At 35.3% G+C, this 72,089-nt stretch overlaps 2 protein-coding genes and 1 long non-coding RNA gene across 6 annotated transcripts; 2 read left to right on the top strand and 1 right to left on the bottom strand.

The window, feature by feature from the left end:
• The first annotated feature begins 35,752 nt into the window (after positions 1-35,752).
• LOC131026966 (uncharacterized) lies at positions 35,753-39,659 on the top strand. The gene is made up of 3 exons (XM_057956958.2): positions 35,753-36,378; positions 39,032-39,179; positions 39,321-39,659. Exons 1-3 carry the CDS (start codon positions 35,890-35,892, stop codon positions 39,545-39,547), a joined length of 864 nt encoding a protein of 287 aa, XP_057812941.2. The 5' UTR covers positions 35,753-35,889; the 3' UTR covers positions 39,548-39,659.
• Positions 39,660-46,071: 6,412 nt separating this feature from the next.
• LOC131859220 (uncharacterized) lies at positions 46,072-47,139 on the bottom strand. The gene has a single exon (XM_059212791.1). The coding sequence runs from the start codon at positions 47,137-47,139 to the stop codon at positions 46,072-46,074; it is 1,068 nt and encodes a 355-aa protein (XP_059068774.1).
• Positions 47,140-51,403: 4,264 nt separating this feature from the next.
• LOC131026967 (uncharacterized) lies at positions 51,404-64,469 on the top strand. Of its 4 annotated transcripts, none has more exons than XR_009102427.2 (8): positions 51,404-54,467; positions 62,912-62,975; positions 63,082-63,354; positions 63,478-63,524; positions 63,620-63,688; positions 63,824-63,891; positions 63,982-64,095; positions 64,211-64,352. It is a non-coding gene; the product is annotated as an uncharacterized LOC131026967 (long non-coding RNA). The 4 variants fall into 4 exon arrangements; XR_009102426.2 differs by lacking the exon at positions 51,404-54,467 and adding an exon at positions 61,227-62,797; XR_009359167.1 differs by lacking the exon at positions 51,404-54,467 and having other exon boundaries at positions 62,805-62,975; positions 63,082-63,159; positions 63,288-63,354; positions 64,211-64,469.
• The last annotated feature ends 7,620 nt before the right edge of the window (positions 64,470-72,089 follow it).

Genomic DNA, 72,089 nt, shown 5'->3' with positions numbered 1-72,089 from the left:
GATGTTGAACTTGAAAACTCTTATATTAATATAGTTATAATAGCTCAATTGTTCAAGAATTTGATAAGTGCATAGTTGAATCGCATTGTGAATTTACTTTCTGATATCATTATGAATATAATATCAATATCATTTGTAGTTTGAGCAATGTGATCTTCACATAATTGTCTTTGTGTTGAATTTATGTTTTCACTATGAATTGAATGGTCAAGGGTTTTTTAGTTTACATATGAATCTGGGTTGTGTAACTGTATGTAATGGCATTATTCATAATTTCATTCCTATTTATCTACAAATGAATCTTATTGAAGTTTATTATCAGGTTGTCTTGAATTGTAAGTGACTCTATGCCCTTGGATAAGGCACTGGTTTGTTGTCTTGATGTTTTACTAATTATGTTGTATAATTGTATTTTTATCTAATAATCTATTGTGGTGTTTAATACTTTCATTCTTAATACTCTTATGATTTTATATGCTATTGATGTTTATGTAATATATATGGAGGTGTTCTATGACTGTCTATAATCCGCCCACCAATTACAATGAGGTGAATCCTTAATTATTTAATATGATTCCAGACTAACAAAATTTTTGCATTCCTAGGCATAATAGGATTAGGAAGCATTGAATGAAAAATTATATACATCATAACAATGCAACAAATGAAAAAATTTAAATCTCATGATTCTGATCATTTGAAAGAGATAGAATTGTACACAAAATAAATTTATATATAACTCCTTCAAGAACTTGCATAGACAAATCTTGACACTAAATGATTTTCATTTGCTTTGTAAATGACTATAGAATATACAACTTGCTCCCTTCGCCTAGAGTCTAGAATCACTACTGGAACCAAGAAAGGAACCCCAATGACTATACAACTTGCAAAACTGCTTGAGCCATGCCATTATCACCCTGATGCCTTCATTTCGGATGGAATGTGAGATGTTACATTCTATCCAAGTCCAACAAATCATTTCCAAATAAAGGAGGAAGCCTTCATGCCCAGGAACAGAGAAAATGGAAAGAGGAACTTGAGCCTTCATGCCCACGATTAGGGAAAGTGGAAACAGGAGCTTTAGGGTAAATGTAATCTGTTGGGAGGGGGGGTGGTAGCTTCCATGTCATCACAAAGATGACTAGCTGCCACTCCCCACCCAAACAAGTCCTTCTTTCATTCCTCTGCGGGCTCCTTCTTCAAACCCCTTGCCATCCTATGGCAGAGTAGAAGCAGAGGATGTGCCATGCTTGACCCTTCTTGACAAAAAAGGCTTTCACTGTTAGGAATCCCATAGATACTGAGAGGGGGGGGTGAATCAGTATCTAACCGGTAATTAGAATTTCTTAACTTAAAACATGCAGAACTTATTATAACAGTGTACCAGTATGCAAGAAATAATGCAATAAATAGAATTAAGAACATCCACATGAAAAGAAAACCATAACACAAGGATTTAATGAGGAAAACCGGTGTGGGAAAAAAATCAGTGGGATTTGTGATCCACAATATTCACTCACTGGCCAATAAGAGAATATTACTTACAATAGGGGCCTACACATGCAGGAAGGCCAACTGCCTAGAGCTCACTGCTCAATGGGAAGTCTCACTGACTTACAATGTGGATTATACAAATCCAATATCTTGTACTGCTTTACAATAGCATCTATAATGCCTGATCCAGTACTGGTTGTTGTCTGCTTCTTACATAAACCCTTCAACCTATATTTCGCATAATAGGTCTGCCTTATATTTTTCCTTATCGCTTATTTATCTCCTACAAAATGTCTACAATGATCTCTTTTATATATAATAGTCATTTTACAATAATAAACAAAATATATTATAATGAAATCCTATCGGCCTCTGTGCCGGTATACTTCCTTTCTTTGTGCCGGTGTAGAGTGTGATCAGCTGATGCCAATATACTAACTTGTCGGTGTAATGCCTTGCCAGTGCCATAGGATTGCAAGGTTGCCATCAATGACAAAACCTTCAATCACCTACAATGTCTCATTGGAGTGTGCATATGCCAACAATCTCCCCCTTTGGCATTGATGGCAACACTCATGAAAATTTTCAAAAATGTATCCAAAAATGTTTGTGCTCCCCCTGAGCATATGATTCCTATGATGTTGAATTTTCTCATCCCACTACTCCCCCTTTGGCATCAATGACAAAGGTTGTCAAGATGTCATTAGAGTTTGTAGTTTCAACCTTGTAACTGGGTAGTTTCAATTTGAAATAGATCCGCCAAAATCAAGTTTATACTCTCCATGAACTTTTTACTATCTCTTATTGTTGTCTCTGTTCTCTTAACTGTACCAGTGAGATGCTGCAAATGCTCTGTTGGTGTTTTCTGTCCCTGTATTAGTGCCTCAGATACTTCCTTCCATAGTGATGCTAGATAGGCCAATCTTGGACTCAGTTTTAATCTTAGATGCTTTGCCTTATTCACTATTCTTTCTTTCTCTCTTTCCAATTCAAGTAAATCTTCCTCAAAATTTGTTATCTTCTGTTCCAAAACTGATACTGTATCAGGCGAGTTGACAAAATTATCTGCAAGTTTATTAATTTCATCCTGTACCTTGCTCATTTTCTTGTCTATATCTACAGTCAAAAGGTTTGTCTTACAGGTGTCTTTGTACAGAGTTTTGTACTCTTTCAATAAATTACACAATTCCAGTAGAAGTGTGTCAAAATCTCTGTTACACTTCTTTATTTGCTCATCAAAGAATTTCTGCTTTTCAATTTCTACTTTATCCTTCAGTGTCTCTTCCTTTATTTTCTCAATGTTTTCTGTGATATATTTACACAAGGTATCAAGTTGTCCTAAAGAATCTTTATTGTCTATATTACAATTAGGAGCAATTACCTTCAAAATTGGTATGGTGTCATTTATTGCCTTATAAGCTTGTGAGCTGCAATCTGTTATCTTTTTAATTGAATCTAATAGTACCTCAGTCACATTAGTTGATTTGTAGCCTGATGATGAACCAACATTCTGAGTACCGCCAGTGGAAGTAACCAAGCTTGTATTGACCTCTGGTAGGTCTGTTTGTGTTTGCATTTCCCTAAGCAATGGTTTTTCTACTTCTCCAGTTGTCGGTGGCACTGTTTCCTTTTGTTCCTGTTTCTGTTGCTGTTATTGTTCCGGAGCCTTTTGCTCTGTTTGTTTCTCTGTTTGTTGCATTGTCTCAGTTTGAGTCTGAGTTTCTACTTTTTTCTCTTTGTCGTTAGTCGGTTTCTCCTGTGTGTTGTCAGTTTGCTCAACTACCGAAGGCTCACTAGCCATGTCAGTCTTATCAGCTATATCTTTGTCTACCACAATGTTGATCTTTTGAGTATCAACATCCACAGTATATAAGACTTCAGGATTAGGATTACCATCCTCTACATCCATACTTTCAACTGTCGGTTGATCTTTTGTAGTTGTTGTTTTTACCGGTGGAGTAATCAAAGGAGGTGGGGGTAAGTTGTCTTTAACCTTGATACTAGGCAGTCCACCAACTTTACCTTTACCCTTGTCTCTTTCTTTCTGATATACCTTTATAGGTTTAGGGTTCCTGTATTCTTCTTGTTTTTCTTTTTCAACTAGGAATATATCCCATCCATTTTTTGTCTCCTCAGTCACCTCATTAACTCTTCCAACCATTAAAGCAATGTGACGGTGTGTAGTAGAAAATACTGACCGGTTGGCTTGAGCAATTAGGTCATCAATTTCTTTGGGTGAATTCACCGGATATACAGCAAGTAGCTTTTCAATCTTTATTTTCTTGTCCAGTTCTATTACTACTTGTCTTCTTGCTTCTAGTCTCTTAAATAGTTCATCTGGAATTTCATTTACTACTTCCATCAAAAATTTCTTATACATATCCATATGTAATATAACACTATTTTCAACTTGTTCTTTTTCATCAACTATTAAAGTGTCATATATTTTCTCTATATTCTTCAATTTTCCTTCCTCTGTAATTTCATTCAATAGTATATCAAGAGGGGCCAAGTCCTTGTTCGCCCTCTTCTTCTTTTTGGGTGTCAGTTTCTTCTTCTTTGGTGTAGCCTTTCTTACTGGAGATTTCACTGCTTGTTGTTTTTGTCTTGTCCTCCTAGGTGAGGGTGTGGTTGCTGGTGAGGGATCTCTTTTCCTTACAACTCTCTTGAAAGTTGTAGGCATGTCACTCTCCGAAGAAGTACCTACCAGTGATAGGTGAGTTTCAGGTTGTGGAGCTGCTAACTCATCCTCTGTTATACCGGTTTGCTTTAACACATCTTCTTTGATGGACTTTGCCTATCTGGAACCTTTTCTTACAACTACCTCAACCTTTTTCACTCTTTTCTTAGATTGTATTTGGCTTTCAATAGTTTCTGCACTACCAAATACTTCTTCCTTAGGTTCTTTAGGGGCTTCCAGAAGTTCTTTAGCATATGTTTCAATTATATGATCATCTATTTCATAACCCATTCTGTTACCCAAACTGTCCTAGGGATGACTGCTTCCATCCAGATCTCATCTTTCGTGATTACAAAGCATATTTCATCATTATATTAGTCGACAATCTTTTGTGATAACCTGATTCTTTTCTTCATTTTAGTCTTTAGTGCTTGAAAGAAATCATGGATATTGTTTTCCTTGTCTTCTCCCATGTTATTGAATAGTTTTGTTAATTGTTTGCCTACTGGTATATCATATCCAAGTTCTTTGTAGCCTATACTAGGAACCTACTTGGTTATATGTAGCATCAAACATACTAGCAGATTTCCAAACCTGAAGGTTCCTTTCTTGTCCTTCTTAATCTTTCCAAGGTTGTCAATTAATTCATCCTTTAACCACTCACATACATCAATCTTTGCATTATCTGTGACCATATCATAAGCACTCTTAATACATAAACTTGAAACTGAATTAAGTCTATTTGCATGAGTAGCTTTATACCCTAATATCATGCTAATAAATCCCACATTAATGTCTGTTACATCATTTACTCTTAAGGACCTTTTATCGGATGTGGCACCAGTTAGGTTTGTAACTAGGTCATTGGATACCTTCTTAGTTTTGTCTGGTCTTTTACCGGTGGTCAATAACCCTATGACAACTTTCACAGCTTCCTTAGCGATTTTGTGGATTGCATGTAGCCAGAAAAATTCACCATGTACCCTACTTAAGACTATCCTAATCACATCCTTGGGGAATTTAGGAATGCTAAGGATCTCCGTAAATCCTAGGGTCTCAATGATCTTGTGTTCATCTTTTACATTGCCAGATTCATCACATATCATAGTTTTAAACATGGTTTTAATCTCTTCATCTCCTAGTTCCTCAATGTTACAGTGAATGTAAATTCTAGGTTCTTCAGCATAAACAACTCCCTTAGGAATTTGAGAAAAAGCACCTAAGGTATCATCTTTCTTTGCTACCTCGGGAACTAATTGAAATATGGGCCTAGGTCTTTTTATCACTTCGACAATAGTAGGGTTTGCTATATATTCAATTGCAGAGGTGGATGTCATGATAAAATACCTTTTACTGCCTTTAGGATGGATGATTGCTTGAAGTGTTCTTGCCTCTTGCTCGAAAATGCCTTAGCTCAGATTCTTCGTGCTCTTCATAGATTTGAAATCTTGGTGAAATGGAATGGAGCCAAAACCTCAAATTTATAGTATCTTTTCACCATCTACCATATTAAATGCATGACTGTTAAGTATTCACTTAACATTGTCTATTGGTAACAAGTAATTTCCAACTTCTTATCTCTAACCGAGGGAATAATAACACATGTGTCATTAGATTGCCAAACCCTCACGGAAACTTTCTTCAATTTGATGAAGAACTTCCTGCCGGTGGAGCATTGCTCTGTCCAGCCGGTGAAGCATCACTCTGTCCTGCTGGTGAAGCATTGATTGGTTCTATCGGTGGAGGAGTATTCCCAATATTTAGATCAGCTTTTCTAATCCATTGTTTTGAGAATTCTTGCTTAACCTCTTCAACTTTTTCTTTACCTTTCAAGCTACAACTTTTGTTGTTTACCAGTGATCCTTTACTTCTACAAAATTTTGCAATATGCCCAATCTTGTTACATGCATAACAAGTCACATTATTCTTCTAAATAGCTTTCCCATAACCTATGTCGGTTTGTGTTCTGCATTGATTAGATAAATGTCCAAATCTTCCACAAACATAACATCTTATATTCATTCTGTAGTTTTCAGAGTTGTGACCAACTTTGTTACATTTTGAACATTGACCGGTGGGTGTGTTGATATTCTGATAATTTCTAGATCTACATTCATTTGCTCTATGACCATACTTATTACAGTTAAAGCATTTTCCATTGAATTTATAAGCATTAAGTTGTCTTACCGGTTTGCTGTGATCCTGAGTATTTGCAGTACCGGAGCTTTCACCAACTTCAAAGCCAATTCCAGAAGTGTCACCTTTAGGTTTTTGATTCTTTAGCAAGGTGCCAAGTTCCTCTAAGCTTTTCTTGAATTTTTCTTTACGTTGATTTGCAGTTTCTAGTTCTCTTTCTAAGACTTCTTTATGTCTTATCAGTTCATTTGAGTCATTCTGAGTGTGCATCAGATCTGTCTTCAACGTGTCATTTTCATAGCTAAGTCTTGTGTTCTCATTTGCTGCATCACTTAGTCTTCTGGTCAATTCTTCTTCATTCTTCTTCCTATCCTCAATCTCTTTGCAAAATCTCATAGTCATATCCTGCATCTCATTCTTTGTTGTCATGTTCTCTTGTTTCAGCTTGCTTATCTGATCATTAAGTGATTCCTTTTCATCATTCTCATTTTGCAACTTTTCACAAAGTTCTCTTCTCTTATTTCTTGCAACAGTAAGATTCTCTTGGAGTGCCTGAATGATATCCTGAGCTGCCCTTAAATCATCTTCTAGTTTGATATTTTTCAATTTCTCTGCATCATAGTCTGAAAGAGCTCCTTCAAGTTGCTTCATCAGATTTTCCATCTTTATCGGTGTCAAGATCTTCCTCAAGCTGTTAGGCTTCAGAAAATAGAGGACCAAGCTCTGATACCAACTATTAGGAGTCCCACACATACTAAGAGGGGGGGGTGAACCAGTATCTAACCGGTAATTATAATTTCTTAACTTAAAACATGAAGAACATATTATAACAGTTTACCAGTATGCAAGAAATAATGCAATAAACAGAATCAATAACATCCACATGAAAAGCACACCATAACACAAGGATTTAATGAGGAAACCCGGTGTGGGAAAAACCTTGGTGGGATTTGTGACCCACAATATTCACTCACTAGCCAATAAGAGAATATTACTTACAATAGGGGCCTGCACATGCAGGAAGGCCAACTGCCTAGAGCTCACTGCTCAATGGGAAGTCTCACTGACTTACAATATGGATTATACAAATCCAATATCTTGTACTGCTTTACAATAGAATCTATAATGCCTGATCCAGTACTAGTTGCTGCTCTGCTTCTTACATAAACCCTTCAACCTATATTTCGCATAATAGGTCTACCTTATATTTTTCCTTATCACTTATTTATCTCCTACAAAATGTCTACAATGATCTCTTTTATATATAAGAGTCATTTTACAATTTGCCAAGTCGGCTTACAAAGTTTTTACAATAATAAACAAAATATAATATAACAAAATCCTGTTGTCCTCTGTGCCGGTATACTTCCTTTCTTTATGTCGGTGTTGGTGTCTTGAGTGCCGGTGTAGAGTGTGATCAATTGATGCTGGTATACTAACTTGTTGGTGTAATGCCTTGCCGGTATAATGCCTTGCTGGTGCCATAGGATTGCAAGGTTTCCATCAATGACAAAACCTTCAATCACCTACAATGTCTCATTAGAGTGTGCATATGCCAACATTCACACCCCCTCTGGCAATCCTTCTCACTTTCACAACCCCTCTGACAATAAACAAACTCATACAAAAGAAAACAAAAAGACACCCATCTGGTATCACAGAGAACACAACAAGTACAGCTCCATGCATGATCCTGCTCAAACATCATCTTCCTTTCTAAGGAAAAAAACCACTCCCAGAAAATGAAAAAGGTTTATTTTCTCTTCTACCAATTAAGTCACCACTCCATTGTATTTATAACATTTTCACACTTCATTTGGTGATGCTCATTCTGCATTCACGTGAAAAATTATCATTTTGGTGGTTTTCAACATGACTATAGACTCTAGATTCCTAGAAGTCATCATCATGCCTATCAAATCCACTACATCTTGCTAAGGCTCATCTATTGTGAATGATTTTGTTCTGATTTTATTCCTCCTTGATTGGACAATTCTGCTTCAAAATCCTTGACAACAAGCAACCTGAGCTCTTATTTCTCAGAGAAATCCGTGATCTCCCATCTCTAACTCAAAAGCTATCAAATCCTTTTATGCCTTTGAAATCGTCATCCTCGCTTGTCTAATCAACCTCAACTCAAGAGAAACCTTCAAACTAGTCCCTTAGGAACAAGTCAACATCCAAGCCTTAAAAATTTTAGGTTGTGAGCTAGCAACTAGATAGTTTGTGGTTAATTTTTATGGTTATCTCCAGCTCGCGAGGTAAAATATCTGAAGACGTGATCAAGCTGCGAGTTGGTGACAAGTTGGTTTGGGTTTACATAGAGAGGTCTCTAGCTTTTTGGGTGTTAGCATTTTATGTTACCAAGTTGGAGATTGTTAGTGAAATTGCTTTGGTCGTGAGGTCTCAAGTTGGTCTGAGATAAACAGTTTTATGTTGGCGAGTATGTGACAAGGGTTAAAGTTACCACTATCTCCAAGTCACTGCGGTGACAAGGACTTAACATTTGTGGTCGAGAATTGGCGAGTGCCAGTTCAGTTTCCCTCAGTCGCTAGATCTCGAGGTTAAGAAGGCTTAGCATTTTCAGCTTGCGAGTTGGAGATAGAGAGAGTTGACGACTATGAGAGGAAAAGAGTTGACGACTGTGTGCCACATGTTTTAATTACTTAAAGTTAATATCTTAAAATTGCCAAAATTTTATTTTTATGGTTTGAAAATAGCTTGAAATGGCCAATATTTTATTTTTATGGTTTGAAAATAGCTTGAAATAGCCAATATTTTATTTTTATGGTTTGAAAATAGCATGAAATCACCAATATTTTATTTTTTATGGTTTGAAAATAGGTTGAAATCGCCAATGCAAATATTTTTTTGGTTTTAAAAACATTACCATTCGCCCATGCAATTATTTTTTGGGTTTTAAAAACAGTACAATTCACCAGGATTTTTTACAAACTTTGAGCGATCATGGCTAATTCGCCAATGGAGATTATTATTTTTCTCCGTAAACCGCAAAAATTCACTAATAAAATTAAAATTTTCCTCGGAATTATACAACTTTCGCCAGGTTTTTACACCTTGTCCAAGGGGGGGGTTTCTTAAAGTTTTCCCTGGAGGGGAATAGGGGATCAAAGTAATTCTTTAACTTAGTCAAGTATAAACAAGATAGGGAACTTATTGGCCAACCTATATCTCATGATGGTCAAAGCTTCAATGAGCCAATTTTTTTTAAGAAAGCCTTCCATGATTTCTTTCAAAATATTTTCTACTTCAAACAAAAATGCAAAGAACCAAGAGGCTAAGGAATATTTCTTGAAAATGATTCCCAAAAAGGATACATAGGAGGATGCTAAAGTTTTGGACATGTACATCTTTGTTCTAGAGATTGAAAACACTATCAAATCCCTTTCCAATGATAAGTCCTCAAGATTTGATGGACTTTCTATATAGTTTTATAAGAAAAACTTAGAGTGGATTGGTACAAAATTCCTTGAGCTCCTTAACGTTCATTCTCTAATAGATCCTTGGGAGAAATTATTAATAGAGGGATCTTTAAACTCGTCCCCAAGAAAGGGGATAAGAATAAAATTCAAAATTGGAGGCCTATAACACTTTTGAATGTTTCCTATAAAATTTTGGCTAAGATCCTTGCTAGAAGCTTACTGAGGTGTACGGAAAAGTTGCTTCAATGACTCAAATAGTATTTATCAAAGGAGGGCACATTCTTGAAAACTTGATAATTATTTGGGAAGGTATGCATTGGACTAAACAAGATAGACATAATGTAGCCATGATTCTTCTTAATTTTGAGAAAGCTTATGATCAAATTGAACGGTCTTTTGTGTTAGACATGCTAAGATATTTTGGATTCCCTGCAAAATTTTCTACTTGGGTTAGTGTATTGTTCAAGGATTCATCCACAATAATTGATGTTAATGGGGATTTGTCTGAGCCTATTATTTTGTAGAGGTCTATTCTAGGAAAGGGTGCCCTACTGCACCTATCTTGTTTGTAATTGTTGTGGATGCACTTCACTTCATCCTTAGAACAAACCTTATCTCCCCACCATTAAAGGACATCATGCTTCCCATTAAGGATCAACTTCTAAATGCACAATTTGTAGATTATATTGCTCTTTTTGTTGAGCTCTCTGAAATGTTTTTGACAACAATATAAATTGGCTACAAATATTTTGTGAAGTATCTAGGTCTAATATTGCACCACATAATAATAAAACCAATTTAAATTCAATATCAATCAACTCCCCAAAATGACCCCCAAGCTAAAATCATGCAATCCACATTAAATCAAATACATATGTCATATATCACAATTAAATATCAATTCCACATAGTGATATTGAAATACTATTAATATATGCACATTAAATGTTGACAATTCACATATGACCAACTATGCACAAACAGTCTTTACTGGTCATTCACAAATATGAATAGGGTAATTGGACATTACCAAAATGGTAACTAGAGGTTTAAACACATGAAATTAAGGAAAATTATCCAAATTAGGAATGATGGTTACATGGTTGGGTAACATTAATGTTGAGTGTGTTATCTCTTATAACCACCATCAAGGATATGGGCATGCTCAAACCTATGTAGCTAGGTGGAGTTGATGCCTTACACTTGTAGTCACTAAAAAATTCACATGTCAAGTGTAACTTCTCGTATATACACACATACACATACATACATATACATATATACATACATACATACACACACACACACATACACATACACATACACATACACATACACATACACATACACATACACATACACATACACATACACATACACATACACATACACATACACATACACATACACATACACATACACACACATAATTAAAGAAACTAAAATCCTTGAAAGAGGATTTTAACACTGCACACATTCTCATATGGTCGAATGATGTGATATCATCCCTTTCACATATAATAATCAATTAAAGAACTATAACATATATTCTCATCTAATTAACCATATTAAATTACATTATCAATGTTCAATTTCATTGAAACAATAAACATATAATTATTCCTTGAATGGTCAACATCATAACATCATCTTCATCATAACCATCCATTGAATCTAACATGAATATAATCAATTTTATCAATAAGAATTTAATATTTTAACAGAATACAATAACATAAACATAATTTATTACTTTTAATTCAAGCAATTAGGTTAGCATCACTTTTTACATCCCAATCATTACTCAAATTAGTATCTCACACATGACAATACTAAATCACTACATTAGTCTATTGTAATAATCAAAGGCACAATAGGCCATCACACATCTCAATGCAACAACATAATCACAAATCACCATAAGGTAATCCAACACATCACAGGTTGAGAACAATCACAAAACATATATCAAATAGAGAATAAGCTAACCATTCAAGGTCATACACTACAACAAATGAAGCATCTAGAATCAAATCAAAGCACCACATAAAGGTTTACACCCAAATAAAAAATGGCTCCTCCCAAGGCACAAAGTCAAATCCACATCAAGATGCAAGAATGCAAAAGAGAAAATCAGAGGAGCATTACACACTCCCCCCTAGCACTAAGTTTATTCTCGGAACCCTACTAATCAAGAACAAGGCACCTTCAGTGCACAATCAAACAATCACATTGAACATTAAAAAATGACCATTCCACTCACGGACAAGTCTAAGCCACGTCACACAACTCTCTCACCATCACCAAGGAAATCGAGAATTAGACCTACCACTCGGTCCACAAGAGCATCTACAACTCATTAAAACAAAAAATAAGCTACAACATGGTGCTAGGAACTCCTTCTAGCCAACAAATCTAACGGAAACAAAACAAACACTAACAACTTTACCTCACCTCATGAAAACCAAGCATGAAACTATGGCTTCTATGATATCTCCTTAGACCAAGGCACAAAGTTTTTAGGGGTGTAACCAAAAATAGGATAAAAGTGTTGTAAATATGTGTTATTGTTGTCATTGATGTCAAACTTGATCTGTATGAGCATTTTGGTTATGTAGTCTATGGTCCAAATGCGGTCTGATTCAGTACTATTATAGTGGGATTTTAATATGGTCATGCAGATATGTGGAGTTTATTTGTGGTTTCTCTAGAAAGCTTTTGATGATGTATCCTAAAGTTTCTAGATCTTTGGTGCTAGCTTATAGGATCCACATTTGATGTTTAGTCAAATTTGACTATTGTGGTGTCAATGTACATGAATATGTTACATTCTTGTACCTTCTAGTATTCTAGTGATGCGGTTAGGTTATTTAGTGTTACATATACTCTTAATAGTCTACATTAAAGATGGAGTAAAGTTGTGGTTGTTTGCTTTGACAATTTTATCTTTTGCACCTGACCTATATTGTTTTGGTTTATGTGGTTGCATGTGGACCTATGGTTGATGATTTCACATGGACTAGAAGGTATGCCAACATGGTGTGAATTATTGCATGTCTCATTTTCCCTTTTGAATATGCATTGGAGTTTATTTTTGGCTGACTATTTGGCCTTTACACGTTACACCTAATTAGGTTGATCTAATTGGTGTCCTTAAGGTTGCGGTTGGTATATAAAGGGTTGAACCATTGTGCAGAGTAATATAGAGGTTTTATATGTTGTTTGAAGTATATGTGAACTAGTACAGTGGTCCAGAAGTATTACAGATAATAGATGAAGACAATTCGAGATATGTTTTAGATTGTGAACTATGATCAACATTTCAATGGATGCGGTTATCTATAGTTCAACCATATTGATATATTAAATATCTAGAGTGTTGTACCTTTCCCTGAAGAAGTGATATTCGATGATTGCAAGTCTCTTTTGTATCTTTCCCTAAGGTTGTGCACCTTAGCTTGCAAGTCATTTCAGGGGCAGTGAGCTCCTTGGCCTCTGGCCTAAACGTTGTAACTCAATTATTCATATAGTGAGATGGTTCTCACTCTTGTTTTTCCTCTTTGGGATTTTCCACTTAAAAATATTGGTATTATTGTATGATTTATTTTGTGGTTTCATTTGTTTACTCTCATGCACAAAGTATACAGAATGAATGTTAAGTAAATATTATTTGAGTTTTTGTATATGATAATCCATACCTTCTCTCAACATCTGATAGTGTTCAGCAATTGGTATCATATCTCAGGTCATGGGTTCAAATCCCTCAATTGCATTGGGGGGATTGTTGGAAGGTGTGAGTCCTTTGTCCCCTTGGTTGTTCAATGTTTCCCTCGGGGATTTGTGACATGGATTAATCACATCTCATAATTTGTTTATCTTTGGTGTGTGTATCTATTGTTAATAGGTTGATCTTTTGGTGCAATGACAAACATTTTCCAAAAATTGCACCTCGATATACCATTAGAAGTGACTATAGTCACACACCAACCATTTGTACAACTACATAGCTAATCCATTATGATTGCACTACTCCAAATCACATCCAGACCAAATATATCACTAAGTTACGTATTTGAATCAACAAGTTAGATATAAATGAAAACAAGAACACATGTTTGCAATAGGGTTCATGTAAAATAATAATATATGCTTTTAACTAGTTAATGTGGCACTTGACCATGAACTTTTTGTTAGGGGCATTGATACCCCTAATATTCTAGGTTATGAGCCTCAAGGAACCTTTAGAAGGGTGACCCTCTTCCTCAATCTCAATTTCTTTTGCCCCTTCATATTACTTGCTATTTCTAGTCTAACTTTATTTGATTTCCTCCCTTTTGTCCTTTCTCACCTAGTTTGGGGTTTCTTTTTCTATTTTGATTATGATTGGTTGACTTATCTTTCAAATAAAATTTCAATTTTCTCTTCTCCATATTCACTTTCAACTTCCAAGTTCTTACTTTGTTAATCCACACTGTCATTCCAATTTGGTAGTTATTTTTCTTGGTTTGTCTTTCTTATTTAATCCTAAATAGGTACAATCCCAATTCAGATTTATAATTTTCTTATCCTCCTTACAAATTTCATTTATTTTTATATAGAACAATAACAGAACAAGGGTGTTGGTCAACCTTGTAGACAAACAACCCATAGGCAACTTTAACTAGCCATTAACAACACATTAACAATAAACATTCTAGACTATGATATCAAAATCAATTCAAAGTAAACTTAACAATATAAAAGTCTCTATCAGTATTAAATTTTATAAAACTTACATAATTATAAACCAAAAAAATAGCCAACAAGTGGCTAGGAAAACAGGTTGCCCCAATCCTCCATGAGGAATTTAAAGAGATCCTTGTAATTTACATCATCTTCTGCATCCTTCCTAAGGACCTTCTTTTGTAATAGGCATCAAGTAGTTGTACAATGATGCATCACCTCAAGATGAATGTGGAAAGGTGCATCGACTTCTTTTCTAGGTCAATCACTTTTGCCTTAGGGGTAGCAAGGTTTGTAGTAGTAGCATCACATTTAGCACACGAATGAGTCCCCCTAGCCAGGTCGGTCTCTTCATCGGATAGGTCACCATTGATAGGTGGGTGTCTTTTGTCAGGTATAGGAGCCTCAACTTTGCGCTCTTCAAGTGGTCATTGGTTGTCTTCTCCGAAATGTTCTCTTCCTTTGACTCTTTAGTATCTTCCTCCATCTCAAAACCTTCCCCAATTTCATCCACCTCCATTTTGTTCTTATCTTTTCTCAAAGATCTTCCCACCAGCCCATTTGACCTCCTAGGGTTGGAGTTACCCTCCCCCAAGTTCTCTTCCTTCTTGCTGGCCTAAGTTGTCTCATCAATTCCAATTTCCTCAATATGGGTTTGTGCCTAGTTTTTCTTTGCTTTCTTAGTTGTATGGTAACTTTCCCTCTTTTAGCAATCATTGGAGGGAGCTTCTTTAATTCTTTCAATATGTCATCACCAAAAATTCTTTCCTCCTCTTTTTAAGGGAGGATTTCTTTCCTCGAGGCCAATGATACTCCTTTTAGAGACAAAGATTGATTTATTCCTTCTTCATTATTTGGGATACATTTTGTTGGATTTCTAGAATTGAGATCTTGACTAGTTTGGATCTTTCTCTCCACACGGAGCTTGTTCAAATTACAATTATGTATATTTTTCACTCCTTTATTCTATGTTTTCCCCCTTTTTATTGTTAAATATCCAAGCAAATAAGAGGGGAGGTGATCAGTTGGCAAATAAACTTTTTCTTTAATTCTTTCATAGATCTAGAATAACCGACATAATTAATTAAAGTAGATATAACATGAAAGCACATACACAAAACAAATCACACAAAGAACACCAGATATGATGTGGAAAACCCAAGAAGGGAAACACCACATAGAATGTTAGTTCTCAATATATAGCATAGGTTAAGGTGATTTTTATAAAAGGGTGGCTCACTGCCAGAATTCTCACTATAGGAGGGCTCACTACCCAGAAAGGCTCATTGTCAGAGAGCTCATTGTCTAGAAAGGTTCATTGCTCAAGGAAGAAGAAAGAAAAGAGAATCCACCACTGAGACATAATCTGCAATACTGGAACTACTTTCAGTGCCTCTCAACAACACCACACTTCACATATCTACATCAATCAGATTTATCCCTTCCAGTCTCATATATCTTCCTTACACTACCATTATTCATTCAAATCATCCTCTTATTTATGTTGTCTTTGAACCACATAATTTTCTAAGTCGACCAAACATAGATTTGAAATAGGTTAGCACTAAATATTCTAGTGGTGGGAAGGAATGAGAAGTAGACCATACCACAACGCACTTCATCGGTCAGATCAACACATTACATCCATCACAAATACCATACCCAAATCATGACTCATATGCTACATAAATGCCATTACACATTCTCCAATTCCAAATTAAACTGGACCCAAAATAACACTACCCAACATAGAAAAAATAAGAATGGAACCAAGATACTCATGAATACAATTGATCAATGTCATATCTATTAAATAATAGAGAAATTTGAATCACCATTCACACAAACAAACAACACTAAATATCAATTGTAATACATCTTTTGGAGCACTAAACATTCTGAGAACACATCTTTCATATTACCAACCTTACTGAACTAATCCCAAAACAATATGTTGACATCAATAACAATAATTAATGAAAACCATCAACATCACATTTGCAACAATCTCCCCCTTTGTCATTGATGGAAACATCCATCACTAATAGATCAATGAAAAACACACAACTCTTTTTACATCATCAAATCAACATTTCTACACATCTCAGCATCTTGCCCCCTTTGACATCAAGGACAAAGGCGAGTGTAACTCCCCCTATGAACCTTACTCTGCTCCCCTAAGAGGAAGCACCCAGTCATTATTCTAGATTAGAATATTCAAGGAGTTCACTGGACCAATGCACATCCAAATGTACATTAGCTCAAATTAGGCAGGGGTAATACCCCTAACTTCTGCTGGAGATACTCATAAGTATCCCTACACAATGCCTTTGTGAAGATATCTGCAGTCTACTCTTTTGTAGGTACATACTCAAGCTTTACTTCGTTGTCCAACACATTTTCCCTCAAGAAGTGATAGTGAATAGATATATGATTTATTCTAGAATGCTATATTGGATTCTTAGAAATGTTTATTGCATTGGTGTTATCACACATGATTGAGATGAGTTCATCAAACACTACACTGATATCCTTCAAGGTTTGCTTCATCCATAGTATCTGAGTGCAACATGAAGATGTCGCAATATATTCTGCTTTAGCTGTAGATAGTGACTGTAGAGGGGAAAAAATGAACCTCTTTGATAGGCGGATAACAACCTCTCAGAGATTCACTAACCGACCTCTCCACTCAAGATGTAGTATATCTCCATACATCCTTTGATAGCTCTCTGCACAAGGATGCACACACAGATTATGGACAACAACATGACATGCTAGCGTCCTGTACAGGTAGAATGCAGAGTTCGCACAAAAGGGAACATTGTAATAAATATGTGTTTTAGATTAATTTAAATGCGATAAATGTACATAAAAGAAGGTAAACCGATTATATAAATGAAACGAAAGCCACAAAGGAAAGGCAGAAGATAATCTCACAACCGGTCCACAATATGAAGCCGCCAATCAAATGAATCTTCTCTAATGCAACTTGTAGACAAGCTAGAAAGGAAAAATGTTTGGGGCTGCTTGGGGACTTACCTTAGTCAAATCAATGTTTTTGTGTTTCCACCTTCACAGACAACTAGATAGATTGAAAGAATAAAAGATAAATGCAAGACAAGATAAATGATAGATAATAAATGATAGAAGAGGGATTTGATAAATCCCAAGGTGTTCAAAGATGAGGTAAATAGATAGATATTACCGAATAGGCTTGATAAAAGCCAAGAGATTTGCAAGAGATATTGTGAGAGCTCGAGAGTGTTGTAGCAAAATTTTGATTTTTGTAGCAAGTGAGAGAGAGAGCCAGAGGAAGCTGTGAGAACCCAAAGAATAAGAGAGATTGTGTCTAGAATCTAGAGAGTTTGAATGAAGAGAGAGAATAGATTTAAAATGAGAGAAGAGGAGGGAAAAGAGGGTTGGCGAGTCGTTTGAAAGATTCAGGGCCATTTCCACCAACATGTGCAAGTGACAGGTGGAATGACATGCCAACATTCGAATGTTAAGATGTCGTGGGACTAATGCATGGCGTGCAGACGTCTGCGCAACATGCTAGTGTCCAAATGAATCATGCTTGAAAATAGCAGGAGACAAGGGAGACACATGGCTAACAAGACTGCCGCCATGATGGAGCTGGTGAAAATGGGTCTTGAGCATCCTGAGAGGGAAAAGGCTAATGCAAGGGCTGAAGTTAACCTACTCAGGTGCTAGGGAAATGGACACGAAAGTGGTTACAAAAGATGTAGGTCAAATTACAAAGGGGTATGCAATTTTTGACACTACAGTGACACAAAATCCTACTTCTTACTTGACCAAGCAACCAACTGAGAGCCAAGAAAGAATGCTCCACCACTTGTAGTTTTCCTATCATCAACACTTCTAGCCCAATCTGCATCTGTATAAGTTGTTAAGGTGAAATATGAATTTCTGGGATACCACAAACCAAACTCTTCCATTCCTTTTAAAAATTTTAAAATTATTTTTATTGTCACAACATGTGATTCTTTTGGTTCTTGTTGAAATCTAGCCGCCAAACAAACTGATAGTTCTGATACTTAATATAAGTACAGATCCAATAGCCAACAAGATGAGAAGGGGGGTGAATCATACAAACTTAATCTTCCATTAAAAACATCAGATTCAACCTCTATAACATATATATCAGTAATATAACCAAAATTGTTAAACATGCAAACTCAAAAGCATATAAACATCATAAACCTCATAACACCAGATTTAACGTGGAAACCCAAACAGGGAAAAACCACTGTGGGATTTCGGACCCACTAAGAAATATACTCTTCTAGAGTATGCTCAGTTAAAAGCAAATCCTCTTAAAGATTACAAACACATTGCTAGATGTGACCCGATTAAGGGATTTCCCTCAGATTTGTTAGGATCTTCACTTTGTTAGAAGTGACCTTGTTAAAGGATTTCAAACACTCAATCAAAATGTCACCTTGCTAGAGGGTTTTACAAATAAGACTGTTAAGTCCACTCGGTTAAGAGATTTTCTGTCACTTTCACAAAATAACAATAATAAAAATCTATCTGCAACTTCACATCTAAAATGCTAAAGCAGATTCCTATTTGTTCAGTACAATCTAGACATAGAACTAATCTTGTCTATTTACTGGGCTTCTATACTCTGTTATTCAAACAGGTCTTCAAGCTTCTGTGCTCGGTAATCACTATGTAGCATCCTTGTCCATACACTTACCCGCATACCTTGTTTATCAACAGTTTCCTATTTATAAACAATTATATAACCGCTTAATCTCCTTGATCACATTTCCCATGATCAATCATAGCCACCAGATCTTCAATCTTGTCCAGGTTCAATGCATCTTTCGATCTGAAAATGTTTTACCTTGCCTTGGAACTTGCATATTAGTCTTGGAACTTGTGCCAGGGTATTGCGGTTCAATCTGCACTGTAGATCTTCATGCCGACTTTCCATTGCCTTAGATTCATTAACAAACTTCATCCACGACTCACCAATCATTTAATCAGTTCCAGCTCATCAGCTTCCTTCATTAAATAACGCATGCAAACATTTAATGCATTCTATTATAGCTCGGTTACAACTCGGTAGCAACTCGGTTATAACTTGATGAATACTAAACTTCACTCGGTAGACATTCCGCCTTCATTAACCGATAGCGATAACCTTAGGGTTTACCGACTAGGTTCCTTAGGGTTTACCGACTAGGTTCTTTGCTTGGTAACATAGTATAGTATTAACCTTCACAATTTACAACATATGTATGATGTTAAATCAATTTAAACATCATGATCTCATCATTGTCTGACTCGGTAGTAGTTGCCCATTGAATACCTTATTCATCCACTTATTCATCATATTCTTTCCTTTGCCTTTTACTGACATCTTTATACTCTTTTAAATCATACTTCTCAAGATATGGCAACATCATACTGAATTAGAAAATCAATTTCTTGACATCAATGACAAAATAATAATATCAAGACAGTAAACATCTTTAATCAGTTATATCCATAATCATCAACAACCTTCTCAATATCCTTATGAAATGCCAACAATCTTTCATTGTCTGTTATAATGCAATATTGCCAACACAAACTGCATACATGATATCCGGTCTGGTAGAAGTCAAATATAATAGTCCTCCAATCATTGATCTATACTGACTTGCATCGGCTTTAGTGGATTTATCATCTTTTGTTAACTCATATCCATTGGTCATAGGTGTACTCACCGGTTTATAATTCTCCAACCCAAACTTCTTCAACAATTCTTTAATGTATTTCTAAGACTGACAAATGAAAATTCCTTTGCTATTCTAATTTACTTGCAAACCAAAAAAGAAATTTCACCAATCATGAACATCTCAAATTCCTTCTCCATCTCATTAGAAAAATTTCTACACATACCTTCATTTCCTCCAAATATTATGTCATCAACATACACTACAACAATTAAGATTTTGCCTGATTCAGCTTTGAAATAAATATTACTATTAGCAGATCTTTTTTGAAAACCTTGATCAATAAAGTACTTATTTAGCCTTCCATACCAAGTTCTAGGAGCATGTTTTAATCCATACAAAGCCTTCTTCAATTTGTAAACAATGTTTGGATAATCTCTCAAATTAAATCCTTCTGGTTGTTCAATGTAAACTTCTTTCAACTCTCCATTCAAAAATGTTGACTTTACATCCATCTAATAAGCCTTAAAATCCTTAAATACTACAAAAGCCAAAAACATCCTAATAGCATCCTTCTAGGCAACAAGAGCTTATGTTTCCTCAAAATCAGTGCCTTTAACTTATGTGTAGCCTTTACAAACCAACCTTTCTTTATTTCTCACAACTTTTCCATCCCCATCCAACTTGTTCCAGAATGCCCATTTTGTTCCAATTACATTCTTGTTTGTTGGTCTGTTAACTAGTTCTCATGTCTAATTTTTCTCAATCTAATTTAGCTATTCTCTCATTGCCTTTATCCAAATTTGATCATTGCAAGCTTCTTCTACTGCTTTTGGTTCATTCTCAGACAATAAACATAACATAACTTGCTCTTGAGTTTCTTTGCTTCTTGGGATAATTCCTCTATTCTTATCTCTAATAATTTGATCCACTGAGTGATTCTTTTGTACATACCTTGGAGTTTTAGATGTAGATACTAGAGCATCTTGAGTTTCTTTTTCTTTCTCTTCTTCTCTGGTTTCCTCTTCCCTTTTTTTGTCAACAGACTCATTAGATTCATATCTTGTCAATTTGTAAGAGTCTTTAGAAATGTCTTCATCAACCTTCACATTTGCACTTTCAACAATCTTGTTTAGTCTTTTATGTTGTAACACCAGTATGCCTTGCTTCTTGTAGAATATCCTAGGAATATGCCTTCATCTGCTCTACTGTCAAAATTTCCAAGATTATCCTCATCTCTTCGGATATAACATTTGCTTCCAAATACTTTGAAATACTTCATTGTCAGAGTTCTACCATGCCATATGTAGTTCATATGATGTCTTTCCATATCTGTTCCAGTATATAATTTTTTTAAGAGTGTAGACTGTTATGTGAATTGTTTCTCTCAAGTAGACTTTCGATAGTTCTGCTCTTTTGATCATTGTTATGGCTGTCTCTTGTATAGTTCAATTCATTCTTTCCACTACACCATTTTATTATGGTGTCCTAGGGGCAGATAGTTGTCTTCTAATGTCATGTTTCTCACAAAAGTTGTTAAACTCATTAGAGATAAATTATCCGCCTCTATTAAACCTCAAACACTTAATCTTTCTATCAATTCCATGTTCAACCCATGACATTCTAGAATAATCATCAATTAAAAACATGAAATGCCTCTCACCTTGTATACTCCTTGTTTTGGTAGGACTGCATAAATCTGTGTGCACCAAGTCCAACAATCTGGTGGATGATTGTTCATTTCCTTTAAATGTTCCTCTTGTTTTCTTTCCTCAGCTTGAAATTCTTTGCAAATATTGTTATTTGTTTTGGTTAGCCTTGGCAAATCTCTCACTACACTTAATGAATTGATCTTTAGCAAATTATCAACGTTGATATGACACGTCACACATCCTCTAGTGCTAGAGCCAACTATCATTGAATTGAGATAAAAAATAGTTTCTTGTAGCTCCTTCTACCTGACACATTTTTCCACCAGTCCTTTTCCTTGCCACAATAACAGTTCCATATCTCACAATAGTCATCCTGAAAAACAACGTTGTAACCATTTTCACACATTTTCCCAACAGTCAAGAGATTATGATGCAAACCCTTCACATAGTAAACATTGCCAGTATTATGTTTTCCATCACAAGTAATAGAGCCAATTCCTACAATTTGTGATGTCTGATCATCTCCAAACCTAATAGAACCTCCATCATATTTCTCAAGTTTTATGAACATACTCTTATCACCAATCATATGATTTGAGCATCCACTATCAATCAACCATTTATTTCGATCTCTTCTAGCATGAAGAGCAGTAGCAACAGTCTTAGAAACATCAATCTTAGGTTAATCGTTTTCTACCAAAGAAAAATGGTCACCATCTTCATAGTTTGATTCATCATCTGAAATACCATCATCATCTTTAACATAATAAGATTTATTATTAAACTTCCCTTTATTCTCCCTAAATTTTTGCCTTGGTCCTTTTTCCGGACATCTAGTAGTTATATGACCAATCTTTCCACATTTAAAGCATTTAAGAGGTAATATACCTCTATATTTGCTGGTGCCTTTCTTCAATTTCCTTACATAGTTCACTTTCATCTCATCCAAGTTTTCATCTTCCAGATCTTCCTTAGAGGCTTTAAAGGCAGTCTTAGATTTAGCTTTGTCTTTTCCAAACTTCCTTATCTCAAATGCAGGCAAACTGCCAGATAGTTGTTCCCTAGTAAACTTCTTCAAATCACAGGTTTCTTCAATAGCAGAAATATTATCACTATAGCTTTCCGATAGAGATATCAAAATCTTCTCAATTATGTCTTCATTTGTCAAGGTGTCATCACGTTCTCTAATTTTATTTACTACACTATCAACCTTTTGAAAATAGCTTGTTATTTCTTTTCCTTCTTCCATTTTCAAGTTCTCATATCTATGCTTAGCTGTTTGCTTCTTTGATAAATTAACTCTGTCATTTCCTTCATAGATATTGCTTAAATTTTCCCAAACCTCAATAACAGTATTCAATGAAATAACATTTGTTAATTCAATCTTTGATAAAGCACTAAAAATAACATACCTTGCCTTTTCATTTTCTTCATAGGCTTGAATCTCATCCAAAGTGGTAAGACCATTTGTCGATTGTACATACTTATTTTCCACTGATTTCCAAGTGTTATATCCCAAGGAGATCAGGTAACCTCTCATCTTCACTTTCCTGAAGCTATAGTCAGATCCTTCAAATATATGAATAGTTAATTTGTGTGACTTAGGATCAAGATCAACCTCAAGCAGTTAAGCTCTTTTCCAAGGAACCAAGGCTCTAATACCAATTATTAAATATCCAAGCAACTGAGAGGGGGGGGGGGGTGAATTAGTTGACAACTAAAGTTTTTTTTCAATTGTTTCACAAATTCAGAATAACCAACAAAATTAATTAAAGCAAATATAACATGATTTAAGCATATACAAAAAATAGATCACACAAAAAACACCATATATGATGTGGAAAACCCAAGAAGGGAAAAACCATGAAGAATGTTAGTTCTCAATATATAGCAATGGTCAAGGTGACACCGATTAAGGTGATTTTTACAAAAGGGTGGCTCACTGTAGGAGGGCTCACTACCAAAAAAGACTCATTGTCGGAGGGCTCACTACCCAGAAAGGCTCACTACCGAAGGAAGAAGAAAGAAAAAATAATCCACCACTGAGATATAATCTGCAAAACCAGAACTGCTTTCGGTGCCTCTCAACAACAACACACATCACATATCGACATCAATGAAATTCATCCCTTTCAGTCTCACACATCTTCCTTACACCATTACCATTATTCATTCAGATAATCCTCTTATTTATACTGTCTCCAGACCACATAATTTAATAAGTCATCCAAATAGAGATTTGAAATAGGTCAACACTAAACATTTTGGTGGTGGGAAGGAATAAGAAGTAGACCATACCACAACACACTTCATCAATCAGATCAACATGTTGCATCCATCACAATTACCAAAACCCAAATCACGACTCATACGATACACAAATGTCTTTACACACTTTCTAATTTTGGATCAAATTGGACCCAAAATAGCACTACCCAACTTAGAAGAGATAAGAATGAAACCGAGATACTCATGTATACAATCGATCAAATACCATATCCGATAAATAGAGAAATCTGAATCGCCATCAACACAAACAAACAACACTGAATATCAATTGTAACACATTTTCTAAAGCACTAAACATTCTAGGAACACATCTTCCAGATTACCAACCTTAAGGAGCCAATCCTAAAACAATATGTTGACATCAATGACAATCATTAATGACAACCATTGACATCACATTTGCAACATTTATGAGTCTCTTGATAACATTCATCAATGACTTCTACTAGGACTTCATTTTGGAGTTAGGTTTAATGTTATTCCATATTTCTTAGCAAGGATCCATGCAATCTTTGACTTCATGACCACTTGCATAATATTTTTTTAGACTTCATCTGACTATTTGACCTTAATTTTTTGCCTCCAAATTCCATGCTCTAATCGAGTCTCTATTTCATCTAGGATTAGAGGAATCAACTTTATATTAATGCATATTCTAATATAGATCTCATAGTGTCTATCTTCTAGGTTAGTGTCTACAATGATGAAGGATCTTGATTGATCTCCAATAAATTTAAGAGTGTAAAGCGGAAAAATCGAACCCTAGTCGTTCTCCCCTCCCCAACTCCAAGGAGAGAGAAGGGAGAGTCACTAGGGTTGATGGTTTTCACTTAGGAGAGACTTTACATTCAAAAGAGGGGTTGAAACCCACAAGATCCAATCCCACGCAATGCAAGATTGGATTCTATATGAGTTTCAAGGGTTAAGACATCAAGGATACCCTCTTTTGTAAAGAATGTAGATAGAAAGATTGAACTAGGAATGCATGTAAAGTAGGAAAGATTCGCTTATAAACAGAGATAGGGATATGGGATGAAGCTGCGGACCTAGAATTAGCAGTAAAATGTTGAGACGGTGCTGTCCTGCAAATTTGAGTGAAAGTTGACGGGACGATGGCGCCCGGCGTGCACACGGTCCTCCGAAAAATCTGCGAAACGAAAGGGGATCTGTTCGTCTCTGCACAAGGATTCCAGATCTTCAATTATAGCCGCGTACCTGCAACCTACACATAGAAAAGAGAGGATGATTGGGGGGTTAGGGATGAGGGGTTTGCCTTTAGGTCCCACCTCCAGGGATAGCAGGGTACAAGGAGGATCAGGCCAGGGTGCTGAAAAATGCAGTTTTTGATGTCATGAACAAGTTTCGGGGTCTCCATTCAGGTTTCGTGTTACATCGCCATCGTGAAGACCCAAATGCGGTCAAAATTGCAAGTGTCGCAATTTTAGGACGCTACATTTAGCCCCCACTTTAGCGGGAGTATAAGCGTACGCTCATACTTCCGGTAAAGTACAAGGAATCAACATTGAAAGACTTTCACCATGTCAAGGAGGCAAGATACACCAAGCCCCCAGTGGACTAAGGATCTTACAACTTCGATTGACAAAGTAAAAGGGAAGATCACGAGGGAGAACCATGACTGTTAGTAGTAAGGTTCCCTCACTATGAGTCATGCAAGAAACATATCAAAAATTTTCAAGGCAAAGCTAAATTTGTCAAGAAATTTTTAAGTATCTTGAAAAGATATGAATGGGATGTATGCCCCCCTATGTTAAAGCAATCGCACATGCCTCACCGAGGGTGATTGCTTTAAGGTAGTGATACATATAAGAAATGAGAAAGGAGCACGTTATCACAAGGATTTAGCCCCCAAGTGTGAGATAAGCCCAAGGATAATAGACACAAAACACAAAGCACAAGGTGACTTCGCTTTCCTCGGGGTCAGTATGCTGTATGATAATTCATGTATATCATATGTATGTATGCATAATTGATCTTCATTCCTCAATCAAGGAAGGTCACCTAGAAGAAGGGAACACATGTGTCTTTTGAGTCAACATGAGAGAGACCAAAAGAGATCTCAATGTTTTGCATCGTCCTCAAGTAGACAACACTAAGGACAACAAATAGAAGAATGAGAATAACACATAGAAGAAGTAACAGAAGAGAGGAGGAGAGAGTCTGCTATGCTAATGAACTAGTCTAGCACGTCATCTACCTCCCGATCTTGCTGATCAATATTTCGGGAAGGTAGGAAACACGCTAGAGGAGGAACATCCAACACAGCAGATGGAGCTATCACAAGATCCAAACAAGGGCTATGTTCATACCCCAAGCCACGGTGTTCTTGTCTAGGAGCTAGGATAAGTGCTTTAGAAAATGCGTTAGATAAATGGTTATTAACATCAACATATTCATATTCACTATCAGAATGAACAAGAGTAACATTTTCATCATGAATAACATTTTCATCTATATCATCATCAAGATTTATAAAAATAGGATCTTTAACTCGCACAGGATCAAGACCATCATGCATTTTATGTTTAGGAGATTTCGGCTCAATCGTCAGCTGAGGAGAAAATGGAATAATATTAGTTGAAGGTGTTTTGGGGGATTACAAAGTTTGAGAAGCAGCTGCCTGAGCTCTAAGACGACGCTTTCGTCGGCGTTCACGTGCAGAACGATTTCGTCTAGTCTTAGTAGGAAGTTGCGAAGATTGAGGAGGAGGAATGTTCTCATCCTTATCACTTGGGTGTTTAGGTTGTGGTCTCTTAGGTTGAATAATAGGAGAAGAGGAAGGTCTCTTCTCTCCATAAGAGGAAGGAGGAGGAACTGCTCCATATAAGGGAGGAATATTTGGTTTAGGAAGGAGACCAAGTCCATCATGATGAGGGGGTATAGGTCTACTTTTAGGAAGTTTATTAGATATAGACATAGTCACATCCATAGGGATGGGTTGGGAATCTTCTTGAGGAAAGACATTAGTTTTATCTTTCAAAGGAAGAACTTCCTTCTCAAGAATGATAGGAATGTCAAGTTTGGGTGTTCTAGGTTCACTTAGAGATAGGATCATGTCTTTCTTCCACTTTTGATAAGATTTAAAAAGATGATCACTTCGCGGAGGAAGAGATTGGAATTGTTTAGGCCAAAAGTAATCAATAGGAACGCTAGAAGTTCTTTCAGCTGGTTTAAAGAGGCTATGATTGACAGTAACAACTTCACCATTATGGGGAAATTTCAAACACTTGTGAATAGGAGAAGCAATAGCTTTCATGGAAGATAGCCAAGGATAGCCTAGCTTCACACGAAATTGTTCGGATGATGGAATAATAGCAAAGTCCACATCAAGGGATTTGTTATGGACCTCAATAGGTAATGTAATAGAACCAATTGCAGGAGAAGAAAATGCATCAAATAATTTCACAACCACATTTGTTTCATCATAGATCACTTGATTCAATTGCAAAGTAGAAAGAAATTCTTCAGTAATGATATTAACCATACAAGAAGGATCAATAAGCACTCCACGACAAGGTGTATTTTTTACTTTTGCAACTATATATAAAGGACCATCAGGTGCCCTGATAGTTTCACTAGAATCAAAGGTGATGGAAAGTTCTTTAGGGATTTTCTGCTACTCTACAAAGTTAATCACATTCGGAGTCATGGACACAAGATCATCAGGTGAGACAGAGGAATCATTAGTATCAATCGCATTAGAGGTATGAGAAGGCAATGGATCAATAAAAATATTAAGATTTTGGTTAGGAGGAGCTACAGATGTGTTGCCTTTATCATTCACTCCAGAAACAGAGATAGTATTATTATCAATCAAATCTTGAATTTTACCCTTTAAAGCAAAACATTTTTCAGTATCATGCCCAGGATGACGATGAAATTGACAAAAAGATTTGTTATCAAAATAGGGTGAGTTAATCTTTGCAGGATCTATTTGCCTTATAGGAGGAAGAGTAAGCACATTTTGTTCCAATAACTTATTCATAATACTATGCAATGATTCATTCAAAGGAGTAAACTTTCTTTCTTTCTTGAAAAACTTAGAAATAGGAGGCACACCTGATGCCGCATTCACATTGTTGTTGATGATGTTTTCATTGAATTTAATGGACTCTCTGTTTGGTTTAAACTTCCCAAATGGTTGTTGACTACTATCACCCTTATCACTCGGAGCCATAGGATTTGCTCGTTCCATTTGACTCACAGTCAGTTGATAATTGTGAAGAGTTGCGCACAACTGTTGGAAAGAAGTAAAATCAGAAAACATAAGTTTTTCTCTAATATCTTTTTGTAAATTAGAAATAAAGATTCTTCAGATATCATTGTCAGGCACTGGAAAAGAAATTAGAGCATACAAATGCTTATATCTACCAATGAAATCAGTCACTTTTTCTTTAACACCTTGTTTACAATGCATTAAATCAATCAAAGTAACTTTAGGACTTATATTGTTTTGAAATTGTTGAATAAAAGCATTTGCAAGTTGTTCGAAAGAAGTAATAGAATAAGAAGGCAACGAGCAATACCATTGTAGGGCTTTATCTCTTAATGTTCTAGTAAACAGTTTTGCAAGCAACCTTTGGTCATAAGCAAAATCGGTACATATTGTTTGAAAGGTCTTAACATGTGTTAGAGGATCACCCTTACCATTATAAAGCTCCAAATGCGGAATTTCAACATGTTTAGGGGGAATAGCTCGAACAATGTCAAGAGAAAGTGGGCTCGCGACATCAAATGTGGGCACACTAAACTTAGATTGATTCATAGAGGCAATTTGTTGCTGCAAAGAAGAGACAGTTTGTGCAAGATTGTTAATGGTCGATATTAGATGTGTTAGATTGTGATGGAGGTGTTATGTTATTGAAAGAAGGTAGAGAGTAAGGTGGTGGGACACTATGATAGTTAGTCATAGGAGATGATTGGAAAGGAGGAACACTACAAGGAGGAATGGAAGGGTTAAATGAATTGCCCCCTTGTGTCATGTTTATTTGTGGAGATATAATAGGAACACTCATTGAAGGAATGAATGAAGAAGTCAGATTGAATGAAAGAAGAGGGTTGATTGAAGAAGAGGGATTGCCCCCATGACTAGTGATCATAGGAGGAATGTCTTGTATTGAAGTAGTCATTATGTTTGATGTAAAAGTAGGTATACTAGCAATAGGAGTTGTCAAAGGAATAGAATGATTAACTTGAGTAGGAGGTTGTGTATAACCTAAAGTTTCGGCACAACTCTTCATCGACATCACATTCGAATCCACAATGTGTGCAATACCACGCAAAATATCAATTCCATTCTTATCACTTTGAACCATACATTTTAGACCCTCAATTAAGGGAAGAGCTTGACTATCGGGGTATTCTTGAGACATCCATTGTCGAAAATCATCAAATTGGTTATCCAATTTTGAAAGTTGTTCTACAGAAACCTCATGGAGAGCTTCTTCATCATTAAGAGGATTAGAGGAATTACCCATGTCCTCGTTAAAAAGGCCATTCAAATTAGGTACCATCTCCTCAGTAATTAAACCTTGGAAGGACTTAATTCTAAGGCTTCGTCTAACGGGAATAGTGTAAGTAGGGCTTATTGTTGTAAAACTCATGCACTAAAGAAAGAGAGAAGATTTTGAATTTTAGAGGTAGCAAATTTCAATTAAATCAGCCAATCTCCTAGATTTAAGCTGTTAAATACAATCAGGACAATCTCCCGAAATTTCGGAAAAAATGTCCGGAACCGTGGCGAACGGAGTGCACACGGTCCTCGCAACTTTTTTCGAAATTTTCAGGGATGAAAGTTATGATGATTTTAAAGCTAATCTAAAAAAATTGAGTGATTTTACGATCTGTAGATAGGCCAAATTAAAGTTGCAATCTCAAAATTGAACCCTACCCAGATTGTTGAAAAATGTAAAATTTGAATTTTGAAAAAGAGGGGGAAACTGAAATTTTGAATTTTATGATTTTAGAGGGAATACTAAAAGCAATGCAAGTGTTGAAATTTAAAAGTTGACTCGATTTCATGCAAAATTCGAATTTGAAAGTGGAAATCAAAGTTGTTACAATTAAACACTTAATTTCAAAAGTCACAAATTGTAAAAATTTGAAAAAAACACTGAAATTTTGAATGAATGCTAACACACTTTTCAAATTTAGGACTGTAAGAAACACAATTTTGATATGAATTTCAATTTCAACAATTTTTGAATGATTAGAAGCCTCAATCCAAGCAATCGCTAGACCAACTTTGACTTTAATTTTGAAGGTGTTAAAATTGATAAAATCAACCAAAATTCTGGATTTTAGCAGAAAAATACAGTAAGATCTAGCTCCCGAAATTTCGGAAAAAATGTCGGGGACGATGGCGCTCGGGGTGCACACGGTCCTCGCAACTTTTTTCCAAATTTTCAGGGATGAAAGATATTGTGATTTTGTTGCGGAATCCAAAATTACAGCCGATTTGGAAGTGTTTTGATCAGTGAAATTATCAGTCAAAGGTTGAATCAAGAAGGTCTTAAAAATTAGGGTTTTGACATTTAACCATTTAATTTTCACAATTAAAGCACAAATATGAATTGACAATTTGCAATAGAAGGGTAGATCTGAAACAAGCATTAACAATTAAACATTTCACAAGCTCAATTACTAAAAAGAAAATTTTAGGGTTTTTATGCAATCAACCTCTAAAATTTGCAAAAGATCAAACATGGAAATGTATTTAAGGAAACAAAAATTTTCAGATCTAACCATGAATAATCAGAATGAGGATGTTCACGTCGGGTTCACCAAAATGTAAAGTGGAAAAATCGAACCCTAGTCGTTCTCCCGTCCCAAACTCCAAGGAGAGAGAAGGGAGAGTCACTAGGGTTGATGGTTTTCACTTAGGAGAGACTTTACATTCAAAAGAGGGGTTGAAACCCACAAGATCCAATCCCACGCAATGCAAGATTGGATTCTATATGAGTTTCAAGGGTTAAGACATCAAGGATACCCTCTTTTGTAAAGAATGTAGATAGAAAGATTGAACTAGGAATGCATGTAAAGTAGGAAAGATTCGCTTATAAACAGAGATAGGGATATGGGATGAAGCTGCGGACCTGGAATTAGCAGTAAAATGTCGAGACGGTGTTGTCCTGCAAATTTGAGCGAAAGTTGACTGGACGATGGCGCCTGGCGTGCACACGGTCCTCCAAAAAATCCGCGAAACGAAAGGGGATCTGTTCGTCTCTGCACAAGGATTCCAGATCTTCAATTACAGCCGCGTACCTGTAACCTACACACAAAAAAGAGAGGATGATTGGGGGGTTAGGGATGAGGGGTTTGCCTTTAGGTCAAACCCCAGTTTTGGAATTAACCAAGAAATGAGAATGTTGTAAATGTAAATGTTTGTAATGTAAACAAGTACTGATACCTTGTTGTAAGAATGTTTGTATTCTTACATGCGAAGGTGTAATGTATGTAGTATGTTGTATGTTGTATGTGATCTCCTCTTCAATGGTTGAATCCTTGTCTTGAATGCAACACTTAGCCTTGAATGGAAACTTAGAATGATCAATTGCTTGAAGGAATGCTTGAATGCTTGAACGCTTGAATGTTTGAATGTCGCTTCCGCCTTTTTTCCATCTACCCTTTTTGAGAGGGGAAATGTAGTTTATATACTTGTCAATTAGGGCTGATAGACTGATTTTCTCGACCTTAGGCCGACCAGGAAACAATATTTTCCAATTTGCAAACTTAAAGACCCGATGCCCACAAGAGACTGGGCCCAAAATAGGGCCAGGGACCAGGGCGCTGGGCGCCATGGTCCCACCTCCAGGGACAACAGGGTGCAAGGAGGATCAGGCCAGGGTGCTGAAAAATGCAGTTTTTGATGTCATGAACAAGTTTCGGGGTCTCCATTCAGGTTCCGTGTTGCATCGCCATCGTGAAGACCCAAATGCGATCGAAATTGCAAGTGTCGCAATTTTAGGACGCTACAAAGAGTTTCTTGGTCCCAATATTCCAAAGGGAGGTTGTACAAATTTACCCATATTGGGATAAAATTTGTATATTTTAGGGCATTAAAGCATGGCTCTTAGTCCTTTATGTAAAACCATAAACTCTCCATAGTGTAACACCCTTTTTTTAATATTTTCCTCCTAATAAGTGATTGGGCACTCTACCAAATACCAAGAAGAATTCATTTGACAATGGTATAAAGTTTATATCCTCCCCCTAATTAGCATCACACCATTTTCTTATTTTAGGTTTGGCAAGCCATTCTTTGAACCATTCATGAAGAGAGATCTATCTTTAAAGTTTTATATTGCATTTTTATCTTTTCATTATTTAGAAGATAATATTGTGAATAAGAGGGATGTTATTTGCACCTATGGAAACTAAAGCTTTATTGGGTATCCATTTTGGTTGTTTGTCTTCTCTGTCAAATATTGTCTTTGGGTGGTGGTTCTCTAATTCTTTCTTCCAGATTATTAAGCTTTGAGGTAGCTCATTTGTAGTGGGACAATGTTTCTCCCTTGATTTTCTTCCCTTCTTCTACGCTGGGAATGCATATTTTGATCACTATGCCACCAATCATCATTTATTGAATTCCATTTTTTTGATTGACCATTTTTGTGAGCCTTATTATCCCAATCATTGGTTGCATTTCATCCTTTTCTTCCTTTGTTGAAGGGGGTGGTATTCCTACTTTCTTAAGTCGCAAGACATTTTTTCACAATATTTAAAAAATTAGACAAATTATTATTTTTTAGTTATTTACTAGGATTAAAGTGTCACCTACCTTGTAAATACTATGAGATGGTTGCAACATCCTTAGAAAGTTTCCTAAAACACTTTAGGTGTATTGCTAAAATAATTTTTAATATTTATTCTCACTATTGTTTGTAATACATTGATAAGTGGTGATGGGTTCTACTAATAGCAGTAAAGGTGGGTTGTGTTGTCACTTGCAAAATTTGCATGTTTGCAATGCCCAAACTTCCTAAGTTATAAATGCAAGTCAGTGTTAGTGCCATGTCACATCTACTTGAAACCTTGACTTTGATGACTAAAAGTTTGAATCTTGATGATTTTTATGTAAAACTGTTTGGTAGAAAAGTTTTTAGGACAAATTTAAGTAAGATAATCCAATTTAATGGTCCCTTGATCAAGTTTTGAAACGTTTTTTAATGTGTTTGCAACTATAAATAAGCCCAAAAAGGGACAGACCCAATTGTTATTTTGGTTCCAAATGCATGCAGTTTCAGTTTCACAGTAATCCGAAATGAAATGATATAAAAATGATTGTTTTTTAGCCGACCCTTGAAACGTTATGAGATTTGATTGACCAATTTTACAGAATCTGTATAATAAGGAACACGAAGGTTAACTCTAGAAAAATGAAAAGGAAAGAGAATGGATCCTTTGGTTATAAACCATTGGAAAAGGGAGTTTTGTGAAGAAAGAGAAAGATGAAATTTTTTCAACTAATTTACTATTGTCGGCGTCCAGCTATGGTGATGGAATCTGTATGATGAGATTATGAATCTACAAGGAGAAAAACATTTGAAGGTCAAGTGATGTATGGAATTCTCTTGATCAAGATAAAGAGACTGAACTCAACCACTTAATGCAATTATAAAACGTGAAGATCCTAACCCAAGTCCCTACACCTTTTTGGGCAATTTAGAATTCCAAGACTACGTTTATGCCCTTGGCCCTGAACAAGTGCTTCTTCGATATTCAAAACTCAGGAACTTGTCTATGGTGTTGTGATTTTCAGTGGTTTTGACACCAAAATGGTGAAAAAATTCTAACAGTCTCTCTCCAAGAGAAGTCATATGGAGCATAAAATTGATCGTATCAGATATCTCCTCTTCACCGTTCTTCTCTTAATCTCTTTGATCACTGCTTTAGATTTTCTTTGAATACAAAATTTGAAATTCTTGAGTGGGAGTATCTAGAACCTTAAAAACAACTACTTTCTTTGATCTAAAGAGCTCCATAAGGTTTGGTCTTCTTATGCTGATAACCTCTCTTATAAACTATGGATATCCTATCCCTATGGCACTGTATGTTTCCCTAGAAAATGTAAAAGTGCTGCAGATAGTGTTCATCAACCAAGACATTCAAATGTGTTATATGATAAATTATAATATAACTTTTAAATTAAATTACAAATAATTATAAAATTTAAATCTTGAAGCCATTGTAAGGGTACCAACCCCTTGAAGCATAAGAATGAAAGGATGATTAGATCTAGAAAGAAGATGTAAAGAAATGAAGATCTAAAAATAATAATTATTATAAGAAACATTATGGTTAGGTCATGTTGGAATTAAAGGAAAATGAACTTTCTCTACTTTGGATAAATGTGAATCAAATAATATGCATCCACATAAGCATAAATTAATCTAAATTAAATAATTGAAAGCTAAGGATATTGATAATTAGAATATCAATATAATTAAATTCAAAAAATAAATTCAAGAAATTAAAGTATTTAGCTCTAGTTTTAGGGATAGGAATAATCTTGATATATTGCTAAATTTTGGATGTCTGGTGATTAGAAATGAAATAAATTTATCTATAGTCTACTTTCAACCTACAATAATTTAATTTACATGTTTTATGATGGTCCAAATTTTTAGAGGTGGATCCTTTACACAAGCATGGATCTAATATTTACCCATATAAATGATCTAGCTATTTGTGCGCTCTCACTTTTTTTTTCTTACCAATTTTTTTATTCTTTACTTTGTTATTCATATTAGTAGTATTTAAAAACATCTTCCAAGGTTTTTCAAATTACTAAAGGATAAGTTCTCCTAAGTCAACCCCTATAAAAGACTAACTTTATGGTATTGCCAACAATATAGAACATCAAGCTTTCACTATGTAAATGCTTCCAGGATGATTGTGCATATCTAGATTCTTTTTACATGTTCCATTGTTAGTGCTCCCAACACACTCTTTCTTAAATGTTATTAATATGTACTTGATATTAAATGATGATGACATGAATACAATTGAATGTTCGTAAATACAAGATAAAAGAATGGGTGGCAATAGGCCAATATTTGAAATTTGGGGTCAAAAGAATTAGGGGCCAAATTTGTAGGTATAGGATAAATCTTGTGCTTACTTTGATGCAAAAGTGGTTAAATCAAGGTGGGTGACTAATGTATGGGGATGGGTAAATGGATAGGTATAATAAGTGCATAATTAGAGTGTATGTATTAGAATGCATGTGTGTATTAATAACGTGGAGTATAAATGTGTGTAATTGGATGAACAAAAGCATGGGGAAAGGAGCTCAACTTTGCATAAAGTGCCTCATTTATTGATATAAAAATGTATTAAACCATTATCTCATGATAAACACAAAACTAACTGAAAAATGACATCAACATACAAATTTCACTATTATTCAATCAATTTATAATATAAATACCAACATTCTATGAAGATTTATTTTAATATTTATCCTTCTAAGATAAATAAATTATGATTTGATGGAAAATTGTATCTCTACCAAATTTTTCATTTCCATGATACCTTAATTCAGAAATGGGCTTTCAATTGATTAACTTCCTAATCAATTTTCGTAGTTGCATACTTTAAAGTGCAACTTGTTTCTAAGAGTGTGAGGGGTTCAATTCCTGGTTAGATTTTTTCATTCTACCTCCCTCAGTCACAAATTACAATGCAAAATGTGGAATCACGAAAACCCTCTGTTTAGTATCACCATATCTTGAGCTAGTGGTGAGCATCTCTCTCCATTGTTTATGTGGTTCCTAGATCGTCGAACAAATTGTTCTATCAAATTGAATTGCCTTGAGCATCCGGTATGCCATTCGTTTAGGTCACCAATGGCTGTGTATGGATCCTGCAACGCAAGAATATCTCGATTACAGGGGTACAGTGACTTCTATTTACATCAAGTTCTCCCCCGCTCTTCACATATCAGTAGGTTTAAGTCTTCAAGCAGGGGTATTTTAAGTAGAGTCTTGGTGGGTACTACGAGTAATGGGAAGGGCATTTGCAAGAGAAGCAATAATTTAATGTGCCTTTCATATCGTTGGGATAAGGAGGAAGTAGCTGCAGATAGTGAGGGGAGTAATTTTGAAGTGGGTGTATTTCTATTCAATGGCAGAGAATATTACAGATGTCATGACGTTTTCGAGAGACTGTGGAACCACGCTGAAGAACCCCAGCGCACTCTGCTTCATGCTATCCTGCAGTGTTGTGTTGGATTCTACCATCTCTTTAATCAGGTACTACCAATTACTCTTCCCATCTGCTAATTTTTTGGGAAAGAACCCATGTTTCCTTCCATGAGGGTAGTGGTTCCACTCTAGTTTTGTTGCAATAGGGTTATAATTATGTTGAGATGTATCCTCTAATGGAGTTTTCAGAATGATGATGTTCCTTTACTCCTGCTAGAACTGAGAGATAAATGGTACCTTTGAAAGAGAGGGAGCAGAGCAATGAGATAAGATTGATCAATATATGTTGTAGCTCACAAGTTGAAACAACATGAAGGGCATTGTGGCAGCTTGCATATTAGTGTATTCTTGGGTATTCCCTAGATTAAACGAGCAGTATCAACTATTTGCAGAAGTAAAAGAACTCCTCAATATAACAGAGCAGAATAGAACTGTTGTATTACTCATTCTATCATTTTATTGATTAACATATTACAAATATATAACTGTTAACGACTCAACATTTTTCTTATAATTATGCTAGTTTGTTTGACAATTAAATAAAGACTCTTGACAACAAATTGGACTATAGACAGTAAACTAGAATAGGTCTACAATTCATACTCAAACTCATATGACACATAAATAGCTTGAGTATAATTCATTTACAAATTAATCTCTAACACTCCCCTTAATGATTAATTGAATTTTGATAGACTTCTAACATATAAACATAGTACAAATTAGGAATTAAACTGACTAGAAACATAAAGCAAAACAGTACATTATATAGAAGTTGTTCTTTGAAAACAATTCTTGGACCAGTAAGACACCTTCAAGCTGCTCTCCAACTGCATAAGCTGCTCCCCAACTGTAGGTACAGCCACCCAACCATCATCCAAGTTCCCAACATCATTGGACACCATTTGCACATGAAGTGTCTCATCACCCTCATAAAGGTATAATCAGTTTACTATCAGAAATCAGAACTATTGCATATCAAAACCTTTAAATTGGAGCACAAAGAAACCAACACAATGAAAGATAAAACATGAAAGCACAGCACACACAACACCAATACTTTGACTTGGAAAACTCGGTAAAGGGAAAAACCACAGTGGGAAACCCTACCCACAATCAGATAATACTTCTGCAGCAATATGTGAAATAATTACAATGGTAATTGCATTTGCAATCAGGCCAACAGCCTAGAGCTCACTGCTCATCACAAAAGAGAAGTCTCACTGACTTACAAAAACATCGGACTACAATCCGGAAAGAATGAACTGTGAAAGTAGCATCTCCTAATGCTTGATACAATTCCGGTTAAGCACAGATGTCTGCCCTGCAATACCAAATCCTTCTGCCGAATGATATATCACTTGTTCGCACATAAACCTTCCTCTCATAATGCAGACATAACCATCGATACCACACATGACATATTACATGAATAAGTCACCTATAAATACAGATCATCAACCTTATGATAAGGTCGGCTAAACCCTAAACCCAAAAACCCATAATTACAAAAATTACATCACACAGTACCACTGGACCAATATTATGATTTACGTTACATAGCATGGACCTAATTCAAATATCCAAACAATTATATCCGCCGGAAATTTCGTTAAGACCAAAATCCAACATGTTTCACCAACTGGTAGAAACTCTCAGTGCAATAACATAGAAAGTCTAACCGGATCCAAATAGGACCACCATAACATGACGCTAGCCAATGCAGAGTCACCAAACACTCGGGACAAGATCAAGAAGCACCTTTAGCATGATAGAAATCGGTTCCATAAGCCGGACCAAAATCATCTGATCAAAACATCAAATATCGCTAACTGGTAAAACTAACCAGTACCAAGAAATATCAACCTGGAACATAAGCAATAGTTACCGGAGCACTAAAATATGAACCAACAGAATATGGCAAGCATATAAACATCCTGAATAAGCATCCAAAATTGCATCCAAGGATCTGATCATACTGGATCAAAATTGAAGCCAAAACCAAGATAAACACCAAGTCTAACCGAGATGGCAGAACCATATCCAACCAGGATACAATGTTGACATCAATGGCAACACTTAAACAAATCCAGCATATGCCAACAAATATCATATTAAAAACAGAGATATTATACTACAGGAAAAATACAACAGCAGAAATAAAAGAACAGAGCATAAGAGAACTGATGTATTACTCATTCTTATCATTTTAATCATTAACATATTACAAATATATAATTGTTGAAGACTCAATATTTCTACTATAATTATGCTAGTTTGTTTGACAATTGACTAAAGGCTCTTGACAACAAACTGGACTATAGACAGAAAGAGCAAACTAGAACAGGTCTACAACTCATACTCAAACTCATATGGCACATAAACAGCTTGAGTATAATCCAGTTACAAATTAATCTCTAACACTACTCTCATGTTTCGGACTTATAACAGAACCATAAAATTGCCTTTCTAATTGAATAGCAAGTAAAAGCATATTCGCAATACTTTTTAGGATCCCTATCACCGAGTACTCTTGAATTTGTCCCTAATTTACTGGAGAACTACGGGAGTCAAAAAATCTGTTGAGTTTTAGTCTCCTTTTGCAGTCAATCATCTCCCATTTGAATTTTTTTCATGATTATGGAGATCTAGCCTTTAGTGTTAATGTGACTTGACTCTTGAGATTTTTTCTCCCATGTAGAATCATCATGGAGCAATGGTTGAGCTAGGAGAAGGTCTTAATAAGCTACATAAGCTAAAATTTAGAAGTGGGCCATTTCATCAGTTTGAGCAGGACATTTCAACTGTCCTTGAATTCATTTATGGCACACAAATGGAACATGCAGCATGTAAGTTTAAGGCTTACTCTGTTTTATAAAACCAGTGAATTCTTAAATATATCTCTCTCTACTGGAAAACTTTGTGTTTCCCTCTCCCTTTGGCCTTGCTCCTGTATAGTTTTTCAATATTAACAAATGCAAATCTGGCAGGCACTGATGATTATTGTTTGACAATGGATGGCTCTGCACGGTCCTATCAGCTTCTCGGTAACTTTGGTGCAGGACAACCATTATATGCCTTACAGAGGGATTCAAATGGGGATTGTTATCTTTATTTCAGTCCCAAAGGGCTTTCTAACCATGAAAATCCTCTGAGAGTAAAATTACCCCTTCTCCTAGCTACTGAAGAAGACTTAAAGGACTGTGCAAAATATTAGTAAGTTATGCTGGAGTTTTTATACAAGGTGAAGTATCTTACCAGACCAATTACCAATATCATTTATTTGATTCTTCCTGCCGAGGTAGTTATTAATAAGATGCTCTTCCATATTCTTCTCTTACATAAAACCTGATTTTAGTTGCCATTGTAGCTTTTTGTTTCAGTTTACCATGTTTTTCACATATTTACTAAAATATTTTGCACAATGTGTGTTTACCTAGGACATTAACGGACAATAGAAATAGGAATTTAAGAAAATGTTGAAAGAGTCTCGATCCTAAATTTTAAAACTACTATTAAACTTAAAAAATAAAAGCATGAAATGTTTCTGGATTTGATTTTGTAGGGTTTTTTTTTTGACATTTTGAAACAAACTCCATGATCCAGATCAGAACATCTCATGCTAATAAACTTAAAAATTAAAAGCACGAAATGTTTCTAGATTTGACTTTGTAGACCCTTTTTATCATCTCTAATATCTCATGCTAATATCTCAGTCTCTGGAAATTTAATGTCTGAAAAGACTGCAAAACCTGAAATATAAAGGCACTAAATTGTATGAAACTTAGGCTAGCAGACTAATATGCATATCATGGTTCTAGTGAAGTTAAAGGGGACGAAAAGACAGTTGATTGGAAACTAAGATTCCTGAAGAGGAACTTGAAGAAGCAGATGAAAACAAGGATGACTGTGTTAGCAGAAAAACATGACAACCAGGGTACAAAGAGTCATGTAGAAAGATGAGGAACAAGGAGAAGTGACTTGCTTTTCAAAATCCAAAGTCGGTGAGTTAGATTTTCAGTTTTTCATTTTACTTTCAAATTTGGAATTGTGAACATCATAGCTACAAAAGTTGAACTTCATGAGTTGGATCGGCTATCTGTCATTGCATTTTCAATTTGGAATTATAAGCATTATGTTTACAGTCAACTGACCTGAAAGAGTTATCCTGGATTACTGATGAACAAAGTTTCCCAAGGGGGGAGAAGAAATGACCAACCCTTCTCCCAACCAATCTCCTAGTCGATCAATCATCAAAGGAAAGAGAATGGATGATCCTATCTTCTCCCATTGATTCTTCGTCTCATTAGGCTATTGCAAAGTTTGGCTTGGGCTTCAAGTTTTCAACTTTCAATGGGGAAGTGACAATTATCCCATCCCTTATTGGGTCTAGCAAGGAAAAGAAGATTCATCCCTACCTTTGCCATTCCACATAAGAAAGTAATTCTAGGAGGAGATGGGAGACCTCACAATATTTCACTATATTGGAAAAATCAAAGAATATCACTTTTGTACAATAATAAAACATAAATAATTATTATATTATTAGTTTATTTTCAATGTATCCCAATATGACTTTTAAATTTTCTTTTCCAACATAATTTTTCTAATTAATAACAGTCCCAATGGATATTTCAACTTAAAAAGGAGTCCAGGGCAAGGGGACCAACATTCCCCATATCTATTTAGGGCAAAGCGACCTTCTTCCCCATAACTATTTATCATTATGGTTGAAGTTTTGGGCAGAAATATAGCCTCAAATATAAACACAGACATGATTAAAAGATTCAAACCAATTCCTGTTCTAAACCCCAGATCAGATCAATAATTTATTAATGACCATCTTTTTGGAGATGCCACCATTGTAGAGGTTTGTCTGAAAATAATTATTTCTCAATATACCATAACATCTAGTTAACAAGAAATCTTGAGAAGGGCTGGTTATTTTTCTTCAATACCAAGCAAAGACTTCAAAACCAAATTGCTAATATCTAAGCTATAACATATACCAATTTTTTTTCACCTACCTTGAAATGCTTTTGACCGCTGGAAGAATTTAGAAGAATAGCTAGCTTAATCTCAATGAAAGAATCCAAAAAAAACTTGTTGCATGGAAAGGCATTCTTCTCAGTCAAGCTAAAAAAAACTTCAATTGGTCAAATCTTTTCTCAGTCGAGCTTTAAAAAAACTTCAATTGGTCAAATCTTTTCTCAGTCGAGCTTTAAAAAAACTTCAATTGGTCAAATCTTTTCAGTCGAGCACTTGTGTCTACCTTCTTTCTCTTTTCAAAATGTCCAATAGCTTGGCTGAAAAATAGAAGAACAACTTTAGAGAACAAGAAAAGAAAAGGATTTCTCTAGTGGCCTGGATGAAGTTTGTTCTTCTAAGAAAAATGGAAGATTGGGAATCCAGAAAATAAAAGATATGGACAAGGCCCTAATACCCAAAAGTGGGTGAAAATTGATAATTGAATGTAGAGAATGGACCAATATAATGAAAGTCAAATATACTAACAATCTTGATGGTTTCTTCTTCCTATTCCATATGTATTTCTTTGGCATGTTCAATTCTGTGAAACAATCTAAAAATAAATAAAAGAAATTTTTAAATAAGGTGGTAAAATATAAATTGGGGAATGAAGAACTTATATGATTTTGGGAGGATCCTTGGATCAATAATTCGAAGTTGGAACAAACCTTTCCTTATGCTCATCTAAAGGAGTTATGTAAGATGTTTAGAACTTTAGTCAATGACTCCAAGTAGAAAAATGGGACCTTCGTTTAGAAAACTAACTCAAAAATGTTTGCAATTTTTAACGGATCTCTCTTATCCGATTTCATCTCTAAAATTAGTAATCACATGTATTTAATCTAAATGTTAGACATGATGAAATTATTTGGGTTGTGCACTCTATAATAAATTACTTAGTCATATATGATTACATTTGATTGGATAACATATAGAAAACCTCAATCCAATAGTATTGAATATAGAATCACAACCTCACTTTGAAAACCAACTTTTTCAAGTGGGCTTCCTACCATGGTGAAATCCTCATGATTGACAATTTGAAATCTCATGGATTCCGAATGGCCAATAGATGTATCTGATGCAAAAACAAAAGGAGTTAGCATATCACCCTGATTGCCCATTTACTTGGAAGATTAGATAGAAGGTTTTAGAAAAAAATAACATTCAATGGGTTTGACATATAAATGTTAGGCAAGTGATATGTAGTTGGACCTCACAATTTAAGCATCCTTTAATCAAGGATATATGGGACTTAGCTATACCTCACTTTGGCTGAGGTGTTTAGAAGGAAAGGAACAATAGACTTAAAATGTTAGTGTACTTAAAATTAACAAACCTAAATGACTTCTTGTTGACATAGAAATTATTTTAGCTTACAACTAGAATCTACAAGATAAGATAAAAAAAAATTGATATATCAAATATTTGACAAAGGAACACCAAATGGACCCCCTAACATTAGTTGTAGTAAGCTAAACTTTGATGGATTGTCTAAAGAAAACTTGGGCTAGGCAAGAGGTGGTGACTTAGTTAGGAATAATAAAGTAAATATAATTTGTGGTTTTGCAGAGAATCTAGTGATCTAAATGAACAACTATGCAAAAGCCATGACAACTCTTAAAGGCACTATCCCTATTGGTGATAATGACATCACTAATTTGGTGATGGAATTAGACTCCAAAAATACCATTGGAAAGTTAAATACAAAAGTTTTCCTCACAAGTCATAAAAGAATACCATCAAGGAGACCAAGGAAATCCTAATGTTTTTTTGTAAACATAAAAAAATAACCACATTTATAGGGAAGGTATCACCTCCACGACCCTTCTTGCTAATATAAGCAAACACATAAAAGGTCTTAAACACTGGAATGATGAGGGAACCAACCTAAAACTATTAAAACCAAATTAAATGAAGATCTATATGTAATAATTGATTTCTATCCACCACCCTTAATCATTGTAGAGTTGACATGATTGGATTTAATAAAATTTATGCAAAGGACTATGTCAAAACTCTCTTTATGGAAGAGGAGATAAAGTTTAATGATTTCATAACAAAAGGTGCTAGAAATAGACAAGATTTAAGAAGTACAAAAAAAGAAATCATCTTCCACTTTTCTAAACATTACTATTGAGGGTAGACAAATTAACAAGAGATTAGGCATAAAAGGGGAGCTTAACAAATTTGAACCTTCAAACTATTAGGAAAATAATATATGTTGATCAAACCATTTCCTACATAACCCTATGAGAGAAAACCATGCATACAATATCATAGAATAGCCATATAATAATATCAAAGACAAACTAGACACGATAACATGAGATGTACCTTGGGAAAATCTTCAAGAGGAAAAACACACAAATTTTAAAAGCATCCACACTCATTGTGTTATTCAACAATGAAAGCATTACTTGATGCACCTATAGGGTCTCAATGAATACTTCTAAAACATTTAGCTCTTGCAATGCATCCTCAATTTGTTTAAGCATATACCCACACATCTCATGCCATGCTTCGCATATGCACTCTTTGGAAGAGAGCTCAATACAATAAAGATTGGACCCAACAACCAAATAGTCAACCAACCAACCTTAACCACTAAACATGTGCTTTCTTTTATAGAATCAAGCTCAAACAAAACAACCAAGTGGTGAGGTAAAAACATGTAACTCAAACCCATGAGTAAACAAAACTTTGACCCTGCATTTATTTTTTGGTACTAAGTTTCCTAATTTTAAACATTTTTTCATGTGTAACCTACACAAAATCTCTAAGCAATTTTACATACAACTTTACAAGTAGATCCCAACACAAATTTAATGTGGTTAAACACATCTTCTAACGATGCACTCCAAATAAATTTATTTATTCAACACAATTAAAATAATTCATTCTTAGGCAAGGTGTACAAGACCCTCTAACATTATCCTACTTGTATACATTGCATAAGGGTTAATCAATCAAATGCATCATCATAGCTATATGTGAAACCACATAATTTCTAGCATGTTGTCATGTTCCATCAAGGTACCTACAATAACATCCAAGATATCCACCATATCAAGAAAAAACTTCTCTCATCCACCAACATGGTACTTATGGAAGAAAAAGAACAATCCAAGTTTTTGACTACGTGAAAACCAAGTTTTGAAGGGACTCGAAACCCTTTACAAATCAAACAAGGGAAAGAACTAGACCACTCAACAAAGAGGAGAGAGCCACAACCAAAAAACAGTCTGCCCCAAAAGACAGCAGGCAACCCAACCAAAGACAGGGCCAGAAAAACCAGCCCAAACAACCAATCACAAGGGCCTCAAGATTTACAACTGGCATGTGGGAACGAAGAGTCCTATCAAAAGAAGGCTTGGATGTCTTTGAATGTTTCCCCTTTACAGTAATCCATCCTTCTTCAACTTTAGCTACCGCAACAAACCAATCCGAAGAGCCCAACACCGATCTATCCGGATTGGGAGAAAGAGCATCAGTAGAGGGAGAAACAACCGTTTGTTGGCATTATGGATGAATTGATTATGTGTTGCATTGATGTTTTGTCATTGATGTCAACACTAGCTATTATGGTTTTGGTTACCGACATACATGTTTTGGTTATCGGCAGAAGAGACTCTGTTGGACACTTCTGACATATTTGGATCAGTGGAGTATGTTTGAGTTCATGTGTTATATGCTCCATGAGCATGTTTTGGTCAGTTGGTATTGACTTGGTAATCGGATGCTATCATACACTCTGGTAAACCCTTACCGGCACTGGTTTAAGGTTTAACCGACAGAGCTCTCACTGAGAAATCTTGACAGGATGCATAATTGGTGTTGGTGCGACTTCTACATGGATTTTGGGATGCTAAAGATGTTCTTTGGTCGTGCTTCAAATACTTGGAGACGTTGCTTTGGCGTGGTGGACCCATAATAGGTCCGATACCTATCTAGGTTATGGACCAATATCATGTTAACGTGTACTCTACACGTTATCGGGATGATTTATGGATTGGTTATTGTTGTTTTGGTCTTAAGCCGACATGGCATATCATTGTAATATGGATTTATGTAATGATCTTATTGTAATATCTTTTAGGTGGCCGACCTAATTGGTTTAGGCCTTAGGGTTTGTATAAAATGATGTAAGATCTCATTGTAGATCATGGTATGGTATGGGGATTAAGTGTTGTGGTCTTGAAATGCAATATCATATGCGGAGGAGATTTGGTCGATCATAGGTGATCGAATTGGGATTAAGGAAGAGGTCAAAGGCCTCCGGTATTGAGCTTAACCGAGACTGTAATTAGGCATGGTAGATGATATCTTTGGTAGTTCACTCTATTGGATTGTTGTCCATTTATCTTGAGATGGTTGTAGCCTCTCTGTAGTCAGTGAGACTCTTTTGTAATGAGCAGTACGCTCTAGGCAGTGTGCCTTCTTGCATGTGCAGGCCCCTCATTGTAACACATACTTTCTGCAGAAGTATCATCTGACTGTGGGTAGGCTTCCCACCGTGGTTTTTCCCTTTCTGGGTTTTCCACGTACAAATCATGGTGTTATGTGGTATGGTTGCTTTGCATTGATTATTTGTTTAATTGTTAAGTTGTGTTGTTTACCGATACTTAATCTGGTTAAAGGTTATTAAGTGGATTAAATGATATAATCTGTTAACAAAGTTGATTCACACCCCCCCTCTCACTTGTTCACCGGTTATCCTAACACCATTGTAGACACAAGACCACATCCAGCAGATGGGGAAATAGTTGTATCAACACACAGTGAAGCAGCCGACGGGGTAAGAGACATCAAACCATTTTCAGTAGAAGAGACAACAACATCCTGTATCACAACATCTTTAATCACAGAAACATCCTTTATGGCATTTGAAGAATCTTTCTTTGCCATTAAAGAATCCAAACTAGCCATAGTAGAAACCCCAGCAACTTGCGACTCTATAGAAGAGTACAAAGATTTCTTTATGATCGTATAATGCTGGTATGAGGCCCTTGACCACTGTGAAGCCACTGGATTTTTCTTCTCCAACCCACAATTCTTAGTCGCATGGCCGGTTGTAAAGCATCTATGACACCTGAAAGGAATACCTTCGTAATCCAAAGATTGGACCCAACTGCCAAAAGAGGAATTAATGACAATCTCAGCTGGTAGTCCCTTAAACACATCTAGCTCCACCAGAATGCGAACACAAGTAGTATGATAGAGCTCAAAGGATTCATTATCCAACATAATGAAATTTCCAATAGCATCACCTATTTCCTCAAAGAGAGAAGCGGCCCACAAATGGATAGGAAGGTAGGGAAGCCGAACCCAAACCGGAATTTTGTTGAACTTTTTAGAAAGGGGGTTAAAATCAGAGTGCCAGGGTTTGGCCAAAAGAGGCATATCATCTTTCTCATAGAAAAAGATTTCACACAGAATTTTTCTTCTATCCTTAGCATTCTCAAATTTAGCAACAAAGAAACCTTTAACCATAGAGTATATGTGAACTATACTAGAAATGAGAGGATCCCAGTGTTGAGAGATCCATTTATGCAGCTCCGAGAGGCTAGGCCAAATACCCCTGAATCTACAGATAGCATTATGCTCCGTAAAAACCTGCACATTGTTCTCTATTTCCCGATCAGTATCCTTATTCACATTGACAGAGGTGGCACAGGAGACAAGGATAAACCCCCTACCTCCCCCTCTGCGTAAATTAGAGGCATTAGACGGATCTTGCAACACCTGAGCAGAGCCGGGGCCAGGGCCCTCAATAGCCATCGACGCCCAGGAGACTCCTGCACGACTAGGTGCAACAACAACAACCAGATCCGACTTACCGTTGGGAAGAGCAGATGCAGGGGAGCGAGCGGAAGCACCATGCAGGAATATTTTTTAAAAATTCATCGCATCTTTTTGCAAGCTAACAAAAGAACAATCCAAGTTGAATATGCATTAATGAAAATAATACAAGCATCAAATCCAATTGATAACAAAGTCTGCAAGCTACTATCTAATGAAAAAACCTACATGACTAGAAATAGAAACCATAGGAAATACTAATCCATCCTATCATCCATGCCTCAAAAGGAATACAAATATTAGTATAACTTATGCCAATAACCTATCCAACCCATAAAATACAATCACAAGATCCATGTATAGAACCTGTCAATGAATGAACATACACATCTAGGGACTTCCATTGCATGGGTAATGTCAATTCGAAAAATATTAAGAGACATCAATTGTACCAATCAACACTCATACCAATGTACAACTAATAATCAACACATGTAGTATCAAAGAACAATGACAATGGTCCACACATGTAACTAAAATCATTTCATAATCTATCACAACATGCCACCATAACTCTTCTGTGTCCACCACAACAAACCATGTCAACATGAAAATCCAAGAAGTAGCCATAGAAAAAAGAGAAAAAACCTATAAATCATATCTCATAGCATGTCTTACCAACATCTCCAAGCAATAATTTGTGTCAAATAAGATCCCCTTCATAAACCCAAATAAAAACCCTCAAAAACACCCAATTGTCCAATCTCTAAGATTAACAAAATATATGCATTATATATAACCAACATTGATGTAAGTCGAGCTGTAACCAAGGAAGATTAAAGTTAAATCCATTTTCTAATTAAAAAAGCCCAATAACTTCTAAAATCCTCATCAATGAATGGAGTCATAAATAATCTCAATTGTACAAGGAGATAAGGATGCCAAATACTTCTCAAATGAACCCTCCATAAATAGTAACCATATATCAAGATCCATATCCATGAGAAGATATATGATAAAATATAATGCATTTAAAAATAAGATGAGCAATACCTCTTAGATGATTATCCACCAAATAGACCAAAACTAAGGAAAGAGATTGCTGCTAAAGGATATACCAAGCCATAATGACTATGTTCAAGAACAATGTCCTTTAAAGATTGTGATGAACTTACATCCATATCTAGGCGTGTTCTCCTAATACTTTCTTTCTAAAACCTACAAAGAGTAACCATCACAACAAATGCCTTAACTAAGTCTTCAAGTATCCATGAACATCTACGACCAATGAATATATTCTTAGCTCCATATTTATACTATGTTGCCTCATGAAGCTCTCAAGAAAATGACTAATGTACTCAAAATCAAGAGAACTATCTAGATCACTATCAAAACTACAACTACACATCTGCAAAATTAGGAACACAACATGACATCATGATAAAAAAAAAGTATCATCTAAATAATATAATATGCAATCAAGAGTCTACCAGGGCATTACACTAAAACCATTCTCTCAAACAAGGATCACCCATCAAAGATTGACAAGTCACAAGCCTAACACCTCAACCAAAGACTCCAAGAGTCCTTCATGGCTAACCAAAATGTCAACATATCCAATCACATCAAAATAGATATATTCTAAAATCCAAAATGAAAATCTCAAAGAACTTTCACTTAAAATAGGAACCAATAACTCTCCATGACACCAACAACCATTGTAGAGGATCATCTAGCACCAAGTGATGAATCCACATCACCAAAAAAGCTCCAATTGAATCATGATATTGATCCATCCATGACATCATGATAACCATCTCCTAAATGAAGATCACACATGGGCCACACACACTCAACTGCAATACCAACAACTATATAAATAAAAATTAGAACGAATATTTCCAAAACAACAAGATTCAACTACCAACAAAAAATGACTATCAAAACAACTTTCTACAAGTCCTAATTATTGACTGTCTAGGCACTCTATTCATCCATACTCACATCTTAATGCAACATAATAATGTACAAATGACCATCTAGACAAGGTCAATTAAGTCAAGCTGTAACAACTCTAAAAAGACTTGTGGATATAGACAATCCACATTTGATACATCTCATTGCAACCAAATGAGAGTCCAACCCACATAACTACATAACTTGTAAGTCCTCAATCAATGTCCAACATAGAAAATTACCATCACATTAGTAATTTGCAAACTAATATAACCAAGAAGATAATCTATAGATCTCAAGAATTAAACAACAAATCAATTCTAGATCCAATTTGCCAAAAAAGTCCACAATCAAGTACTATATTCAAGGAAACAAATAAGCACCCAAGAGATAATAATCATTTTCTAAAACTAAAATGCACCACCATTATCAACCACATACATGATCATGTCATGCCAAAGTCTCTCACATGTTACAACCGTATTTTCAAATTAGAAGACCCGTGTACACATTTTCATCAAAGATTAAACTCTTAAAAATAATATAAACCTATAATAGGAAGTACTAAGTCTAATAATTAACTGTACCATAATACAAGTCTCATAACAACATGCACTCTTACAAGTTTTTGCCTTCCAATCTATTTGGATGCTCACGTAATCATACCCCAAATCTTAGGCTCTTACAAACGATAGAACAAGTACCAAACTCTATTCTCAATTAAACGAAAAAACACTTGATCCACTATGTAATACATTGTAGATTCTCTCTATCACGTATTTGAAATAAAATATCCAATTTTATATGCAAAAATCATTACTAATTAACTATTCTAGAGAAATGCCTAACTTCATGACACCAAAATCTATTAAAAATAGTAACATATGACAATCAAACCTATACCACTACATAGTGCTCGAAGAGAGCTTTTTAATGTGTACTCAAAGTCAAAAATTTGATACAATGGGTGTATCTTGTTCCTCTCAAAAATAAAAATTCCCCGTAAGACATAGAAGGAGGTCATATACAACCTCTACCTTACTAATGTTAGCATGCCGTTGTTAATAAGATAAAGAGCGGTACTTGGAATCAATGTCTATGCAGAGATCAAATATCTGACAAGATAATTATTATATATTTATTAATTAAATTAAAAATTAAAACATAATTATATTTTAATTTTTAATCTAATTAATAAATACAAAATAATTACCTTATCAAATCTCTGCATAGACAATTCCATACCTAGATGGTGCTATGGTAGACATGATAGGTTGGCCACATTTGACAAACCGCCTACAATTTCTGACTTTAGAGAATGGCGACAAATACATAATAATTTTTCCTTTCAAAACGTTGAATAAATGTCTTCGATTCTGGAAATACTTCGTTGCCTTCATTTGCCTAGAAAAATTCTTCAACATTGTATACGTTTTGCTGTTAAAAGCTTCCATTTTGGCATGACAGGGAGAATTTACGCCCCCAAATTGCATTTGCTTGACAGTTTTTAAAGACTTTTTTACGCATATCCAACAATCATTGTACTCTTTGAGATTAGGTATCTTTAAGGCATCCTATCAAATGATTCAGCCACAACATCTGACAATAATTCTTTATGCTTTACGCTTTGATGTTCATACCTTGTTCACAAGCTCTCATATTGGTGGTGTTAGGCATCATCAACCATAATATCTATGCTTGTATGGTTGTCCACAAATTGTTTTCAATCTTTCTTTCATGTGTTGCCTTATGGCACCATGATACTACAATTCTGTGAGGTATTTTGTCAAACAAGTTGGCATAGGTTGAGAGTATGGTGCAAGTTATCTTTATGCATCATCATTTATGCATTGGTGCATTCTAGGGGCTGGATAAATGCTTCCATAGTGGTAAGGGTTGTGGCGTTTGACTTTGTACCTTACATTTGTGTTTGCTTAAAAGTTTCTAAAACCTTTCATAGAAAATCAATTTTGTGCTTATCATACAATCACACATTCCCTACGATGAAATCTCTTTGAGGCATTTTGTGAAACATTTCAGTTGCATGTTAATACTTAACATGTTTCTACACATGATATATTCTTTTACATTTTGTACAATATTCAACTAGGGCACTGCCATTTGCATTTTCTTGAAATTTTCTAAAGATTTTTCAACAAATTTATCTATGATTACAAATGATATATGCTTCTACATTTTGTACAATATTCAACTACGGCACTACCATTTGCATCTTCTTGAAATTTTCTAAAGACTTCTCAACAAATTTATCTATGAATACTAGAAATCATTGCATTCCATTGAGATGATAGTTGTTTGAAGTATTCTTAGAGCTCCGAATTTTGAGTAGCCTCGGGAGAATATTTTGTACGCATTTTAATTAAAGCATTACATTCAATCATTGTGCGATTGGACCAAATTAATTTGAAGTGATTCATTGTCCTTTGTCTATGCTTCCATAGTTATAGAGCATTTCCTCAAACTTTGATGGAAGTTTAACATTGTTTCAAGGCTCTTCTTTTGGCATGGGAGGAAGGATGCTTAGCAATAGTTGTGAAGCTTGGAGTTTTGTTGCATTTGTACTAACTTCCTTTTAAAATGCTAAAAAATAAAAAAATAGGAAGTTAGAAATAGGGAGCGCCCAAGCATCAAAGAGGCTAGGAAGTTAGATTTTGGAGCAACCAAGCAATCAAGATGTTTGGAAATTAGATTTTGGGAGCAACCAAGCAATAAAGAGGTTAGGAAGTTAAAATTTGGGAGCAGCCAAGCAATAAAGAGGTCAGGAATTTAGATTTTGGGAGCAAACAAGCAATAAAGAGGTTAGGAAGTTAGAATTTGGGAGCAATCAATTAATAAAGGAGAAAGTGCATGATTAAGGTTGAATCCTAACTTGGTATGGCTCACAAAATCATTAAATTTCTTGGGGAAAACATTCATTTTTAGAAAAGATATGCCTTTGAAAGGATTTCAATTATTTTAGCACGTTCGCTAACAAACTTCCTAATAAGCCTCTGAAGTTGCAAAAGAGAAAATATGCATAACTTTTAACTAGAAAAACATCTCATCATGAGATTTTGGTAGGCTGACAAAGATTCCATTACAAACAAAACATAGAAAAATAATTTCATTTCAAGTAAATTAAACCTTAAATTTAATAGTTTTTATGTTTTTCTCAATAAAAATTGGAACTTTAATATCTTGAAATGTGGGAGGTGGGTTGATGTGAAAACTGGTTGCATTTGTCATAATACTATCAAGAACATATCTATAAACCAATTTTTCCCCAAAAAATCATATTTTTTTACATTTAATCATATTTCCATTTTATGCCAATACACATGATTGATTTTGAGTACAAATGCGATGATATGTATGATATTTTCATTATGACACTTATATAGGTTATCAAATCACCAATTTAGTGTAACTAAATGGACTTGGGTGTTTTAGGGTGAATTTGACAAATTATGAAGATGGGAACCAACTCAACCGACTCATGATAAGGTTGTTGGATGACAACTTTTGACCATTCCTATATGTCCACCAATCCCGAAGACACTTGACAAATACACATTATCGATCAACCAAATAATGAATTTGATGAATTTTTTTGAAATCAAGCTAGTAAAAAAGGGGAGTAAAACTAGCTCTAATCAGGGAAAAGGTCTACAAAAGATGTAGGATGAACCCAAAATCTATGCAATTAGTGTGTTAGGTAATAGGCAATAGAGTCACAAATAGGGGATAATAATAACAATCCAACAAAGAACATAGATGAACCAACGTGACATACAAAGAAGAGTACAAATGATGCCCAAACCTAACTAAAGGTGGAACAATCCAAAATCTCCTAATTAACTTGTGTGCAAGGACAGGGAACAATTAATTTCAGTAATTGCGTAGTTTCAAATGTTGGCTACTATAAGGAAGAGACAAATCCATACCATCCAAATAGACCAAGTAGAATTAATTTTCTCCACATGCTTGTCTAATTTGGAACAACCCGTAGTGTTGTAAATTGCACACCCTTGCTAGGGTGGTACAATTTCACAATTAGGTTAGCACCCACCTTAGTGTGTCTTGCATCTTGCATTTCTAATTCGCCTTTAAGAATTTAATTAAATCTAAGGTCATGTTTCATCACTTTACATATTATAAAGTTGGGCCCTTTACCCTAAGTGTGCCCCTTTTCATCTTATTCTTTCAATGAATCATTTAATCATAAACCCTAATTGTGTCTTATTTTGACCATTTAGGCCCGATTTCGCATATCAAAACATCTCGAAATCAGCTATAACTTTGAGATGTGTTCTAATATCATCATATCTAGTGGCCCTGAAAATTTGGTGAAAAGTTGGTCAGATTGTGGCGGGAATGCACATGGTCCTCAACTTTTTCCCCGAAATTTCGGGAGCAAAATCCTATGATATAATAATGGTTAACCTCAAAATATCAGCAGGAAATTGAAATCCTAGGCCGACCTAAACATGAAATTAAGATCAAGGTTTTTATACTTAAGAGCTCTCTTTCTTCATTTGAAGGGGTCTTCTTCTAAGAATCTAAGAGTAGGTTTTTGGAGTATTAGAGCCTTCTTTGTAGCGAAAGAGTAGATATTTTAAGTCTTCAACAACATTCAACATTCATCCATCAAACATTCATCAAACACCATCTTATCAATTGGGGGCTTTTGAAGATGTAGAGGAACAATAGGAGATCACCGACTAACGATTAACTTGTACCTCTCCCTTAGGGTTGGGTATGATTTCATGTTGTTTCCATGTCTTTGCATAAGATTCATTTTGATTCATATTCATGCTTTAGATCACTTTGCATTGTGGATTTAGAGCATTTATTTTGTCAATTATAAGCAATTAGGGTTTACTCTTTAGGGTTGCTCTAGATTGTTTACTTTCATCTTAGAATCTTGCACACACACAAGGTTCTTGCACACACATTTCAGTAAATTATCGACTATTTGTGGAGGTGGAAATCACCAACAGAGGGGTTTGACTAAGGCAAAACCCTATATAGTCACCCTAAACCCTCTTTTTCAACTTTAGGTACAGGTTCGGATCCGAGCGTCACTGGAAGTTTCGGGACCGGAAGAGCACACATGGACAATTTTGGGTTGTAGATCTCAATAAAATACCCAAAGATAGGGGTGTGGCACCCTGGTTCTGCCATGATAATGGTGTGGCATTATGGTCCTACCCTCTGTCAGCAGGACTTCGCAGAACAACACTTTGCAGGCTCCAGAATCCTTCCTGTCAGGTGCAACTCCAAAATTGCAGAATCAGGACAGTGGCGTGGCCCCCTGGTCCCAAACATTTCTGCTTAGATTTCAGACACAGGTGCACCTCTGATTTTGCCTTTTGATCTGTACTTTTCAGCAGTGTATCAATTGTTCTTTGATTTGCATTCTCAGATTAGGGTTTGCTTGATTACTTGCATTCTAGGTTAGATTGCATTTTGCATCATTCCTCTCTCTAATTTATAACAAAGGAATAGAAAACCTAAGGGGTAATCCACAACTCTCTCTTTCTCATAATAAGTAGCTGATGTGCGTTGCCTCCCTAGGCTCTTTCGTATTCCATGAGTATGTATGAGAGTGGGATTAGGGTTTCCATACTTAGTCTCACTTTTTCCCCTACACACAACCCTTTCCACAAGGAATCGAATTTACCATGACTTCCCTTTGGATCTTTTCTCTCATCCCATAGTAGCACAAGATCTCTAGCTTTATACTATCTTTTCCTAGCCCTCTTATAAAAAAGTACTTCACTCATGATTGATGTTCTTTGATTCTACTCACAACTAATTTTGATTGTTCTTTCACTTTGGCCAAATACAAGATTCTCTTCTCTAATGAATCTTTAAACTCGTGGTCTTCTGTATATATTCACCTTCGACCTAAAAATTACCATCTGATCCCTATGGTTCATTTTTTAATGACTCAATATTGACCCAAGTGAGTTCTAAGAAGTGCATGAATGATCCACATATTTGAATCAAGATAATTCAAATTCCTTGACTTCCTTGTCCCCCTATATGACCCATTATGAGATAAATTGGCACATGTTTTATGCAATGTGTTGATATGTTATGGTATTTAAAGATAGAAAATACATACTAAAATAATAAGAGGCAATTACAAGGTAGATTCTTATAACACGTTTCTATTACAAAGAGTATCAAAGGAACCAATTCTAAATCATTAAATACAAACCATTTACATATTTATGAATGTTGTCTTAGATCTTTCTCATTACTAATAAATCAATCCATCGAGGAGGTTTACCTTGAATAATTCATTCACCTATTGAGGTGGTGAACTCCTTAATGATCTTTGTAGATAACACCTTGACACATTTAGACATTTAGAAGGAAAAGGCAAAAAAAGCTTCAAGCACACTTTCTAGACCATATCATTCATGTGTACAACTTAAATTGGTTTAATACATCAAATTAGGGATATGATAGTCATCCACAAGGATTATACTTATTTTATAGAGTTTTCTAAGACATCATTCATTCCAAAAATCATACAAAATAGAGGTAATTAATTTGTCGATGGTGAAAAGCCACTATAATAAGATCATCATTTATCAATCATCAAATTCAAATATTTCCTTCTATTCTCCTATTTAACTATCATATTTGTTTAAGTTCTATTATCTATCCCAACTCTTGTATCTAACTTAAGTAGATACTAAAAAAATATATTATCTAATGAACCTAAATATATATATTAGGATGTAATAAGACATATATATGTATATTAAATTTATAAATACAATTTATTTATTGTTTACTTGGTAACAAGAAATTTTTCAGCCTAGCCCAAACTTTGTGAGCACCACAACTCAATGAGGGTCTTAGAGGATGAAGTGATGGCTTGAATGCTAGTGACTCAACACAAAGGATTAAAAACCCATGAACATAAATAATAGTGAGGGCACAATACATGTAGTCATAATGACATAGGGGAGGTTTCAATCTTGGTGGCTACAACAACAATGCCATGTTGTAACTAATATACTATACCATGAAGGACAATTTGTAAAAATAATATTAATAATATTTAATAAGTATTAGTAAATATATTATAATTTAGATGATTATAATATCAAATTTACAAGTATGATGAAATTTTAACACAAATAATTGTTTCTACAAATGAAATGTTTAAGAATAAATTAATACTTTAAAAACATTTGACATTTTTTTGATGAATAAGTATCTTATATTATTTAATATAAATATTTATGTTATAAATAAAAAAGAAAAGAAAAAAGTCACATTTCAAAGTACGAAAAAAGAAGAAGAAAAAAACAAACAAACCAGAAAAGGGAGTTGCAATTAAATAAAACAAAAACAAAATTGTTAGCTCTATCATGATTCCATAAGGGGAAAGGCTCTTCTCCTAATGCCCATTCTACCATTCCACACTCCCCCAATCCTTCTTTCGTGTAAGGACCCATCTCTGTAGTCATCTGATTTATCAAACATAACTAATAATAGTTTTGCCACATGTATGAAGTTTCCATAGTCCATGATAATTTAGTTTGATGGTTTTAGGGTTTGACCGTGATAGATTTTTTTCTACGTTACCCAGGGATGTGTCCCCAATTTTTTCTTTTTCAGGTATCCTTGTCCTGGGCATAGGGGACTTGTAGGGGACGTCCCCATAAATTTTGCATATTGACAATGAATTATATAAGAAAATTGACTTTGACTTTCAATTTAACACAAATTTAGCATAAGAATTCTTTAGTTCTTATATATAAAGGTTCTATAATGTATATATGCATGATTTATCCATGTTTTCATATGAATATTTTAAATTTCCCTATTTTTATATAGTCACCCCCTTTGTCGTCCCCTAGCCATCTCCAAAATTGGTAAAAAAATCACCATCTCGGAAACACGTACCCTCATCTCTTGCCATCCTTGTCCCAAAAACTTGAGGTAATATATATTTTTTTCCATCAAATTTTTGTATCATGCTCCATGATCTATCATCTGGATGAGAACTAGAAAAGAAGAAAGATCCGATCCACTAGTTCTCATCCACGATCCATCATCACGATGAGAACTAGAAAACAACAAAATTCTCATCCACTAGTTCTCATCCATGAGCAGGGTGAGTACTTTTCTCTTTTCTAGGTGGATGAGTACTTTTCTCTTTTCTATGACATGTAACAAACAAAATTAATAACAATTTTACATCCCACAAACGGAATAAATAACAATTTTACAACTCATTCAAATAAGAGCCCTATCTCTACATTAAAATAAGGGCCCACCTCTGCTAGATTGCTAGGACATCTACCAAATAGAATTAATAACAATTTTACATCTTACAAACAGAATTAATAACAATTTTATATCCCACAAACAGGATAAATAGCAATTTTACAACTCATTCAAATAAGGGCCCACTTCTGCTAATTTACTATGACAACTAACAAACAAAATTAATAACAATTTTACATCCTACCAACAGAATTAATAACAATTTTATATCCCACAAATAGAATAAATAACAATTTTACAACTCATTCGCCTAAACAAAAATCATAAATAACTGTTATATTCTCATTTTTGTTAATGTTGACCGGCTGAATGGAACCAATCTTTTAGTTGTAAGAAACACATCATAAACAGTAGAATAGTTTTCATATTCATTAGCTCTCTTGGACATCATCTGAGCTTCAGAAAAGTAAGCCTAATTAAATAACACATTTACTTTCTTGTAGACAGAATGAATAAATAGCCTTTTATTCGCATTTAAAACTGGTCCAGATTCCCAGCGTTAGGTCAGAGAGTAGTATATCACGAGCACAGAAAAACAAAGGCTGTCATAATCAAACAAGGGATAAGATTTGTGGGTGTTCGATTTCAACACTGAAAATAATTTGATTTCAACATTGAAAGTAACGTAAATAATGACCGAGTGTTACAGACAAGAGAACGATGGTGATATGTATGGCTCTAAACGCCCAGGACCATCGTTTATAATCACAATCGCCCATAAGATCTGATCCCCTTCATCATTGAACATGTCAATATGGTCTTATGAGTAGGTGGAGACTTTAATTGGATTTAAAAGATTCAGTCATTAAGGAGAAGCGTAACAGTAGTAGTTATAGTTAATTTCGTGCATCTACATGATGGTATATCAGATTTCAATGATTTTTTTGTTGTTGTCTCTACATGCAACTTAACTGTTTATAGCTATTGTTCTGGGTTTCAGGGTAGTGTCAGTGAGCACTGTAGAATCTATTATGGGTGCAAGGGTCAAAAAGTGATCATTTCAAAGTGTCGCTTGATACCTACTTAAAGGTGCCCCAATAACCGTGCACTACAACCTCCTTAAAAATTGCCAATACTTATGCACAAATGCCCCTGGTTGTCATGCACTATGGTTGTTGATAAAGTTGCACAACTCGAGTTCAAGTCTACAAATTCTAATTATTAGGGATACAAATGGGCGGTTATTGGTACATGTCAAATTTATTAATGGTTTTTTTTTTTTTTTTCTTTAACGTTAGTAATAGTGGGGTTGGTGAGCAAGGAGTGAACTGTAATTGGAACATGGGTGGTAATTGGTGCTCTTCCCCTAAGCTAATTTCTTTATAGAATAAATTGTATTAAAAAATATTTTTAATTGGTTGGAATGTGCATTAATAATTAGGAATGACTTAAATCACACACACTAAGCTTATACTTCTAGGTTTAAAAGTGTTAAATACTCAGAGTTGATTGACATTTTCTAAGCTTAATATGTTGCTTAATGTATGTTGTCACACCAAGAATACACTTCTAGACTTGAAAGTGTTAAAACACTCAAAGTTGACTAACATCCTCTAGGATTAATTTGTTGCTTAGTGTGTGTGGTGTGGTTTAACGTTGGCCCATTAATTATGCAAAGAGGCGTAATCTATAATAGTAGTTAAGGTTAGAGTGTAATAGCATTATTTTATGCAGAAAAATATTTAGAAACTCACATAAAAAAGAGGATGCATTGCATCTGATTTTTCTTAGTGATTAGAGAATATGATTAGATAGTTTTAATTAGTGTTAATTTGTTATTGGAATTGACTATTTTTCTTTTTGGTACATAAAACAAAATGTAAAGGAGCATATGTCATTATTGGGATTAGAAGGGGCAATACAATTCTAATGTGAGGTAAGTTTCAAGGAAAAGTTGTTACAAAATATAGCTATTGGAAAAAAATGAATAATAATCTAATGTGTGCATAAATATAATTTCCTCCCACCTAGGAATCATGGTGGTGGGTGGGAGGATATAAATTTGGTTGGGAATTGTAGTTTTTGGATACGTGCGGGTGGGAAGTAATAGAAAAACTAGGTAGGGAGCCTATACTATCTAATAACCTAGTAGATCAAGGTCCCCAAAGGGTTCGCTCATCTTCTCCTAATGGTTGGTTTGTCTACCTTAGGGGCTCACTCTTCCTTGATAGTCAATTGTAAAAGTGAATCACTCGAATCACAAAAGTTTTAGTGAAATCCTAAAAGGTTTCAATAATAACAAATCTAGGAAACTACTACAAATGGAAACAAGTCGATCAAATGAAACGAAATTATTTTGAAAGTTTAGAGTTGAAAAGATATTATTAGATCTCCCATCTTCATCTCCATTACCATCTATATATATATAAAGGGGGAGGGGTGCCAACCTAACTATATCTATATATAGCTAGGTCCAAACTCATAGCTAGAATTGGTCTATATTTATGCATGTTACGTGAATCACTCACTCATCACCCTACTATCTAAAGGCACCTATTATTTCTTGCTAGCAATTTTTTTTTATGATCAAAATGCATGGGTCAAAATATTATGAATATCCCTTGAATGAATTACAATCACCCATATATATGCCATTTGACATATTGTTAACCTATGATCACAAATATGGTCACCCATGGATAGATGATGGCCCCATCCCCATCTATAAAGATTGGATTAGATTTTTTCGCATATTTGGGAACCACATGCATAGCATGAACATCTAGATATAGATATAGATAGCTACCCTAGGCTCCCAAAGAACTATAAATCATATAGTCAAGTTTTGAATATATGTATATATCATCTCTCCCTCCCTCAAGCTATATAGAGTAGGCTTATAAGTCAAGGGATTTCTAACTAGATATGTTATAGTTGCCTTGACTAAAGCAATAGATAGTTCTCTTCTCTGTCTCATCTGAGAGTCTAGTCTCCCTTGATCTCTCAAATGGTTCCCTACTCATCTCATCTCGATCAAGTGAGTATTATGTATATAAGGTCATTTATATCCCATCTCAGTCAAGTAGAGGTTATAGTTGTTCCTACAATCGAGTAGAGGGATAGAGATATAGGGCCTTCAAATTTTCAGCCCTCATAGGCAATATGGTAATAGACAATCATGGACTACTCCTAGGGAGGGAGGGTGCCTACTTCTACTAGAATTAAAATTTGATTCAACTAATCAAATACATTTGACATGTAATTTAAACAAATTTAACATTTTGCACTACTATTTCCAACATTAACCAATAGAAATAAAGATATATGACATTTAACAATTACTTAAAATAAAAATTAATTGTAGACTATGTTTGTTGCTTAAATTTATTAATTCTATAAGCTCGATGGCTAAACTGATAAAAGAAATTGAATGCATCATATACATTAGTATTCCTACCCTGGCATGAACTAATAGAATAATAATATAATTCTTTTTTAAATAACTTTATGGTATCTTTAGTGTATTCAAGATGAATTGCTACACTTTTTAGCATTGCTTGGTTTGTAAGTTTTCTACTAGTTTAAGTCTTAAAGGTGGTGATTCAGTGACAACCCTTAGATTGAATTTCCATTCTTTAGAGTTGTTTCTCTTTGCAAATCCTTTTGATATATTTTGTGACTTCTTAGTTAATATTTTCATTTTTTTGTTTTGCTAAAAAAAAAGAAAAGATGTAAATGACTATTATAGAAAATTAGTAAAAACATTAGACATGTTGATAGATTTTATGGACTTTATAAATAAGTTAGTAAATTATATATTAAGATGTAATATTTATTATACATTAAAATAAAATTAAAAAGAAAAAGACTTAAGAAAATGGAGAATAGTAAAAATAGTAAAAAAAATTACATAGAAATCACTAAGTGATTAATTTAGTATATTACTATATAGTTTATGGGTGTGTGCACCAAGATGGTGTGCAAAAAAGTGGACACGCCCCCCCAAAAAGTTGGAAAAACATAAAACATGCATGGGTTATTTCAAATTTTTCTCGTTTTGTCGAGCCTAAACGAAGCAAAACCACGTATGGGGCAAAACCCAGTACCCGTTTTACTGTCAATATTTTTTTTTACTGCGGCCGACTGGGTCATTTTCACTTGTGGCGGCAAGAAAAGCACTTTGAGGGTTTTAAACAACAAAATACGCGAATGGGGTTCTTAAAATCAAACACACCAACAATGGAAAGATGTATGCGATCAAATTTTTTCATCTATTTTATGCATTTGATAAATTATATTCGTAATTACAATGTAAATTCATTGTTTTTGATTATTTTTAATTTGTTTTTTATGAATGCATATCAGATTCTGAAAATACTGCCCCCCCAGCAAGACACACCTCTTGAAAACTTAGGGAAAAACCCACAAGAGAACCTACAACTAAACCCTCAAGATACAAACCCTCTAGCTCCTCTAATAGACCATTCACAAGCTACACTAGAGGATTTTATAAACTAGTTGACACAAAACACTGTCAAAATAACTAGACTGGTGAATAGACTGAAGGCATCGAAGCATGAGCATCATGCATCCCTTTCCACAACCCTAGAAACAAAGGTTATTAGTGCCAATGAAGTTTCCAATCGAATTACAAAATGGGGAAACTATAGGGATCAATGTCATTCTTTTTATGCTAGTGGGTTGTCATATAATGAAGTGACAATAAAAACATAAGTAAAACACAAATATGTGCTCTTTTTATTGATCCCAAAATGGGTGAGACCTTACCTCTTAATTCAAAGAGGTTTCCTATACATTGGTGTAGCCATTTGTCGATGAAAAATGCTTTTTGGGACAGGTGGTGGATGTTCTTTGACCAACCACCTTGTAATAATTTTGAGGTTCCATTATATTTTTTGAGGAAACTATATTGTGAGTTTATCCTCAATGGGCGCCAAATTATTTTGATATGAGAGAGCTCCAGGGTAGAGGTGGAGGCTCTTCCCAAGATAAACTTGGAGCCTGGAGGGTACTAAACCCCCAAAGTCACATCCCCTTAGAACCAAAACCTGTGGTCCATGTCATGATCCCAGTAGCCCTTAAAGAGTCGATGGTGCTACAGACTCTTCAGGTGGCCACTGCATTGACCGATGTCATCATTCAACATGGTAGATAGTTATCACACCCTCTTGGCCCCGACAATGATGCAGTAGTTGAGCCATCCGGCCTTGGTGAGCCCATGCAACATTTGTGTCCCAGTTGTTTAGGTATATGCTTTGAGATGGATATCGAGGCTAGTGAAGATGGTTCCATGTCCCATATATATACAATTTGTGGGAGTAGATGTCAGACTACCACTGCAGAGGATATGACATTGACTGATGATTTGATGGATATGGTGTTTGGTGGTCACACACAGACATAGGTGTGTTGATTTGAATTGATAACATTTTATTTATCAATCACTTAAAACTTGTAAATGTAAATGAATTTTCATTTATAGATCGATTTAAACTGATACAAACAATATGCAATTCAGGATGCATCAGCGAGTGTTAATACACGACATTCCTCCCGCAGTTGTTGCACTTTTGACGCCTGAGGTATAAATTTTGTAACATGTTAAAATAGACTAGTACCTTGAATTCAATTTTTTTTTTATAAGATATACTAACTCTCTTTAATGTATATTTATTTTGTGTTTTATAGGCGTCGTCAGGGGATCAAATGTCCCAGAATGATAATGTCATGCTCTCGGCCATCAATTTGTACCTAGAAAGCTATGCAGTATCATATTTTGCACCTCTTTTTATGTATTCTTTTGATTGAATGTGCAAGTCATTTAAATTTAGATTTGTTAAATTATATTTAATATTATCTACTGATATCTCTTGTGCTAATTTTGTTTCTTTTAGTACCCCACACATGTCTAGGACACCTCCTCGGCAAAAGAAATCCTTGACGCCGCCTAAACGTTAAAAGGTAATTGAACATATTTTTAATTGACGCAATTGTTTGAAAAGGTTGAAATTGTCTTAATTGGAACTTGTAGATTGATTAGTCTTTTTTGTTTCTTTTATATACAACAACAATTGGGATTTGTAGGATTGATGAATGCATCTGATATGCCAGAGGATCGAGAGAGGGAAGAGGTATGTATCTCTACTTTATTTTCTTGATTTGATGATTATATGCACATGTACACGTGAACTTTAGATAAATTATAATCTTATCATTTTTCATACAGGAAATAGCCACAGCTGCTTCATCAATGGCAAGCCCTCCTAAGTCTATAGGAGAAGCATCTCAGGCTTTGGTACACTTTTGTTCTATATATTGTAGACTTTTAGTTTTTTTGATGTATACATGTTATTACCTTGTATTAATTGTATTTAACCTACAATACTTATCATTGTATTAATTGTATTTAATCTTATCATTTTTCATACAGGAAATAGCCATAGTTGTTTCATCAATGACGAGCCCTCCTAAGTCTACTGGAGAGGATCTTAGGCTCTGGTACACTTTTGTTCTATATATTGTATATTTTTAGTGTTTTTGATCTATATATGTTATTACCTTGTATTAATTGTATTTAACCTACAATAGGCCCCTTCGCGGTTTGGCCATAACGTGAATATTCTCGAGTTCCATTTTAAGAGGAATTCTAAGTCTAACAAGGCAATGAGATAAAAGATGGTAGATCCTAGATCAGCAGATGAGGTAATCTACAATTCAATTGCAAAGAAATTATAGTTGAATGTATACTTATGTTGATAATTGTGAACTATTTTTTACAAAAGGATCCTAACTTGTCTTTTGAATTGTGGTTGTGCAGCCATCTACAGAGTCATGCATTGCATCAAAGAGGCTCTTTTTTGATGATCCCCCACAACTATAGGATCATATATTGTTAGTTGTGGTCATCGAAGAACCAATACATCTAGATATATTCTTCATTTTTATTTTATATCGATCTGAACATGTCAAATGCAATATTTTTGGAAAAAATTTATTGACTTGGCATATATGCCATTTTTTGTATACATACACAATTATTGTGCATTTTGATATATATGAATGTTGATATTTGATCCAATAAATGTGCATCATGTTCATTACTATGCATTTTGTTGATATGATATTCGGTGTACATACAGAATTTGTTCATTGTGTTCATTATTGTGCATTTTGATATATATAAATGTTGATTTATAATTGATATAGTTAATTTTTGCTCAAACAAAGACATACAATTCATTATATGAGCAATATATCCAAAGAACTCAATGAAATAAGTTTGAATGACAACAAACAAGCTTACAAAATTGTAATAAAAGAGCCTCTAACATACAATCATTAAAATTTGTCTCTACCTAAAATAGTAGTTGCAAGCTAGGTATTGCCAAAACCAGTGGCTTGCTAATCAATTACTTTAGCTAAACAAATGCCTTTTGTTGAATTCTACCCCATATAAAAGACAACAATTGTCATCATGGAATATGAAGCATTGCAACTGTGGAATGTGATTTGATAAGCTTTCTCAGATATTGAACTACCCCTAGAAAATTTCATGTCTCAATCACAATGAAAGTCTTGGATCACTTCAAAATAGCTTCCACTTTTATTAAATTCCCAACAATAGCTATATTCTTGTCTGATAAATTTTGATCTCAGCTACTCCCTAAACTTGGCTAATCTTTGATTTTAGACTTAGACAACTATTCAATGTATTTGGTGACTACCTTTTTATAAAGTTAAATGAATATTTGCCTATGTAATTGATGCGGGAGCATCTCTGGTTCATAGCAATCTTGCATCAACCAAAAACATTTTCTTTTTTGTTTGCAGTTTCAGTTTTCGTTTCTATGTGTCCCAGTTTTGGCACACTGGTTTCCTATGGAGTTTGTTTCTTCTTGAAGACCTGATCACCCTACTTTCTCTCTAACCGCATCTCCTTTGGATCACTTTCCGGCAAAATATCGATACCAGTTTCCTCGACAGTTTCTTGTTACTGGATTTTTGTTACCGGTTGCTGAAGACCTATTATGGTGATCTACCGAAACCCATTCCGATGCTTGCGGAGCCTTGGACATTGACCTCGATGTTTCTTAACGTGTGGCTGACCTTCTATGTTTCATCCTTTGGGATTTTTTTGGAGGCTGACTTTATTCATTTTTGCACGTTGGGGTTTTGATACTTTTGGCCTAACCTGATCCTTTGGATCAATATATATATATATATTTGTAATCATGCTTTGCAATGTAATCGATCAAATCAGAGATAAAGGAGTATCAGATAGATAGTGCTTAGAAGATAGATCTTTTGACTCAAGGTCCCCATGTGCTGGTATGTTGTAATCCAGTTGTTGCCGGTTGGATGTAATTGACTTTTCATGTAATAAAACAATTTGTTTTGCATTTGCTTCCATCATATCTGTGTGTTTCCATTGTGTTGACTCTTGCTGACCGGTTTGGATTGATCTCTTCGAGGTCCCTCCTGATTGGCGACTGCTTCAAGTGGTATTAGAGCAAAGTTTGTTTTGGAGGTTGCGTGTCCTAAATCTTGTTGTAGGGTGGTGGATTGCGTATCTGACCTGCAATTGCAGAGGACTAGCATGGATCAATGGCGTGAAGAGGAACTAGGAATGGTGGAGCGCATGGGAATGTAGATCTTGTTGTAATGAAGATGTTGCAAGGAATAACAGCCCGGTTAGAAGCCGTGGAGACAGCACAGAGAAGAGGCCGACATGTTGAGGATGTGAGCGAAGATGAAGGAGAAGAAGCCCCGACAGAATAAGTAAACCTACCGGCAGTTGATCCAGAGGAGGAAAGGTTTTTAAGGGTTTTGAGTAGGGAGAACACTAAACCTCATTTTACCCCACCAGAATATGATGGGAAGTTAGATTTAGATGAATTGTTGTATTGGATCTCAGAGGGAGAAATATTTTGAATTTGAAAACAATGCAGAAGAGAGGAAGGTGAAGTATGGCTATACTCAGTTGAAGGGTCATGCATCTCTTTGGTGGGAGAACTTGCAAGTTGATAGGCAAAGAAGAGGTGAAGAAAAGATTAAGACATGGGATAAGATGATTGCTAACTTAAAATCAAATTTTTTCTCGATAAATTATCAATTAGATCTGTTCCGGAAGTTGCAGAACCTGAGACAAAAGGAATCTAGTGTGAAGGAGTACACTAAAACATTTTACAAGTTGAGCATCAGATCTGGACATGTTGTTGATGAGATTGAACAAATTGCAAGATATTTGAATGGATTGTGGATGTCTATACAAGATGAACTTAGTATGATCAAATTAGAGAGTGTTGAAGAGGCTTATCAGTATGCAATAAAGGTTGAAGAGAAATTGGATAAAAGGCATGAACATAGATAGAGAGGTAGAGGTGGAGGGTTTACTGGAGGAAGATTTCAAGGAGGAAGAGGATACACCGAAGGAAGAGGAACCAGTACAGATCAGAACAAGGAGAAGGAAGTAAGTAAAGAAGGTAATTCATACCAGAAGGATGATAGAAATTTCTACCGGAGGAGAGAACTGGATGGTTACCGGAATGAGAACTTTAGAAGACAAGACAAAATGACATTTAGAGGAACCTATTTTAAATGTGGAGGAGAAGGAGACAGTGCATTTGAATGTAAGAAGTCAGAGACTACTCAAAGAGCGACAATGGTGGAAGAGAACCCCATCGGATCAAACAATAAACTGGAAGATGGAGAATTGTTGATGATGAGGAAAGCTTTTTTCCATACCGAAGAAGATAAATAACCCTTATAGAGGAAGAACCTGTTCAAGACTAGATGTAAGGTATTTGGTAAGTGTTGTAAAGTTGTTATTGATAGTGGTAGTTCTGATAATCTTGTTTTAGAAGAGATGGTGAATAAGTTGAAATTGGAGAGATTGAAACACCCTAAGCCTTACCAGATATCATGGATTCATGATGAACATAAGTTGTTAGTAAGTGAACACTGCTTAGTAAAATTGAAAATTGGGAATTATCATGATGAAGTTTTGTGTGATATTATGCCTATGAACATTTGTCATCTTTTGTTGGGAAGAACTTGGTAGTTTGATAGACAAGAAATACATGATGGAAGGAAGAATACATACACTATTGTGGCCAATGGGATGAAGCAAACCTTGTTGCCTTTGGAGGAACCTTTGAAGAATGAAGTTTGTACAAATACCAGAATCTATCTTGTAGATGGAAGGAAGTTCATAGATGGACTGAGACATGAGAATGTATGTTTTGCCTTAATTCCTAAGAGGACTAAGAGACCGAACTAGAAGGAGAACACCCGATAGAGATAAGAGATTTGCTGACAAAAATATGAGGACATTATTTCAGATAATGTACCTGATGGATTGCCACCTGTTAGAAGTATTAGTCATTGTATGGACTTAGTTCTCGGAGCTAGTTTGCCTAACAAAGTTGCACACCGGTTAACACCAACAGAGAATGAAGAACTAAATAGACAAGTGTAGGAGCTATTGAAGAAAGGTTTGATCAGGGAAAGTTTGAGCCCTTGTGTAGTACCAACAGTACTAGCACCTAAAAAGAATGGAGAATGGATGATGTGTATCAATTCAAGAGCAATAAATAAGATCACAGTGAAATACCTGTTTTCCTTGCCTAGGATGGATCACATAATGGATTGTTTGAGTGGAGCAAAATACTTTACAGAGGGAGATTTGAAGAGTGGATATCATCAGATCAGGATCAGTGAAGGTGACGAATGGAAGACTATATTCAAGACCAATGAAGGATTATATGAATGGTTGGTGATGCCTTTTGGACTGACTAATGCACCAAGTACTTTCATGAGGCTGATGAATGAGGTTTTGAAGAAATTATTGGGTAAGTTTGTTACTGTATACTTGGATGACATTCTGATTTTTAGTAAAAACAAAAGAGAAACATTTGTTGCATTTAAGACAAGTTTTGCAGAGGTTGAGAGAAGACAAGTTACTGATCAACATCAAGAAGTGCACTTTCATGAAGGATGAGTTAGTCTATTTGGGCTTTGTGATATTTGAGGATGGTTTGAAGATGGACCCATAAAAAGTGAAAGCCATTGTTGGGTGGACTACACCATAAAGCATTGGAGAGGCGAGATCATTTCATGGATTGGCTAGTTTTTACCAAAAGTTCATCAAAAATTTCAGTTCAGTTTGTAATCTTATGACCGAGACCATGAGGGGAGATAGGAAGGAATTCAAGTGGACCATCGGAGCAAACAAAAGTTTTGAGTTGTTGAAATAGAAAGTGACTGAGCAGCCTATGTTGGCTTTACTGGATTTCAATAAGGTATTTCAAGTAGATTGTGATGCAAGTGGAACAACAATAGGAGTAGTTTTGAGTCAAGAAGGGAGAACAATAGTATATTTTAGTGAGAAATTGAATGATTCCTAGAAGAGATATTCAATATATGATCAGGAATTTTATGCCATAATTAAAGCCTTGAAGAAATGGAGACACTACTTGTTGCCTAAGGAGTTTGTGTTGTATATAGATCATCAAGCTTTGCAGTATTTGAGAAGTCAGAGTAAGTTGAATCAGAGACATATGAGATGGGTAGAGTTCTTGCAAAGTTACACCTTTGTGTTGAAACATAGAAGTGGGAAATCTAACAAAGTTGCTGATGCATTGAGTAGGAGAAGGAATTTGTTGATAGAGATGAGAGTGACAGTATTAGGTTTTAAAGATTTGAAGACCTTGTATGATGAAGACCCGGATTTTGCAGAACCTTGGAAAGCTTGTAGAGAGCAGATTATGGTTGATAGGAGCAAATGGATGGATTACTCCATTCAGGATGAAATATTATTTAAGGGAGTTTAGTTTTACATACCTAAAAGTTCCATGAGACATAACCTGATAAAAGAGAAGAATAGTGGAGGTTTAGCCGGACACTTTGGCATTGATAAAATAGTTGCATTGGTAAGTGAGCAGTACTTTGGCCCTAGATTCATAAAGATGTTAAGAGATATGTGCAGAGCTGTAGGGTTTGTCAAACTGCAAAAGGTAGTAGTTAGAATGTGGGATTGTATAAACCTTTGATAGCACCAGTAAGACCTTGGGAGGATATAAGTATGGATTTTGTACTTGGCTTACCTAAGACACCGAGGGGGAATGATTCTATATTTGTGGTAGTGGATAGATTTTCAAAGATGGCTTATTTCATACCTTGTAAGAAGACATCAGATGCATTTCATATAGCAGACCTATTTTTCAAGGAAGTGGTAAGATTGCATGGATTACCTAAGAGCATAGTTTCAGAAAGAGACACTAAGTTTGTTGGCTATTTTTGGAGAACACTTAGGAAGAAGATGAAGACAGATTTGAAGTTTAGTTCTACTTTTCACCCACAGATTGATGGACAGACAAAAGTAGTTAACCAGGGTTTGGGAAACTTGTTGAGATGTTTAGTAGGAGATAAAACCGGAAGTTGGGATTTGATCCTTGCACAAACAAAGTTTGCCTATAACAATTCAGTGAATAGAAGTACCGGAAAACCACCTTTTGATATTGTTACCAGAGTGCATCCTAAAGGAATAGCAGAATTGCGAGACATTAGCAATGAAGATCGGAAGAGTTCTGAAGCAGAAGAATTTGCAGAGCACATGGCAACATTGCACATTCAGGTTAAACAACATTTGGAAGACATGAATAGAAAATACAAGGAGAAGGAAGATGTGAAGAGGAGATAAGGAATTTAAAGTTGGCAATGAAGTAATGGTCTATTTGAGAAAAGAGAGATTCCCAGTTGGAACTTATAATAAATTGCAGATGAATAAGTTTGGACCCTGTAAGATCTTGAGAAAGTTCAGTTCTGGAAATGCATATGAAGTGGAGCTACCAGATAGTTTAAGTATTTCACCTATAGTCAACATTGTAGATCTTCATGAGTACCATGAACCAGAACTCAGTGAGGACAATATTGCAGACTTGGAGAAACAATTTCCCCAGAAGAAACTAGATCAGATCGAAGATATTTTGGACAGTAGGATCGAGCATAGTACCCGAAGTAGTCAGTACAAAGAATACCTTGTGAAGTGGAAGAACATACCAGTGGAAGAGTCATCTTGGATTTCTCAGGCAGAGGTAGACCACCTTGGTTTTCCTCTGACCCCAACAAAGTGAGAGGCTCACTTTCTATTAACCCTAGATGTCTGATGCAAGAGCATCCTCGGTTCATAGCAATCTTGCATCAACCAAAACAATTTTCTTTTTTGTTTGTAGTTTCAGTTTTCCTTTCCGTGTGTCCCAGTTTTGGCACACTAGTTTCCTGTGGAGTTGGTTTCTTCTTGAAGACCTGATCATCCTACTTTCTCTCTAACCACATCTCCTTTGGATCACTTTTCGACAAGATATTGATACCGGTTTCCTCGACAATTTCTTGTTACGTGATTTTTGTTACCGATTGCCTGAGACCTATTATGGCGATCTACCAAAACTCATTCTGATGCTTGCAGAGCCTTGGACGTTGACCTCAATGTTTCTTAATGCGTGGCCAACCTTTTATGTTTCATCCTTTTGGATTTTTCCGAAGGCCGACTTCATTCATTTCTACACGTTAGGGTTTTGATCCTTTTGGGCCGACCTAATATATATATATATATATATATTTGTAATCATGCTTTGCAATGTAATCAATCAACTCGGAGACAAAGGAGTATTAGATAGATAGTGCTTAGAAGATAGATCTTTCAACTCAAGGTCCCTATGAGACCTATTCTACCAGGCCTATGTGTCGGTATGTTGTAACCTGGTTGTTGTTGGTTGGATGTAATTGACTTTTCATGCAATAAAACAATATGTTCTACATTTGCCTCCATCATATATGCGTGTTTCTGTTGTGTTAACTCTTGCTGACCAGTTTGGACTGATCTCTTCGAGGTACCTCCTCACCGGTGACTACTTCAGTAATCAACAATATGAATGTAAACAACAAAATTCTATTTTCTACAATCATGGGTTAAAATCTATTTTATTTACTCTATATATCTCTATGATGATTTTTTCAAAAAAACTTGTACTTTTGGTTTGCTGATTTTTTCCCCAAACGATTTTTGTTGCTATGATATAAAGAATTGTGATTGTGGGAACATTTATAGTAGGCATGCTCCTATTGTGCCTCCCAACTTACTGGAACATCCAGAGCCATACCCTACCGATGTGATCTCTCAAGTGCCCTAAGTCCAAAAAATTGTCAAACTTTGACGGATTGTTTCTCATAATATAGGATGCATACAATTGATATGTTTGAACTTATAGGGTCATGTGAGGCCCGTCTACAATGACCTATCTCTGTTTTTGAAGACTTGAAGCCATTTTCATATGGTAGCATTTTTTCAGTTGGTGCAAAAACCGTCAGATGCATGCAATGCAAGGTTGCAAGATAGGCTAAATTTGATTTTGTTCATCGTGGGCATGAACGAACAACATGAGCGCGTCTGTGTAGGAAATTTTATGGTAGGCATGCTCCTGTTGTGCCTCCCATCTCGCTGGAATGTCCAAAGCCGTACCCTACCGGTGAGATCTCTCAAGTGCCCTAAGTCCAAAAAAACATCAAACTTTGATGGATTGTTTCTTGCAATACACAACACATACAATTGATCTGTTTGAACCTATAGGGTCATGTGAGGTCCATCTACAATGGCTCATACTGGAAAAAAAGAAGCATATAGCCACCTAGTTTCTCTG

The sequence above is a fragment of the Cryptomeria japonica genome, chromosome 10, assembly GCF_030272615.1.
Source record: "Cryptomeria japonica chromosome 10, Sugi_1.0, whole genome shotgun sequence".
Classification (NCBI taxonomy): Eukaryota; Viridiplantae; Streptophyta; class Pinopsida; order Cupressales; family Cupressaceae; genus Cryptomeria; species Cryptomeria japonica.
The sequence above is the reverse complement of the archived record's forward strand: the minus strand, read 5'-3'. Positions and strand labels throughout refer to the sequence as shown.

Excerpts from the sequence above, each read along its gene's own strand:
- LOC131026966 (XM_057956958.2), top strand. The coding sequence starts at position 35,890 with ATGTGGTTCCTAGATCGTCGAACAAATTGTTCTATCAAATTGAATTGC. Across the intron at positions 36,379-39,031 it reads TCTACCATCTCTTTAATCAG|AATCATCATGGAGCAATGGT; the intron begins GTACTACCAATT and ends TCTCCCATGTAG. Across the intron at positions 39,180-39,320 it reads ACAAATGGAACATGCAGCAT|GCACTGATGATTATTGTTTG; the intron begins GTAAGTTTAAGG and ends CAAATCTGGCAG.
- LOC131859220 (XM_059212791.1), bottom strand. The coding sequence starts at position 47,139 with ATGGCTATTGAGGGCCCTGGCCCCGGCTCTGCTCAGGTGTTGCAAGAT.